The sequence below is a fragment of the Desmodus rotundus genome, chromosome 6 (assembly GCF_022682495.2).
Source record: "Desmodus rotundus isolate HL8 chromosome 6, HLdesRot8A.1, whole genome shotgun sequence".
NCBI lineage: Eukaryota > Metazoa > Chordata > Mammalia > Chiroptera > Phyllostomidae > Desmodus > Desmodus rotundus.
Window position 1 is genome coordinate 99,300,559 of NC_071392.1, and position 72,089 is coordinate 99,372,647.

Genomic DNA, 72,089 nt, shown 5'->3' on the forward strand with positions numbered 1-72,089 from the left:
CCAGGAATAATGATTTTCTCTTTTAAACAGCCAGCCAAAATCAGAGAGCAATCTTATCTAAGCACACATAATAAAGATCTTATAGATTTCCTCTTCCCTGTAGCTATTTGTCCCCACATCATCCATTTTTATTTAATTCTGATAAAACAAAACTCCTGTCTCAAGAAGGAGGAGGAGGAGGAAGGGACAACCAGAGCTCCGTATCCCCCCAGGGTCTAGTTCAATTCCAAACCATAACTATTTCCTGTATCAACAGAACAAATGCAGAGCAGTGGAAAGCCTGTTTAAAGCGGGCAGAGACACCTTTCGAATCTCCCATATTAAAAGTATTGCTATTACTGGAAGAGGGCAACTTGAGCACCTCTCAATAGTATAATATAAGAACTGGAACCCAGATTAGAGAGCTCTGCCCAAGGGAAGTGGAAGTAAACAGAAATCCAAGCAGTGGACCTGCTGAAACTGTAAACGCGGTTGAACTTTGCTCATCAGAAAGCCCTGAAAACGTCAGGTGCGCGCATGAGCGAGAGCTGTTTGTTAGTTGTTGAATTCCATCACATACCATTGCCGCAGGTTCGCTGCATTTTAATTCAACTTGACAATGGCCGTACCTGTCGGTTTGCTATTAAGACAGTGAGATTGTGTACATGACTCAAGGGCTGCATTTAGTGGCTTCCAATCCAGGAAAACAAATCATTTCAGTGTTTTTGCTTTCTGAGTTAGGGAACGCTAGGCATGGGTTGTGGACACCAAACTCCACACACTGAAACCCTGATGTCGGCCAGGCCCCCGCACTGTGGGAACTGGGACTGTGCCTACCGCTTAGGAAAGAGTTCTGCTGTGTTTGTTTTATTCCTAGATCTTGGCCGTACATGAATCAAAGACTCTGTCTCGTCTTATCCTCCCAAAGAAAAGAAAACAAAATGAGAAGAAAGGACAAAGTAATTTTTTGTTTTCTAAGATTATTTCCAGTTTTTCTTAGTGACTTTTAAAAATAGAAGTGTGGCCAGTGGCTTCCTGCTCAGCTCCTGAAACTGACTCATACGGATGAGACATTATTTGGGAAGGCATTCACTGGGGGAGCCCTGGGAAAGAATTTTGCCCTGGTCGCTAATATGGTGTGCTTTTCAAAACGAGGTTGTGACCAGAGCGTTCAGATATCAATGAATAAGAGTGATTTGGCTTATTATTTCTGATTGTTGGCACTTTAGAACTTAAAAGCAATTGGACTAAGCCATGTGGGGACAGCTATGCGTGTCTGAGGACATATTTGGAAAAGCAGAGTGACCCTGTCCGCTCCACACCCACATATATATGTCCTTTCTCAGCCCCCACCCCCAATGCATGTCTCTGCAGAAGTTCCCAGATAGGAGGTCAGCTCTCCAGTCGAAATAACAATACCAGTAAAGGAAACCCCTACGGGCCCAGAGACAAACATTCAAACAAGAAGATCATACCAAAATTTCATTAGGAAGGAAATAGGTCCTCGGGACAAACAAAACAGAAACAGTTGGAAGATGCAAACAGGATAATATTAATGTGCTGAGCTAGAAAGCGATTCATCAGCCTCCTTGCTTTCTTCATTTCCAGCTGTAGAACTATGCCAAGGAAAAAACCATCTCCCCGAGTCCTGTTCAGTGTAGGAAGAATGCTATTTTGACTCCAAAGCCAAGGTTGTAAGTGGGGGTGTGGGGTGGGATGAGAATGTGGGCCCTCCCTGACAACAACAGAAGACTTGTGCAGTATCGGTTCTCAGACTATAAACATCCAGAACCTCCTCACCACACACATAATAAAATCTCTCTCCCTCCCTCCCTCTCTCTCTCTCTCTCTCTCTCTCTCCTATTCATATGTAAATCATGATGAATTTTAGTGTAGTCTCCAACTTAAAGAATGCTGAGGTTTTTTTTTTCTGGAAGTATCCAAAGCTTTCAACGGAGAGGAAAGCGTCTTTCAGGAGATAAATTTTACACGCTTCCGGGCCATGTATGAATTCATTTCAGCAACTGTTAGATTTGAAACAAGAATATGAAAAGCGATCCCGCTGATAGTGATCACCAGAAATGTCACCCAGGAAAAGCCTGTTTCTACAAACAGAAAAGGAACAAGCCCAGCATTCTGAACCAAAAACTCTCCAGCGGGTCTTGCGTAATAAATCATGAGTCTATTCCAAACGTCAAACAATGTTTGCTCCAAAAACTGACACTCTGAAATTTTCTTCCAACTGGTTTAGATCAAGAAGCAAATTTTCTCTCTCTCACTTGGGAAGTAAACACCGGCTATAAATCTCTTTTAAGAGATGAATCATTTAGCCCCTGCCTCTGACAGCGATTAGGTCATTTGTTTGTTTCTGGGATATAGTCTACTCTCCAGTACAACTGGGCTCCACGATTTGTTCAAACGTTTTCTGGCAAATTCTGATTTGTTCAGACAAAGACCAGAAGCTTAAATCCCACTGAATTAACCGGTTGGGTTATTACCAAGGTGGAACAGAGCCAGAAAGCTGAGAACATACACACCACGCACGGCTGGGACACAATGTCTGCCTGCCTTCACGAGGAAAGTATCGTTTCTAAGCCCCTCACCCTGCAGTTAGCTCAATGAACTGGAAATGTTTTCCTTTCCTGGTTTTTTTTTTTTTCTTTCCTTTCCTGCAGGAATAAAAGAGATGGGTAATTAACCAGGTGAGCAATTCTTTTGTCTCTTGGAACATGCTAGAAAATAAAAATATCCATCCTATTTCTTATAATAGTGACATTGCTTCTATTAACCAGTACACCAAAAAGAGAGAGAGAGAGAGAGGAGTGAGGGAGAGAAGAAGGAAAAACGATGTGATGCTCCACACTTACTGAGTCCATAACCCAGAGGCAATCTCTGGGTCAACTATTCTAGAAAAGTCACCCAAGTAGCTTCCGTATTCGATTAACTGGAGGGTACATTTAAATAATAAGACCTCGTTTGTGCGACAGTTACCGTTTACTCACGACTCTCCTGTAGAATATTAATTGGTTTATCTGATATCATGAATCATCTATCACATGGGAGGAAGCCGAGGATGAAAGAGATGAAGCCATTTAGGAGAGACGGCCCACCGAGTACAAGGTCAAGCCAAAAGGGACCTTGGGATTCCAATCTTTGTCTCCAGTTCTCACCACGACACCAGACGGTTTTCATCCCTCCTGGTTCTGCTGCGACATTCCTGGGTGTCTCACATTTTCCCAGGTTTCCCCCCATTTTTATGACCCACAAAAGCATTTTGTGAGAATTTAAGCAATGCAGTGAATCACAACCACTACCGCCGTTCACGGTACAGAGTGATCGCAGCTGAAGGCCCACCTCCTCCGTGGTGTTCAGAAAACACTGGGCTTCTCTTCCCATCGAAAGCCACTACCACGCCGTAGAGATGGTTTTCAATGGGGGTGATTCTTTTGCTTTTGGAGGCATTTGGAGACATTTTTGGTCTTCGCAACGGGTGGAGGGGACAGTTAGTACTGGAACCTAGAGACCAGGGATCCTGCTAAATGTCTTACAATGCACAGGACACCCCCACTGCAGAGAATGGTGTGGCCCCGAATCTCAGAATCCTGCTCCAGTCACATGACCCAATGGGCCTGACCGTCTCCTGACCCACAGTAAGGATGGGCAGGGGACCTAGGTCTGGCCAAGTGGGGTCCCCCTCCCCACAGGATTTGCACCAGGGGTATTGGGAATGTGCTCCCCATTTCTCTCTCAGATCAAAACCCGCCTTCAGTGCAAGAGAAACTTGGACCTGCCGGGATGAGAATGAAGACAGGGAGAGGCAAGCAGACTGAGAAGGAGAGAGAGAGCGCTCTTAAGACTTTGAATCACGTCCTGCCTCTCTACCCCTAAAGCTCTTGAGCTAAGGGAACCTACAAATTCCGTTTGTGGGGCGGGGTTGGGGGGGGGTGTTTCGGGAGATTTGCTTATGCGAGGTTGGGTTGACTTCCAGGACTGGCAGGCAGGGGTCTTGGCTAACACAGAAGCTGGTGAGTGACAGCGGCATTATTGCAATCCTTAAATACTTTCTAACTAATATTTCTAAAAGCAAATCACTCGCCAATGCCAGTACTTGAACTACTATTAGTAACAAAGAGCATGGCAGCCCCTTAGTCAAAAGCAAGCTCTCTTCCATGTGTTTTTAAAATAAGGGTTTCCCAGAGCCACCAATCACTGTTTTCCTTTAGCTGAATAGGGAAGAGACCGAACTCAGTGTTGGCGGCTCGTGGACCAAAGCAAAGACCTCATACTTGCAATAACTTACGGAGTGACAGATGCCAGTCTGACCCCAACAGCAGACCCTAAAAGTCAAGGTATTCACAGAGAGTCAATGTCCTATTCCACAGGAGACCCGTGTGAGTCGGTGACTGACTGACCTTGAATATCAGCGATGGAGTCACCATATACCCTCCCCATGAAATAGAGTACTCGATAGCCCCAATGACCGGGGTAACAGAAGTATATTTACTGGTGTGATGCTCTGACTGTATTCGAGAAAACACAAGAGAAACGGTGCGTACAGCACAATGACATACACACAGAGAACGGTTTCAGAGAAAACACACCACCACGTCAACTGTGACGATCTCTGGGTGGTGAGAACAGTATGATTTTGTTCCGCAGAGCTCAGCTCCGAGGTCAGCTTCTTCCTTACCTGCTTCCCTCCCTCTGGAGCAGGTGATAGTCCTGAGCACACTTACTCATTCACACACTCAAAGACAGAAATGCCACTGATGCCCACGGAAGACGCTGAGCATCCTCCCAGACAGGACTGTGCTGGATCCTCGTCCCATTTGTGGTGAATGAACACACATCCGCTCCACCCCTTCCGCTGCCTCTGCTCACCTTCGCCCACACATCTCACACACGCATGCACACACGAGCCCTCCTCCACTCCCAAGAGGCTTTCTTGATGTTCTCCGCCTCCCACAGTATCCCCCAGTGCAGCAAATATTTGAAATAAATAAAACAAGGCACCTGTTTGCACACCTTTTAAAATATAAGTGGTGATGAGAACTTCAGAAGAAATCTGTGTGCCGAGCGTGGTGGTTGAATCTCTGGGTTCCGTGCCCCGGCAACTGTGTGACGTGCTTTCAGGACCCGGGTACCACATGGGAAGGCCAAGTGCACTGTTGCGCAGTCATGCCACTCCTGTCCCCCCCACATCTTCGGCAAGCACTGCAGTGGGGGGGCCAGCACTCATGCGCCCGAGTATCGGTAATGTTGGGCGTTTGCATGGCCTGCGGAGAGTGTTTACAGCTGATGACCTGCGGTAACCCAGCGAAGGGACACATTTCCAGGTCAGCCCTGTACTCCCCCACCTAACCTTTGTCACGGAGTATGAGGACACATGCATGCTGCGCTTGGGTACTACGCTAAGTCAAAGCCACGCTGGTTTGTTTGCAGGTGACTTCGGTACGTGCACAGCAAGCACATCCGAGCCAAGCAGTTGTGCTAGACATTGGGGATGTAGTCTGGCTCACAAAACATGGCTGCCTGGCTGCCTCCGTGGGGCTCATAGACCGTGGTGGGGACGGATACCAGGCAGAACAACGAAGTGTGAGCAGGGTGACTGCAGAGGTGGAGGAGCAGGGCTAGACCCCAGGAAGGGGGCTAGGGAGGACTCCCAGAGGGAGTGAAACTGCCTTCCACAGCTTCACCGGGTTCAACAGGGAAGTGGGCTGGGCTGGCCGAAGACTCGATGAGCAGAGATGTTACGTACAGAGAGAGAGGGAGTAGGGAGAGATGACAGCAGGAGGAGAAACCACCCAGGACATCTGGGCTCTGTAGTTCAGCGAAGGAGACAGCGAGGGGGGTGAGAGCCACTGAAGGCGTTCATCCAAGGCACGGAGTGGTCCCCATTATGTCCCAGAAAGGCCACGGTGTAGAGCACAGCCTGGAGGGAGGCAGAACCGGACCAGGAAGGGTATGCGTTATGGTGGAGTATTTGGGGGTTTTAAGTACATAAATCTAAATATATGAGGGAGACCCAAAAAACCAGAATTATTTTCTGGAGGGCAGGCCCTTGGTAGGACAGCTTCACCCGCTAGGTGGGTGTTCTAGGAACCCCTCTGTATCAGTGTACCAGCTGGTAGTGTTGTGAGAGGCTGCATTCAGTTTCAGTGAAATTTTTTGAAGATTCTCTCAATGCATTTGCCCATTTCATGATGGGTTATTAACAAGCACACATCTGCCCACACTGCTGGATGTTCAGCAGTTTTTGACCAAAAACAGTATGACCCCTATGTGCCACCCTCCCTATTCACCCAACTTTTCTTGTTTCCCCAGACGAAAAAGGTCATCTAAAGGAAATGTTTTGCCAATGTGGAAAAGGTGAACAAAAAATGGCAGAAGTACGAAAAGGCATCAAAACTGACAGTTCAAAAAATGTTTTGAGCAGTGGAAAAATGTCGATAGGTGTATTGCATCACATGGAGAGTGCTTTGAAGGTGATTGAAGTTTAAACCTGTAAGAATAAATACCCATTTTTCATAAATAAAATCCGGGCATTTTGGGGTCCCCCATTGACATAAATGCCCAGCATTAGCAGTAGATGGCATTGCAGCTGACTTTCTGTCTTCTTGAAAATTAATCGCATTTTCTGACTTTTTACGCTAAACGAGAATTATTTCTAGAATTGGGAGATTTGGGGGGGCTATTTTCAGGGTGACTGGGAACAGGCATAGCACCTTGTGGAGAGCAGAGACAGGCCTTAGAGGACAATCCTAGGTTATACAGTATTATAGAGTCACGTCCTCAGAACGCAAAGGGGCCCTCGGACGCCCACCCAGACCCCAGAATGCACACCGCTGCGCGGCCACAGGCTCCGCATGGGGGTTAGTGCACTCGCCTTCAACGTCTCTGCTGCATTCCTCGTCTGGTTTACCGATGAGGAACCTGAGGCTCAGAAAGTCAAGTCCACGTGGTCCAGTGTAAGATGTGCCCTTCACTAGACCTCAAACTCCTGTTGGTCGTGACATTTATCTCATTCTTTTGTCTTCTCGTCCCCTTCTGTGTCTGAGTGTGTGGGCACGGTGGGCCTCCCTCTCTTTCTTTTCAGGGCTCATTAGGGTTTAGAGAGTCAGTAGCATACAGCTGCAGGGCCCTATGGGAATGGGTTGGGATCCCGGCACTGCCTGCAACTTGCTATGGGACCTTGGACAAGCCTCTGAGCCTCAGGTTCCCCATCTGTAAAGCAGGGGTGGTGACTGTGCCAGCTCCACCACATTCTTGGAACGACTGCAGGCTGTCAGCTGGTGCTTAGCTCTCACAAATGTCATCTCGTGTTAGTATTTTACATACATGTCTCACAAAAAGGGCAAGTGTGGGAATAAGCTAATTGGAAGGAAGAGTTCAGACCATCTGACCCAGGAATTCCAGGGTTAGAAAGCTGTGGATAAACTCCAACAGGGACTAGATCCAGCAAGGATGACCAGGAGGACTATCCTGGCAGTCGAAGTATAGAAAAGTTTCAGGCTCTGGCTAGGTAGCTCATTTGGTTAGAGCGTTGCCCTGATACACCAAGGTTGCAGGTTCGATCCTCAGTCAGGGCACATATGAGAACCAAACAGAGAATGCATAAGGAAGTAGAACAACAAAATTTGATGTTTCTCTCTCTCACTCTCTAAAATACATATACATGTGTGCGTGTATATTTATATTTTATAAACTATAATATTTATATATTATATATTATATATATATAAATGAAGGTTTCAACACCAGTGGTCAACAGCCACCTCCCCGCGGGCCAGTGTTTCTTTACCACCCAAGCTGCCTTGAGCAGACCCCTCCCAGAATCATCTGGGACTTCCCAGGATCCAGCAACTAAATGGTTAACACGAACTGCCTGCTGCCCCTCTGATTGGTTGGAGACTGGACCAGACACAGCTGTGCACTGTGAAGCTGCTCACACGCACAGACTCAAGGATGTGTTTCATTTGCTCTGTTGCACGTTGTGTATATTTTTACGGCACAAATCTAGAAGCAACCTACAAGCTTCATAATAGGAGACTCAGTAAATAAATTGTGCCCCGGCCCTCCCATCCAATAGCATGCAGCCTTGTAAAAAAGAATGAGTGTGCCCTAACACAGACATTAAGCACAGCGAGGATGTATGGTTTAGCAACCAAGGTAGGTCACCTAGGTGTACACGCGACATAACTCCATTTGTACAAAATAAAGCGGACAGACACTTATGGGTGAGTATAACTATAGAAAACATGCAATGCACTCAGAATGACTGCACCTACCATTCAACGTACATCATTCACTGTGGTTTAGAAAAACCAAATATCAACAGGACATGGACTTTCTATCTTCCAATTTAATGCTACACATGAAAATGTTCAATAGACCCCAGACACGTACATGCTTACAGACTTTGTATAGGTATCGGTTGTTCGGGTGCAGAGCATTTCTGCACATTAGAAACTGTTAGCAATTTTTACTTCTGGGGTTCAGACAACTTTTAGGTCTCACTTTACACTTCCATCCTGTGTAAAAATTTTGGCCATGAGTACATATTGCTATTTGTTGTTATTATGTTGTTGTTGTTGTTGTTTAAAACAGACAGACTCCAAATAAATTGTAGTATGTTCTGGCCACTGCAAGAGAACGTGGCAGAGTGGCCAAGCGGGCCCCTGGGAGCCACACCTGCGTGGACAGTGCAGGGTTAATAGCCCTTCCTGGCAGCCTCTTGCCACTCCCTGTGATCCCACAATTAAACCAATTAAGCAGTGGGTTCACGTGTTGGGTAAAAGTGTCAGGGGCAGCAGACACCTGAGCTCTCAAAGGTCAGAGTTGGAAGGCTTCTGCAAGGATGAAGGCGCCAACTGAAGAGAGCAGCTGATGGCCAAGGCCGATCTAACTGTATTCACTTCCCAGACCTCAGAGAAGACTTGGAACAAACCGGCCCCCTCATGCATTCAAAGGATGGGTGAGTCAGTCCAGAAAAGGGGTGAGAAACAATGGGCGCTCTCCCTTCACTGAATTTTTTAAAAGGGGTCTTCTCCATTCATTGAGTTCACAAAGGACGTTTTTAGGGATTCTGTATCACTGAATGAACATCATCAGGTTCTTTCAGGGTAAGAAGACCCGCACCGAGCCCTGGGGATGGCGAGGTGAGCCCTCGAGGAGCTGCATGCTGGTGAAGTGAGTCGCTAAACCCGTGAGAGCTGCCTTACACCACCGCCTAACACTGGCTAAGCACCTGCTCCGTCCAGGCGCTGACCTGAGGCTTCGCCTACAATGATTCATGCAGCCTCACCTCCCCAGGAGACCGACACCACCGTCGTTCGCTCCGTCTGGGGCGTACGTTTTTGACCTATCATAAAATGACCTGAGTTAGAAAATAAAATACAGGACGCCAGTTACATTTCAAATCCAGATAAACAATGAAGAATGCCCTAAGTAGAATGCCCCGAGTGAGGTATTCTAAAACAGACGTTAAGTCATCAGTCAGCACCTAAACAGTGCTCAACCCCCAGCTTTCATTCATCCAACAAGTGTCTCCTGGCCGCCCCTGTGCCGGGTGCAGCTCTAGAACCAGCGGCACGGCAGGGGCAGGAACAGGGCAGGGGAATTTAACCTTAGAGTGATAAAGACAGAAAATGAAGCATCAAATTATATACAGTGTTAGAAGGTGATAAAAACTATGCAGGAAGATAAAGCAACCAGGAGAGGAAAGGCGGAAGTGGGGGAGTTGCAGTTTAAACAGGGGTGGGGGGAGGGAGGGGCAGGCCGTGGATGGGGAGCATTTGCGAGAGTCCTCAGTGGAAAGGTGCCATCTGATATGAATAGTAAGGAGTATTCAAGACACGAGCTCAAGCTGTAAGGGCAGTGACGTCTCGCTGTGAGACTGCAGTGGGCCCCACCTGTTGTGACTTCTATTCTAGAGCCCCGGCCAGTGGTATTTGTTTTCTTTGCTTTTAAGATAATTTAGTTAATTGTGAGTTTATGTAACTTGATTTTTAATGATGGCTGCATTTAACAACTGGCTCACAAAATTCCTGAAAATTTAACAGTCGGCTGTCGCAAGCCTGTGCAAGCCAGCTCCCGCTCACCCCCCACCCCCCCACCCCCCTTTGCCTAGTTAGCGCCTACCCATCCTTGACACCTGAGCCAAGCAGAGTGTGGCAGGAAATTCCCAGAGCAGCCTGCCACAGGCCCCGTCACACTTGCGTAAGCCAATTATACGTGCGATTATTATTTCATTGCTGTCTTGACCCTTTATGAGGTCAGTCCTGTGACAGCAGAGTTCCTTTCGGCCTGTCCCGTGGCCCCTGCCACTCACAGGGGCTGGCACACAGTAGGTGCTCAATTAATGATCCTTTGAGGAATGCATAAAGGAATGAGGTATGTTCATTAAGGCTTTCCCTGCCTTTTCGACGTGCAAGTTTTGGTGATATTGTAACGAGATTATGTAAGATTTTTGTGCCCCCAAAGTGAGACATTTATTCCATAAGTGGCCTGATTCCCAGCTCCTTGCAGGGGTTCAGTCTTTCTTGTGCCGTGGATCCTGGTGGGGCCTGGGGAAGCCTGGGATGCCCCTTCTCAAAATTGTTTTTAAATGTACAAAATAATGAGTAAGCTTGCGAAGAAAACCAGTTATGTTAAAATACAGTTATCAACAGAAATATCTTAAACACGTGTGGAAAATGGTAGCCTATGTGTCTTTTTATGAATACACTGAATGACAAACCCTGGTGGGAAGTCTAAAAACAACTGTAATTTTGAAATAACAATGACTATAAATGATATTTCAAATTATCTGTAATTCTGATGTGATATGAAAATATCTGGTTTCCATTGGTGTCAAAGTTCCAAGTACCGAGCATCCTGCTGTGGTTGGCCTCATCCAAAGTGAGAAAAAATGATCAAGTTGGGGGGGTATCTCTTTATCTCGAATTCTATCTAAGCATCACTTGGGGGGAATCCACAGTCCCCAGGTGAAGGATTCCTGTGGGGAGATCAATTCGCTCAGGGGTTCCAGGCATCTCCCTCCACGCAAGGAGCCTGTCCCGACCAAGAGCCAGGGTTTGCTGTCAGACATTCCGGGATTCAGCTTCTTGTGCCTGCCCCTTACAGGCTGTGTGACCTTGAACAAGTTCCTTAACAACTCTGAGCCCGAGAGTCCTCATCGGGGGCTAATTGCAGCCACCTGCGAAGAATATCCCATGCTTATGACAGAGAACTTAGCTGACGTGGAATTGGTGCTCAGAAAACTGTAGCTCCTACGTCTGTATTACTACTTGTACCAGTTCTTTTTGACCTGGAAAGCTCCAGTGCTTTCTTTTTTTAATTGAATGTATTGGGGCGACACTGGTTAATAAATTTATATAGGATCAAGGGGTACGATTCTATAACATATCATCTGTACCATATATTGTATTGTTTTCATCCTCCCAAGCCATGTCCCTTTCCATCACCATGTTTTTTAAAAGATTTTATCTATTTATTTTTAGAGAGAGGGAAAGGGAGGGAGAAAGAAGAGGAAACATTGATGTGGGAGAGAAACATCAGTCGGTTGTCTCTCACACACCCCTAACGAAGGACCTGGCCCGCAACCCAGGCATGTACCCTGACCGGGAATCAAACCAGCAACCTTTCGCTCTGCGGGACAGCACCCAACCCACTGAGCCACACCACTCAAGGCATCCTTCACCATTTTTAATGATGAAATGAGTCATAGGGGACTGAAAGACTAGACCCTAGTCCCATGACTATGGAAGCTTGAAAACCATATGGTGGACACAGAGCAGGGGCCCCTTTATCTCAGCTGGGTTCTTTTAAGAAGACTTGGCCGTCTGATCAGAAAAACACTTTCATCAGAAATTCTAGAGCTGAACAGCCAAAGAGAAACACACACAGGAGCTGGAGCCTTGCTGGGGAGATCCGCCTTGAGGATTTGCCACCTGATACGGACTGGGTCTGCCCAGGACAGCGCTGGGCAGTGCTTGCAGTCCACACGTGATTGATAATAGCATCCATTCACTCATCAAAGCCTCCCAGTGTGGATGCTACAGTAGTGATAACTGCAGGTAAGGACCACCCTTCTCCCTGAGTTGCCGAGCCCCCAATGACATCCTTTTGAGAGGACAGTTAATAGCATAACTTTTTTTCTCCTTGTCAGGATTCAGAAGGGAAGCTTGGAGCTCCTGAAATTCTAGTCCTTTTCTTCCAGTGTCCTGGAATCATTTCTGCAAATGGGCTTTGGAGGCAAAGAAAGCCTGGAATTTGAGGGACCAATCATCCAGCTTTGCCGAGGACTGAGGTTCCCCGAGATGCAGGGTTTTGCATGCTAAAGCTGGGCCAGTCCTGGGCAGATCGGGGCAGCTGGTCATGCCTTCTGCAATCAAAACCCGGCTCCACTGTTTACCATGCATGTAACCCTGGACAAGTTCTTTTTTTCCTTCTGAGCCTGTCTTTCCTGAAGTCCCAGTGGGGATAACAACATTTATCCCCATAGGATTATTATAAGGGTGAAGTAAAATAATGTTTAACTACAAGGATTAAAATGGAAGTATTCTATAATCACCACTACGATGACTTCCAGCCACATAACATAAAACCCGAATTCCTCGTGGTGGCTTACGGTGCCCTACAGCATCTGTCCGTGGGTGCTCTCCAGCTTCATCCTCTACAGCTCCCGCTTGTCTTTTTCCCTTTGCTACAGGCACCGGCATTTGTGCTCTTCCTCACACACAGACCTTATTCCTCCTCTGGGCCTTTGCAGATGCTGTTCCTTCTGCCTGGGACATTCTTCCCCAGACATCCTCATCCTCAGCGTAGTGACATCTCCTCCGAGAGGGCTTCCCTGGCCACACCGCCTAAAATAGCTTCGCCCTCTTCTCGCTGTTTCTTTACTCGGCTGTGTCCCTCTGCCTCCCACCCAGAGCACTTGTCACTCACTACCTGGCATTATATTATATATCGATATATTTAGTTGTCTGTTGCCTGACTTCTCCCTGAGTCTATAAACTCCCTGAAGCAGGTATTTGTTGTGAGTCACCAACTGCATGTCCCCTGGGCCTGTACACAGCACCCAAGACAGTGCGTACTGAAAGGCCTATGCCCCAGACCCGCCAGGCTCTGGTCAATGCGTGATGAGAGGGTACAGTTTCCTGTGAGAGACTTTCATTCCCAGGTGATGGAAGGAATTCATATGATAGGGCTATTCCAAGAGCATGTTATTTTCTCCATTTACTTGCCTTAAAAATATATTATAACACAATGCAATAGATGATATCTCATAGAATTGTACACTTGAAACCTATATAATTTTATTAACCAATGTCACCCCAATAAATTCAATTTTAAAAACACAGGAAACGTATCCAGCCATGAAATAGGACAAATAGAGACATTTATTGAAGAAGATACAAGATTCAAGAAACATTGTACATAGGACAATGACGCCTTCAGAGTAGGCACCTTGGGACCTCACACAGTTCTCCCAGCATCTCTTCCACTGTTCAAAACACTCTGCAAAATCCTTTGTTGGAATCACTATCAGCTGCCCTGTCGTATTTTCTTGAATCTCAACAATGGTCTGAAATCTCTTCCCTTTCAAAGGTGATTTTAGTTTTGGGAAAAACCCAAAGTCATAAGGCACCAAATCTGGGCTGCAGAGATGCTGAGTCACCTGGGTGATTTGATGTTTTGCCAAAAATCTCTGCATGAGACGTGATGCATGAGCAGGCACATTGTTGTGGTGAAGCTGCCAATAGCCAGTTGCCCATAGCTGCAGCCTTCCAAATCATCCAAATAGTTTCCGTGGAGGAGTGTTCAAGCTTAATGCAAAATTTGATGCAGATTCATTGCTCTACTTGCTCAGTCATGTTGAATGCCAGGGCCACACAGTACACATGCTCACTCAAGGGCGTCTACCACCCCCACTGACTAGTACAGTGAAGTCGTCATTGTTCACACATGCACATTCCAGTCCACTCTCCTTGGCTGCCGGGTTACATCGATGTCATGCAAACTGTTCTTGTTGTATAACAATGGGTGGACTTTTTCCAGACAGACTAGTGTGTGTGTGTGTGTGTGTGTGTGTGTATCCCTGTCTGGGTGGCTCAGTTGGTTGGTGTGTTGTTCCATACACCAAAAGTTTGTGGGTTCAATCCCCAGTCAGGGCAGATACCTAGGTTGCAGATTCGATCCCTGTTGAGGCATGTACAGGAAGCAACCAATTGATATTTCTCTCTCACAGCAATATTTCTTTCTCTCTCTCCCTCTCCCTTCCTCTCTTTCTAAAATCAATAAACATATTCTCGGGCTTTGGGGAGGGTCAAAGTTAGTATGTACTTGGCCTAACATGAGTCGGTAAGTGTTGGCCTCGCTCTAGAAACATATCATCAGTTTTCTCAGATGGTCTTCGGCCACATTTCTGGAAGGGGGAGGGGTTAGCACGCCTGGGCTCTGTCCTGGGTTGTGGTGAGGTGGCCAGTGACGGGACCCAACAGGGTCAGGAAGGCCAGTGGGGCCGGCGAGGGAGTGCGGGGCTGTGGAGTCCGGATTCCTGGCTGGACTCTGGCTCCGGGACTGTGGGACGGGGCTGGAGCTGGCTCCGCCAGTGTGTCAGAGCACATCGTCACATGTCAGGGGTTTCGCTCGCTGATGGTAAAACACAGCCTTCAAAACAGTGAAATTCTACTAACTTACAACTAAATCAACGCTACGCCACACAAAGTGAGATGAGCCAGGCACAAAGCGACAGGCAGAGTGTGATTCCCCTTGTATGAGGTACCTGGAACAGGTACATTCATAGAGGCAGGAGGGACAGAGACCCCAGGGGCTGGGGGAAGGGAGAAGGAAATGAGGAGTTATTGACTGACGGGGACAGAGGTTCTGTCTGAGGGATGAAAACGCTCTGGGCATAGTGGTCACGTACTTAATGCGACTGACTTCTATACTTAAAAAGTGACTGAAATGGCAAATTTTTATGTATATTTTACCACAGTAATATAATACACACACAAATATGTGCATATACAAGGTGGGCAAAAGTAGGCTTACAGTTGTTCGTATGGAAAATAGCCCCGGCTGGTGTGGCTCAGTGGATTGAGCGCCAGCCTGAGAACCAATGGGTCACCAGTGTGATTCCCAGTCAGGGCACCTGCCTGGGTGCGGGCCGCGAGAGGCAGCCACACACTGATGCTTCTCTCCCTCTCTTTCTCCCTCCCTCCCCCTCTGTCTAAAAGTAAATAAATAAAATCTTTAAAAACAAATAATCGTTTGGTGATGATGAACTCCTTTGAAATTAAAAGAAATAAATAATACAATGATTAATAAATAATAATACAAGAATAAACTCCATGTTTCACATACTCACAACTGTAAACCTATTTTTCCCACCCTGGACGGGAGCATAACCAGGAGATTTAGGAAACTGCCTTCATGGCCTCTGCACCTCACCTGTAAAATGATTCATTCATAACCTTTCTAAGCACCACAATGTGCCGGGCATTGCACAGAACTTGCCTTTTCTCTGGGACTCCCGGTATAGCATGGTGAAACAGTCAAGAAATAAGCACTGGGCATCCTATTGGAGAAGGGAGTGAAGGGACCAAACCAACAGAAATCGAGAGGAATGGGGCGGAAGGAGTGCTGCTTTACCTGGAGGGTTGGGAAAGGCCCTTGAAGGAGGTGATATCTGAATGCCAGGATAAGGTGGCCTTGTGACTGGCTGGAAGACAAGCTTTCCCAGGAAAGGAACCAGCAAGAGAGCAAAGCACTCATTTTACACGGTAGAATAACAGCCGGAGGCTGGCATGGATGGAGCAGAATGAGTCACTGGGAGAGTGGTGGTAGGGAACTCAGAAGCACAGGAAGGGCCAGAAGTAAGCAAGCTGGGGCAGCGCTTGTATCATGTGCTACCGTTGACCTCGATCAGTGGTTTCCAGTGTTTGGACCGTAGTCTGCAATGGTGGTGGAAGGTGCTGAGCTGGTAAAGGCAGGAAACTATTATAGAGACCCCAGGACTTGGTATACATGCGGAATAGCGTCTGGCCACTGAACAAATGCATCTTGTTTTTCACGTGCCACTGGCTTTTAAATGCATTGGCAATGAACTCTGTTGTCATTTCCCACAATACAAATCCATTGCAGAAGCACTTGAGACTTGACCGTTGCACATCTCTCCATCAATGTTCTCTCCATCAATGAAAGTTAACAGCTTAGCCACATCATGTGATTGTGAAATGTCTGCTGGAAAAAAAATGCACTTGTCCTCCAAACTAGGACAAATGCTGAGGATGTCCAGACCTTTCTATTTCTAAAATCACAGGGAAAAAATGTCCCACAAGAACATGTGTGAAGGCAAAAAAAGAAAAAGAGAGAGAAGGAAACACAGGTGGTGGTTTCTGAAATCATTAGTATTACTGCAGCAAGAATGTATTGAGGACTCACTATTGGCCAGGCACTGTTATGGTTCAATTATTCACACTTCCTATCATTTGCTCATCTGATCTTCAGAGCAATTTTATAAAGGGTTACAATTCCCACCTTATAGATGAGGGGCCTTAAGTTTGAAAGATGGTACCTAAATTGCCCATGTTTGTACAAGTGGTAGATGGTAGCGGAAAAGGAGAAGATCGGTCCCCATAGAAATGTGTCAGTTACATATGGCTGTGTAACACATCAGCCCAAAACTCAACGTAAAACAACTGGCATTTATTATTATGGATGAGTCTATGGGTTCAGCCAGGTGGTTCTTCTCTTCAAAGTTGAACACACTCGTGCTTCTGTAGCCAGCTGTGGGCGGAGTAGGTGGTTCTACCAGAGGAGAGTGGGCTCTCTCGCGTGTTAGGAGGTCAGCTGGCTGCAGACTTGCTCTGATGGCTTCAGCTGAGACAGTTGAGCCCTGGTCCATGTGGTCTCTCAGCCCCCAGCCGGCTATACCAGGCTTGTGCGTGAGTGTCACAGGATTCCAAAATATGCACAGTATAGATGAGGCCTCTGGAGGTGCAGGTGGGGAACTGGCTTACTTTTATTTTCACTGCACATATGGGTCAAAGTAAGACACACATCTAGCTGATATTCAAGAAGTGGAAATAGACTCCAATGCTTAATGGACGGCACTGCAAAAACGACCTTGCAAAGGGTATAGGTTTGGGGAGGGGTAAAGAGATATGGCCATTTTTGCAATCAATCTACCCAAACAAAGAAAAACACACTCTTGTGTTACTGAGGGGCAGGAAATGAGGCACACAATTTCATCAGCAGCCTCCACAGCGAGAAAGCTCCCCACTTGGGCGAAGTTGAGCAGTTTCTTCTACATATATTAAACACACATCTACCCTACGACCCAGCAATTCCATTGCACGGTATTTCTGCAAGAGAAATAAACATATACGTCCCCCAGAAGAGTGAGAGATGCCCACTGCAGCTTTGCTCATGGCAGGCAAAAATTGGAAGAGAAATCAGAAATGTCCATCAACCAATGAATGGATAAACAAAGTACTGTATATGCGCACAATGAACTATGACCCAGGAGTAATTTAAAAAAGAAGTAAAGATATACACAACAACATGAGTGAATCTCAAAAACATTGTAGCATTGAGAGAAGCCAGACCCAAACTCGGACAGGTTGCCTGGCCCCATTTGTATGAAGCTCTAGAACTGGCGAGCCTGAGCCACAGGGATAGAAACCAAAACCACAGAGGAGGGTGAGCTATTACCGGGAAGAGGAAGGAGGGACTATTCTGGCTGGTGGAAGGGTTTGTACCAGTTAGCTGGTGTTACAGAGGGTGTAGCCATGTGTCAAAACTTGTAAAACTGTACTTAAAATCTTTGTGATTTATTTTATGCAAATTGGACGCCACTTAGTAATCATCTCAGTAATAATAACATTTAGACTCCCAAAGGCTTTCTTAGAGCGGTCTGGAGGAACTGGCGAGTTTCACTGTGAGCGGCAGGCTCCGTGAGTCACAGCGTTACGGGAGCATGTGGCCCGTGGGGAAACCTGGAAGCAAGAAATGTGTCCTCGCTTGATCTTGCTGCTGAGGACAAGGCATTACCATGTTCCAGAGACACTCCAGAAACATCCACGCAATGCACGTGTCAACTTAGGCTCCCTTGTGCAAATCACCTCCTAACCTTGCCTCTTTGTGTCTGGCTCCTTCGGAGCGACCATGATTTTGAGATTCACGCATGTTTTTCTGTGTGTGTGTGTGTGTGTGTGTGTCCTGAGTTCATTTGAAAATGACTCCCGGGTCGCAGTTCACGGTGGGAGACATGCAGCACTTTGGTTATCTGCTCAGAGCTGGAGCTGCGAGGGTGGGCTTGGAGTGAGGCAGTTTTGTTCTCCCAGGAGTTTGCTGGGAGAGGAGGCTCAGACGCCCCCTTCCTAAGAGTCCGCTGCCTGGAAGAAGAGCCCAGACCCATGGGGAGCCTTCTGTAGGAGTCAGACCCCACGCAGAATGTCCGGAATCAAGGCTTCCTGGAATTTATGCTGCGTAAGAGTCAATGACTACTCGCTTAGAAAACCACTCAGAATACATCCAACTGCAAGTGTTTGACCAAGTAGACAAGAAGCATCAAATCCAATCCTCTGTGCTCAAATCCAATCCTTCTGAAGAAAACAAATAATGATCCTGGTGGGGAACCCTCAAGCCCCCCAAGGCTGCAAGAGACGAAGGTGGGGTGGAGGGGCAGAGGCAACCAGGCAGGGGATCCTGGAAAACGGATCTCTGGCTTCAAGGCTTTTTTTTTTTTTTTTTTTTGGAATCCAGCCTTTTCCTATGAAGACAACGTAGTCTAAGCAACTTTAAAATTCCTCAGAAACCAGTTGAGGAGCAGAGAACATGGGTTGATACTCATTTGAATGTACTGAGCAGCCTGCATTATTCATACTCAATCCACTCCAATCCTTATTATTTGCCCCGTTTCACAGATGAGAAAATCGCAACCCTGACTCACTCACAGTCTGTCTGATCTTGCTCTCTGCTTTCGAAGCTTGGCAAAGCAGGGGTTTTCCAGTTGCCTACAAGAAACTAGATTGTTGGGCGGTAGGGGGTGGGTGGAAGCGGAAGAGGATATAGGGGGATAAATATGATGGGGAAAAATTACATAAATAAAACAAGACTGGAAAAACAAAAAATACTTTGCATTTTAGCTTCCCTTTTGCAAATAATATAGAAATAATCATTCCGTATTCTAACCGAGCACGCCTCCGACTCCTGTACAGGGGTTTACTATTACTGGCCCCGAGGTCTATTATTTTATTTACGGGGTAAACAGGAAGCACAGAGAGGCAAGAGGTAAAGGACGGGTTTGCGCCCAGGGAGGCTTTGTTGCTTTCTGCTTCCCAAGGAGAAAAGAGGTGGAGGGTGGGGGGGGGGCGGGGGAGGGGGGCGGGGGGAGTGCGGAGTGAGTTCTGCAGCATCAGAAAGTGCCTGGGACGAGGAGTCCTCGCTGCCTAATTAGATTAGTGGAATCTATTCCACTGCTAATTGTTGCTGCTAATTTTTGTAACAGTTTTTACTGTTTTGTTGGCTCGATTTTAGGGTTCTCTAAGAACTCTAAGTGTAGGGGGTTCAGGCCTTGTCTTAGATGGCTCTGCATTTATTTTTGTAGCTGTTAACAGTGAGCCTACAAGATTTCCTTTACTTTGAACTGGGTCTTAATATCCTTCATATTTCAGAGAATCTGGCTTTCACCACTATTGTCCTGGGTTTTTTTTTTAATTATGTGCATACATTGCTCAAATGCTTCATAAAGGAATTTCAAACTTACTAGTAGTCAAAGAAATGCAAACAAAAGCCAAATACAATTTCCTCTGTGATATCCGTGTGTGTGTGTGTGTGTGTGTATGTGATTTAAGTTCCAAGCCCTTGAAAGAAGCAAATCTATCTATCCATACAAGGCAGATGAAATGTAAAACCAATCTGACATGAGCATTGTATCATGAGCCTTAAAATATGTTAACCACTAGTCCAGCCTTCAACCGCCAGGAATTCATCCTGGTTACATAACACGGCAGGAAGGAAGAAAGGAGGGAGGAAAGGAGGAAAGAGAAAAAAGGCAGCCAGAACGTCTGACAGATGTTCCCCACTGAAATACACATCACCCATTTAAATGATGCTGCTGAAGAATATTCTGCACCATGATGGAAAAGCGGTCCCAAATGTCAAAAGAAAAAAGTAGGATATTAAACACGGCCCATCTCAACTAATGTCTATGTTTTTTGTTGTTGTTGTTGGATAAATATATATTACTCTTTTTTCAATCAAGTTATTGGGGGTTGCCTTGTTCAATAAATTTATGTAGGTTTCAAGTGTACAACTCTACAATACATCATCTTCACATTGCATTGTGTGCTCACCATCCCGAGTCTAGTTTCCTTCCATCACCCTTGCTCCCCCGTTTATCCTCTTTCACCTGCCCACACCCCACCCCCTTTTCTCCTGCCAGGACCATTCTGTTGTCTGTCTCCATGAGTTCTTTTGTTTTTTTGCTTAATGCCTTCCCCTTTTTCACCCAGCCCCCCTACCCTCCTCCCCTCTGACAGCTATCAGTCTGTTCTCTGTGTCTACCAGTCTGTTTCTATTTTGTTTGCTAGTTTATTTTGCTCATTAGATTCCACATACAAGTGAAATCACATGGTGTTTGTCTTTGTCTGACAGGCAAGTCTGTTTTTAAATGCAGAGGGAAAAGACTGAATGGATTCATAACGAAACAGCGACACTGGTAATTGCTAGACGGTACAAAGAGCAGGGATTTTATTTTCTTCTTTTTGTTTTTAGATTTTTAACCACCCTTCTGTGAGTGAATGTTCATTTCAGAAGTCAGTATGGGGAATGAACCTCAGCATAAACAAATCTGGGCAAAGATCCCTGCCGCACAGGTATTCTGGGCGACCTTGAGGGAGTTAGTAAATCTCTCAAAATCTCTGTTTCCTTGTCACTAAAATGGGGATAACGTTTATGCCTCTGTTAAGTAGCTGTCGGTGTGAAATGAGATAACACCTTTTAAGGGACTTACCATGGAGACCAGCACATTGTATGTGCTCAGTAAGTCTCATTTGCTGTGAGACAAGGACGATAAAATGTTTTCTTCTACTCAACTATATGTTTAACCAAACATTTCCCCGGCTTCTGAGTGTGGTGATCAAACCCTTAGCTTCCACAGGGAAGTTCTGCTAGTGGGGAAAAAGAGAGCGAGGGAGAGAGGTGAATGCCCAGGTGTGCTGGGACTGGCCCGGTAATCTCAGGCCATCTCTCTGGAGCTGTGAAAGCCATTGTTAACCCTTTACTAATTGTAGACCAGTGATTCTTCACCAGGGGCGATTCCTCCCCATTTCACAATGTCTGGAGACATTTTTGGTTGCCAGAACAGGGCCTCTAGTGGGTATGGACGAGGGACGCTGCTAAACACCCTCCAGTGCACAGGACGGCCCCACAAGAGAGAATGACCCGCCCCAAACGTCACTGGTGCGGAAGTGGAGAAACGCCGTGCAAGGTGTTATCATAAAGGCTCCCACCACTGAAGGAGTATGTGACAGAGAGCAAGCCCCCTGTCTCACTCCTTTTTGACCCACTTTATATTTGTGTGAAGGACTGTGGTGACATTTCAAAAACACCTTCTGGGCCGGCCTGCTCCCCCCATCCCCCACCCCATAGGAACCATAGGAAAGGTTAGTTATCCAGCTCATCCCAGTAGGTCTCAAGGCCTACTGTGCACAAAATCTTACGTTTGCTATGGGGTTAAAAGATAAAGCATGTGCCTCTCTTCTCCTTTTAAGAGGAAGAAAGACAAACTCATAAGCAACTCATTGAAACCCAGGGTTGTAAGTAGGAGGTAGGGTTTTGGAGTCTGATCAATATGAGTTCAAAACCCACCTTCCCTACCTACTTCCCCATGTAAAAATCTTGAATGAGATTTTTTTACTTCTCCAAAAGTTAGTTTCCTTATTTGGAAAAAAAAATGAAGCTAAGGCTACCTAGATCACAGGATTGTAAGAATCTGATGTCAAAGACATGTAAAGCCCTTAACCCACAGACAAGCATGTGGTGAGATGGTGAGCCTCTATAAAGGATGCTGTTCAGTATAATTGAAATAAAAGTCAGAGGAGGAAAAACACTCTTCACTGGTATGTTACTGAGTTAGGTTTTTGGTCAAGTACCTGAGAATGCCCATCAAAGCCTAATGCTTTTGACCTATAAGCCAGCAGCGCCTCAGCTAAACCAACAACAGACTTCACCAAACAAATCACAAGGAGGATTACAAGTACAAGTTGCTGGACAAACCTGTTTTGTAAAGTAACAAGTGCTGAGCAGGGAACCTAGATGCCAGGAAAGGAATTCACAGGGCAGTGCTTTGCCAAGAAATAATGTGTCCAATCAGAAAGAAATACCACTGGTTCATCAGCACCAAAACTCAGCTCCAAAATGCAAAGCCGGGAAACATCTTTGCAGCCTGTGTGACAGACACCCATTCCATCGCGGGATATAGAAAGAGAGCTTAGAGATGCTTTGTAAAAGACAACGCCCACAGGAAGGAAAAGAAAAGGCTGGTGAATGAAGGCAGTGAGGTTCAGCTCACCAGGAGGCCGCTGCCTACCTTGCGTACCTCCCCGGGGTGGTGTTCCCATCCTAGCGCTTGGGCTGCACCCCCAGAACTTAGTCAACGACAGTAGCAACAATAATAGCAATTGAAACACCAACAAGAATATTTTTGTAATATTTGGGGGCATTTTAAAAACAGCTTTATTGTTTTTATGTCAATTATAACATGTAATTGACATACTGTGCGTATTGAAGGGGTCCAGTTTGCTGTTTGATGTCCTACGTATAGCTATGAAACTATCATCACCAATTTAGTGAGCATATTCTTTACTCCCCAAAAGTTTTCTTTATCATCTCTCCTTTCTGCTCCTCTTCCCACCCGCATTGCCAGGCAACCAATTCTGCTTTTCGTCATCATTGAATGCTATATAATTTCAATGGTTTTATTTAAATGGAATCATACAGTGTAATGATTTTGAGATGCCTCCATATTATCACCTGTATCGATAGTTCATTGCTTTGTATTGCCAAGTAGCTGCCATCGGTGTGAATACACTGTAATTTGTGTATCCATTCACCTATTGATCGCCATGTGGGTTGTTCCCGGTTTGGGGCCACTGCAATCAAAGCCACTGTAAACATTTGCCACAGACTTCATCGGGCAGTACATTTCCTTTTCTCTTGGATGAACACCTTGGCATGGAATGGCTGGGTCAAGGCGAGGTGGGGGATTAACATTTGAAGAAACTGGCAAAGTATTTTCCAAAGTGGTTGTACCATTTTGCACCCCTAACAGTGGCATATGAGTGTTTCAGTTCTTCTGCATTCTTGCCAAGCCTTGGTAAGGTCGGTGTTTTCATTTCTGCTGGCGATATCATCAATAATAAAGTAATATGACAATGAGAATATTGTAACTGGAAAATGGGCAGAAGAATGTTTTCGCTGCGAATACAGTGAGGATACAGAGGAAATCACTCCTAATTACTGATGGTAAAAATACAAACCAGCATAATATTCAAGGAGACAGCTTGACAATATATATCAAATGTTCTGACCAGGGCAGCTCAGTTGGTTGGGTGTTGTCCTACGAAGCAAAAAGTCACCGGTTCGAATCCCAGTCGGGGCACATACCTAGGTTGCAGGCTTGGTCCCTGGTTGGGGCACATAGGAGAGGCAACCAATCCATTTTTCTCTCTCACATTGATGCTTCTCTTCCTTTCTTTCTTCCTCCCTTCCCCTCCCTCTAAAAAAAATAATGAAATCTTAAAAAATAATAATAATAAGGCTGCCTGTAAAGCAAAGGTGGGGCAAAATCAGGTTTCCAGTTGTGACACAAAACACAGACTTTATTCTTGTATTATTATTTTTTAATTACTGTATTATTCTCCACACAGGAACTGGAAACCTGCTTTTGCCCCACCCTGTACATAGGCCACAGCCCCAGCCCCTGGGCAGGGAGGTTCTGTGCCCATCAGCCTCCTCCAGAAGCAGTGAAAGCATGAGGCTGACAGCTGGCTAAGCTAAGTCTGCCCTCCAGACCCTAGTTCTTTGACATTCAAAATGTGGTCCAAATTTAATCCAATTAAATTAATTGGATTTTTGCCAGCATTTCAAAATAAGGAGCTTTCACATAAAAACCTAATTTCCAGGTATTTCTTGAACCATTAGAAACAGGCATGAGAACAGAACGCCGGGAGAGATGCCCTTCCATCCTGGCCTAATTGCCAGAATTGATCATACCTGTAGTACCCTGTGTGTGCTGGCTTGTCTTGGCCCCTCCACTGAATTGGGAGTACTGTGGGGGGCAGACGCTAAGATTTATTCTTCCTCCTCCCCACCGCACCCCAGTGCCTATGAATATGGTACCTTACGTGGCAAAAGGGACTTGGCAGGTGCGATTAAGTTAAGGACTTTTAAATGGGACATTATTGTTGGTTAGCCAGGTGGGTCCAATGTAATCACAGCATCCTTATAAGTGAGAGAGAGAGGCAGCTGGGTCCCATGTAATCACAGCATCCCTTTAAGCAGAGAGGGAGGCAGGAGGGCCAGTGTCAGGGGAGCCGTGAGGATGGATGCAGAGGGGCGAAGATAGAGGAGGGAGCTTCTACCAGGGGTGTCAAACTCATTTTCACCAGGGGCCACATCAGCCTCACTGTTGCTTTCTAAGGGCCAGATGCAATTTTAGGACTGTATAAATATAACTACTCCTTAACTAGGGACAAGGAGCTCGGTGCTGCCGCCGGGTAGAAACAAGGTGCTGGGCCGGATAAAACAAGGTGGAGGGCTGGATTCAGCCCATGGGCCTTGTGTTTGCCACCTGTGCATTAGACGTTTCAAAAGCTGAGGGTCCTTCTCTGGAGCCTGCAGAGGGACACAGCCTGCAGTCTCTTTGACCTTAACCAAGGGATCCCCATTTTGGATTTCTGACCTCCACAACCGTAAGATAATGAATTTGTTCTGCTTTACGACATGGCATTGGTGGACAGTTTTGACAGCAGCAGTAGAAAATTAAGACGTTAGGTAATTGGCCTCACAACAGTTGTATGAGGTATGCCTTTGCTCCCCATTCTACAGAAGAGACAGGTTCCATGAAGGTTAAGAACATTGCCCAACATCTCACAGCTGGAATGTGGCAGAGCCCGGAGTCAATTCCAAGTCTTCCTGAAGCCCAAGTCTGAGCTCTTGCTGTATGCCGCCCAGCTACCTGGGGTCGCTCAGCATCCACTTCAATGATCCCAGAAACAGACCTAATCTTACTGTCTGAGGCTACTCTCTCTATGGCTGAACAGGATTCCCCATTGTGTCTTCCACAGACTGAGAAAATGTCTTCTGCCCTCTGAAATAGTGAAGACACTTTGCATGACAAATGAAGAAACCCAGTTGAACTGGCAGAAGTAAACAGGGAGGACTGATAGCAAGGACACAAAGATGTCTCATGAAGTCCATGTCCAGGAAGGCGGGCTTCAAGGGGAACTGCAACCAAGGACTCAGATGCTGAAAAGCATCCAGCCAGGCAAGAAGGCCCTCTCTCTTCCACCTCTACGCCTCCGCATCTCTGCCCCTTCTTTTGTCTCTGGAGGCTGATGTTCTCAATAACTTCATTGTCATGGTGGCGAATGGCCACCCGTGGGCCCTATATTCACACGTTCCAGATTCAATCATAGGAAGAGGCAGACTGGCAGACCCCGGGGCAAGTTGCAGATTCCCCAGAGAGATGTCTGGCTTCTAGCAGGCATGTGCCCATCGTCCAATCAGCTATCAGCAGGAAGACAGGGTGGTAAAGAACGAATATGGCTTTCAGGGACTCACCTCACTTAAGACCATGGACTTGGGGTGCACGGGATATTGTGAGCTGAGCTGATAGCCCAGAAGGTGAGTACTTTGCGTTTGTTTTCCCATGGTTTTTTAAAAAAAAAAAAAAAAAGCCAATAGAGATGGTGAGGCAGCTTTTTCCACATGGAAGAACTTCAGAGCTTTGAAAAAGTTCTCTTCCCTTGTGGTTGTGTCTTTCCTGGGAAACATCCCTAGATGCTTAGTCATTCCTCAACATGGCCATTCCCAGCTGACTCACCAACCTGCCTGATCCCCCACCCCCAGCCTGCTTAATTTTGATAATATCCCCATTCAAATGTGTCATTTTTCTCCTTAACTAACCTCTCTTCTAGTTCATTTAAACTGTTTTCTTGCTTTTCCCTCCTTGGACCCACAAGGCACATGTACTTGACTTTGCTAATGCAGCTTCAGAGCATCTCCTTGGCAGCTGTATACATCTGGCTCAAATCGAGCTTGTGGCCAACGAGGAGCTCCAGATCTACTTGCCAGGAACTGCTGTCTGGCCAAGTCTCCCCATTCCCAGACTTAAATAATTGATGCCAGAATCCACATCAATCCCTGCTAAATACTATTCTCTTATTTCTCCCAATCCTTCATTTGATGTTATAAAGACCATTATGAATCTTGACCCTAATATACTCATTTTTTGTCCCCTAGAAGTTGCATCCATATACTTCAATTTTTCAGTCCTGAGCCAAAATGATATCCAGACTAGACCAAAGATAGTGCCCTATTATCAACATCAAATATACTGAAAATATGCCACAAGTATTTTATGGTCTCTTATTCCTGGAATGGGAAGGGTGGCTGCCCAAATACCTCAAATATTTTTGATGTTTAAATTTTGTAAGAAAAGATCTAGTATGATTATAATCTAGGCATCAAGAGTACGGGAAAACCAACACTATGCTATACACATGAAACTAATACAAAACTAAAATTTAAAATGAAGAATCTGGGAAACCCTTGGAAGTCTTTAATTTAGATGGATCATAGTCAGCACTTACTAGGATTATCAAATTCACTTCTCACAACAACCCAGAGGTAGTCACGCTCCCATTTTATAGCTAAGTAACCAAAGTGACATAGAAGCGGTAGCACTGAGATTTGAAAGTAGGCTGTGGGTTCATAGCCTATGTGCTTTATCCCAATACCACAGGTGGGCAGGGGTTTTTTTTTTCCGTAAAGATCAAGATAGTAAATATTTAAGCCTTCAGGGACCATACCGGCTCTGCCTTTGTAGAGTGAAAGCAACTATAGACAATGCAGAAGCAAATGGGCGTGGCTGTATTCAAATAAAACTTTATTTACAATAACAGGTGGTGTGCCCGATGTGGCCCACAGGCTGTAGCTTGCCAACGCCAATCCTCAGATCCTAGCATTCTACAGTTCTCGAGTGCCATTCCTTCCCAATCTGCATGGCAAAATTCCACTCAAATACGCAACTCAGACGTGAACTTTAAGTTACAAAAAGAGACGTAAACTTGGCTCATGATCACAGCTGGCTGACCCATCCTTAACCATCAGGCCTTCTGAGTTGGTAGGTTAGTTTATTTCACTAAAGGACTCTTCTATCTCTGACCTCTCTTCTCCGTCTCTCCCAGTTTCATGAGACTTCTGTCCATTCAATTGTGCTGAGCAATCCTCATGGATTTTCATCTCCCTCCCTGCCTGACCCCCCCCACACTGATATCCTGCCTAGGCAGCGGGACTCTTCTACTCGAAAAAGCCATCCCAGTGTCTACCAATAGCATTTTCCTTCGGACCCCAGCAATTCTATGTGAGTGGGGCTGTCTCTCTCTAAGTTCAGCAAAATAATGTACATTGAGTCTATTCATGTCAACACTGTAGTAGACAAGAAAGAAACAACCCAAATAGCGAGCAACAGAGAACTGGTTAAATAAACGTATGATCGTGGAGTAGGGTATTTCTCAGCTGTGAAAAAGAAGGAAGGTGCACCCTGGCTGGGTGGCTCTTTGGTTGGAGCATCATCCCTACCCAAAGGTTGCTGATTTGGTTGCAGGTTCGATATCTGGTCACGGCATATATCCGGGTTGTGGGTTTGATCCCTGGTCAGGGTGTGTGCGAGAAGTGGCGACTCTCTCTCTCTCTCTCTCTCTCTCCCCCTCCCTCCCTCCCTCTCCCTCCCTCTCTCTCCTTGTCTCTCTCTCTAAAATCCACATATCTTTGGGGGAGGATAAAAAAAGAAGAAAAAAGAAAAAGAAGGAAGACATTCACCTTGCTGTAAGGCAGAATGATATCAGGAGAAGTTAAGGGGAAAAAGCAAGATGCCAGAGAGAACACACAGTATGCACGAGGCAAGAGTTTGTCTTAGGAAGTGAGAGTCTGAACAAGAAAGTGTGCTTCACGTGCAAAAGAAAACTCTGAAAGGACGCCCAGGAAACTAATGAAAGGGATCCTATGGAAATACAATAGGTCAGATGGAAACATGAATGTCTTCTGACTGTATTTCTTTTTACATCGTTTTCTTCACAAACTATGTGAATGCATTAACCATTCAAAGCTTGATTTTTTTAAAAAAAAGGTATCAAGGTATTCAGCACAATGACAATTGTCTCTAAGAAAGTACTGCAACTAGATGTTAAAACAGTATTTTTATTTCTCCACACTATGTAAAAATTAGATGAAAAAAGCTAAATAATGGACTTAGAACAGTATCTTCTGCTCAGAGTACAAAGCGAGGCTGTTTGTGGAAGCTCACAGACATGGTCAACAGGGAAATGACCCAGGTGGCATTGCCACTGAATTGCTTTTCAACTAATATATATATTTTTTTCATTACAGTCGACATCCAATGTTATTTTATATTAGATCCAGGTGTACAGCATAGTGGTTAGACATTTATATGATTTACAAAATGGTCCCCCCAATAAGTCTAGTACCCACCTGGCACCATACGTAGTTATTACAACATTTTTAACTACAGCATTATCTGCTAATGTGTGGCCAAGACACTGAACTTGGATTTCAGACCGACCTGGGTGGACTCCAGCTCCAACTCCTGCTGGCCGTGTCACCGGAGTAGGTCCCGTCAACTCGGGAGCTGCAGAGGCTCTGCGTAATGGAGATGAAGCCCCTAACGTTCAGCGTTGCTCGTTCAGTCCTTCAACATGTAATCTGCTAACTACTAACCAGGCGCCAGGCTGAGACGAGGCCTTAAATTCTAGAACAGTGTTTCACGACAGGGAGCAACCTTGCCCTCCAGAAGACATTGGCAATGTCTGGAGACATTTTTAGTTGTCACAACTCAGGGAGGTGGGGAGGAGATGCAACCGACATCTAGTGGGTTGTAATTAAAAACCAGGGTTGCAGTTAAAAAACCCTGCAATGCCCAGCCCTCTCCTTACAGCCAAAAAGTTATCCACCCAGATGTCAAGTGCTGAGGCTGAGGGCTTCAGCTAGAAGGGAAAAGAAAGAACAAAGTCAGAATAAACAAATGAAAGATAACTTGAGATATTGCTCAGTGTTCCAAAGCCAGTACAGCTGAGAGCGGGACAGAGTGACCTGGCGGAGCTGTTTGAGCCGGGGGAAGGGGGAGGGGTGTCGGGGAAGGCTCTCTTAAAAAGCCACTGTGGAAAGTGAGTAGCACACAGCAGCTCATAAAACAGGATACCATTAACCAACAGGAGTTTTCAGGCTTCCACTTGAAAATTAAAATTTCATGAAAACCAAATGTACCAATGCAATTGAAGAGGTCCGGTTCTCCCCAGTTTGCCTGAAGTAGTGACGGATCAGAGTGAGCTGGCAGTTTTGACTTTGAAAGTTCTGGATGAAGAAAACCGAGGAGGAACACCTGGGAAAATGAGAAATCTAAAAATCTAAATAATTCCGATTTGGAGATGGTTACAAAGGCTAGTCGATGTACTGAAGTTCTTGAATGGGAGGATATTGGAAAGCCGAGGAACTGTTTCAAATAAGAAAAGAATATTCTGAAAAATACACATCTCTATTGGAGAGCCTGATGCCCGTGTAAACAGCTGATCTTCAGACTCATGGACGATCGAAGACCCGGGTCAAACGAGGCATTAACTGGAGCCTTTGCCAAGACACTTACAAGTGGCTGTTTGAAGACTTTTAAACACAGGCGAGATTGTTTATAAAACGTAATCTGATCATCCAAGCAAAAACGACACAAATTCCATGGCAACAGGAGAGATTAAAGAAGTGTTTTAAGGACAAAAATCCCTTATCTAGCACCCCTCTTGTAAATTTACTCACCAAATAAGAGCTTTCAGGAAAAACGTTAAGGGGTGAAGATGATTTGCTCCATGGAGAAAGACTTTCAGAATCCCACTTAGAGACTGATGCCTAAACACCACGAAAATCATGGGGTTAAGAGGATTGTTAGGCTTCATTGTGTTTTGTGCAGAGCCTAAACATAATAATAAGGTAACAACAAAGGCAGCTACGGTGCACTGAGCTAAGTGTGTTGTGTGCATTAACTCTAATGTTTGAGTGGATGTATCATCTTCCCTGTGTAGGTGAAGGAAATAGAGCCCAGAGAGGTCCCTGACTTGCCCAGGGACACACAGCTGTTGACTGCTGTCCAGGCTTCTGACCCTGGCACGTCACTCACCCAGTCATGCCCCTCGTCACATCTTGGGCAAACGATCCAGTACCTGTCTGCATGGGGGAGAAAACACATAAGTATCACTTTCAGAGACTAATAATAACAACCAGACTTAATTGAATAGATCCTTCTATCAGTTTCATTCCACAGCTAAGGGACCTAAGGCTCAGATAGGTTCAGTAACTTTTCCAAGGTCACACAGCCATATTATGGCTGAAAGGATTTGAAAACCTACGGTCCAACTGCAGACAGGCTTAGCCAACACTCTGCGGTGAAGCAAATGGAAAAGGAATCCCAGCTAGACAAAGGGATATGATAGAAGTTTAGATGCAGTCCCAATATAGTCTCTTTGCATCCTATGTTCGTTTATTCTCAAAGCAAGTATCAAAATGGTAGTTAAATTATTATTCGTGGAATTATTTGTTCAGTGCATGTCTCCATTGAATTATTTGGACAACGCTTATTGTCTTAGGTCTGGTAGCTATAACAGGGCCTTCACATAGACAAGGCCCCATCGACATCATTCGTGTTGCTTTTTGCTTTTTCGGTTTGAGTTAAGGAAGCAAAAATTGGAAAGATGAACAGGCAGTGTGGAGAGTCACTGAATTAGGGCCTTAGGAATCACTACCCCCAACCAGACAGCAGGCACATTTACTTTTTGCTTCTAAAACCTGGTCTCATTCTCTCTACCAGGACTTTCACTCTAGCTTAGTTGTGAGTACTAGATCAAAAATTATTCTGCATGACTCCTCCCCCAAAAGAGGGAAACTAGAAAACGTCCACGTGACCACCTCTCTCACACACAACTCCAACCTTGACCGTCACTAAGTCTATTTAGGATCAGAGCAAAATTGTGAACTTCTCAGTGAGTGACATCTTGGGAGTGTCATTCCTTTTACCAGGACCGGGGATACAATTCCTGTTGGCTGGGGTGAAAGGGCATTCTGTCATGGGTCACTGTCATATTCTGGTTCTCATTGACCCCGCTTTCCTTTCTGTTCCTCGCATCTCTGCAGCATCCCAAGTCACTTACACTGAGAGTGACCACGTAGAATGACCAAAATCAACATCATGGAAGAAAGCTGTCCCCAGGAATCCCACTTGGCCATGGGAGATGATATTGCCTAGTGGCTAAGTCTAGGCAGCAGAAAGACCTAGGATTTGAAGCTCAAATCTTCTAGTTGGCTGCCTAACGGGAAAGCTCACGCTTCCTCCCTCCGCCATATTAAAAAAATAAATGTAGATGGAGGCTGACCCACATGGATGCACTGCTCCTGGTGGGATCAGGTTCTTGGGTCTTCTCATCAAATACACCCAGCTTCAAAATCCGGCTCTGCCACTTCACCAACTTGGGCAGCTCCTGCGCGTCTCAGAGCCTTGTCTGTCTGGGAACATGAACTGGACCCCCTCAGACTGTGGGAGCAAAGATTAAACACAGTAAAGGGTAGAAAGCTTTGAGTACACTGTCGTTTTTTTTCTTGAAGTGCTTGATAAATGATTGCTGTTACTAAGGTTATCATTATTAACAACCATTCATTTCTAGGAAAAGGTTTCCCAACTTCACACAGAGCAGAAATCTTCACGTTCCTCTCATGTTTTTTCTTCCCCAAAAGGAAATAGAAATTCGCAGTCAGGGCAAAAGTGCCGGCACTGCTCCGAGCTGGTACAATCGTTTACTTTCCAGGTCACCGTGTTTATCCTGCGGCAATACTGGTGTGTCTGTTAAAGCCAAAGGCAAAGAGAAGCGCAGCTCAGACATTCCGAACGGAATCCTCCATTTTCGTTTTTTTTCCAAAGTGCATTTTATTGCTGTTCCCTCTGCCCACCCGCCTAGTGATCGTCTATATTTTTCAGGTACGTTTCACCCATATAAATGCTACCCAGCCCACTTTTTGCAAGCACGAAGATGAAGTGGACAAAGACAAATTCAATTAAGCAGCAGGCTCTGGAGATCAGCAGCAATTTTTCTTGAGGAACTGAATTCAAGCATCTCGGGGGTGGGGACGTGTGTGCTGCGTGCTTCTGAATGGTAAGGAGGCAGAACTCCGAGTATAAATCACGAGACAAACTGAGCCCTCCTCCATTAATCTTTTATTCAGAAACAGGCACTGTTTTAAGGGGAAATTAAAGGCAATCAATAAGCAGGCTTGCCCAAGCAGCTTTCTGAGCCTGAGATGCAAATATTATTCCAAATTCTAGATTCCAAAGCGATTTCTCCATTGATATGTTAATAGCCTCCTCGTGTTTCTATGACCTCAAATCCTGGCAGGGCATGAAGCTATACTTAACAGGAAACAAAAGGAAAGCCCGGTGTAGAATAAACATTTGCTAAGTGGACTTTGGCTCTGAACCCCAACTTGTCATGTGCTGAGGACGGAATTCTCTGTGAGCCAGGTACAGAGGCACCGAATGTTTCTTACGGTCATATGTTTAAAGAGGTGCCACGGCAGATTCTTCCTCTCATATCCCCAAACATTTCAGCCTCCCTCGCACGGTGCAAAAGACAGGAAATGTTTTGGTGCTGTGGTCCCTGATAAAGGCAACCCTTGGCAACCGGAAATAAGCAAAATTCAGTTGCCCATCAGTCAAAGCTGCACGCAACCAAATGTCAGTCACTTATTTGTAAATTCAGAGTAAGAACAAATTCAGAGAATATTTATTTAGCGCCTATAAATAGCACCTATTGCACGCAACATAGCGTGCTAGTTTACAAGGGATATGCAATCGAATATGTTTGATGAGGAGTTTGTATTTTTAGGTGGGCAATAAACAATTTAAAAATTAAAGATAAATCAGGTTGTGTGAAGCACCGTAAGACAAAACTAGTTGATGAAAAAGAGAATAACTGAGCGGATTAGAGAAAGTCCTCTCTGAAGAAATCATGTACATACAGAAATTTAAGGAGGCCAGGCCAGCAATGGGTAGCTGGAAGTCCAAGCAGAGGGACAGGAAGTGCAAAGGTCCTGAGGTAGGAGGGGCTTGTGTTTGAGAATCAGAAAGTTGCCCAGTGTAGCTAGACTGTGGTGAATGAGATTATGTCTTAACACCAGGCAGGAGTCAGATCATGCAGGACATTGTAGTTAACAACACCTTGGGGGGGGGGGGGTAATATTAAAAAAAATTATGTCTTCCCATCAGGAGAGCTACATACCTAAGAGGATCCCAAAGGTTGACCACATATACATTTTCAAAGGATATTATACACTAATACTTACTAATTCACTATCTTCTTATATACATTAAATTCTAGAACCACATGCATTGCCTCACTATCTATTCATCAAAGTCCAGGTTTCTAGCTTATTTGCTTTTTAAGATCTAACTTCAAATAACAATGGGCCTAATATGTCATGTTTCTTAACTTTGATGTGAAAGGTGTTTGTAAAATTTTCCAGGAACACCTTTCCAAGTGAACTACTTATCCACATACAATGGTGAGGAGGCTCAGTCCTTCATCAAACTGATCTTCCAGTCAAAGTCTACCTTTTTTAAGAAAGTTTTCTGCAGCATAGAGTAGGTACAGTTGGCAGCCTCTGAGACGGACCCCAACCGACATCCTGACATTTCTGTCCTTGTGGACCACCACCCCCCCACCCCGTCACATCAGGATTAGTTGTGTGACCAAAAATATGCAGAAGTGACATGATGTCACTTAGCTTATCAAAGAATTGGCAGCAAATCACGGAGAACAGCCATCTCCAACGTTTCTGCCACCCTTTTGACTTGGGGATGTGTCCTTGGATTTCCAGAAGGGCCTGTCTTTAGCGGGTGAGAACAGAAAATAATTGACTCTATCCATGAAGGAAGCCCCCTAAGATTCCTGGTTTATCCCCAGGAACGAGGATCCTGGAGGTGGAGACAGACTGACCTTTCTTGTGCTCTTGTGAGGGACGGTTTTATAATTCTAAATAATATCAATATCAAGAAAGCTTGAAAGCAGAATAATTGAGGAGCTAAGTGCTACTATACCCTTTCCTTCCTAGCTGTGTGACTGTGGCAATTACTACTCTGTAAGCAGTAGGTTCCACACCGATGAAATGGGAATAAATTAATGTCTATTTCATTTGGTTATTTGATCACTGTATGCATTGATTTGTGCGAAGCACTTAGCGCTGTGTTTGGCACGTGCCATACAGCATGCGTGTTTTTGCAAATGTTAAGAGCGCACGGTAAGTGAGTGTTTCGGGCAGTGTGCCTAGTTAGGTATGAGGGTGCTTCCCCTTTACAGGGGAGGACGCCGAAGCAGCTCAGCCGCTGCCACACGGCTTGTGTGGGTGGGAGCTAGGACGCAAAGCCGTCACTTCTGACCTAGGAGCCTCTGTTAGTTGTGATTATATCGTGTGTTTTACGGTTGGACCCAAACGTATTGTGACCTATAAATTCACACACAGAAAAACTAGTTTTCAAGGATATTTTATGAAACTTTTGTAGGGATAGATAGGAGTGTTTTGTTCTAATTAGTTTTGGTTCTGTTCTATTCATCCATGTATACTTCCTCCCTCTCTTCTTTCCTTCTTCCTTCCTTCCTCTCTTCCTTCCTTTTCTCCTTTCTCCTCTCTCTCTCTTTCTTTCCCAGTAATAAGGATATATAACTGTTTTTTAAACAATAAATTTTAAATGTACCATGTGGCTTGTCCCCAGGGGACATTGACAATGTCTTAGACATTTTTGATTGTCACAGTTGTTGGGGAAGGCGGGGCTACTGGCATCTCGTATGTAAAGGCCTAAGATGCTGCTAAATGTCTTACAGCCCTGAGCAGTGTGGCTCAGTGGGGCCCACAAAGTGAAAGGTCACTGGTTCGATTCTCAGTCAGGACACATGCCTGGGTTGTGGCCCAGGCCCCGGTTGGGGCACATATGAGAGGCGACCAATCGATGTTTCTCTCTCACATCAATGTTTCTCTCCCCCTCTTTCTCCCTCCTTTTCCCTCTCTCTAAAAATAAATAAATAAAAATCTTTAAATGTCTTACAGTGCACAGGGCAGTCCACACAACAAAGGATCGTGTGTCCCAGAATGTCACTAGAAACCCTGCCCTAGAGCAAAGCCTCCTTTGTAAGGGGCAGGCACCCAGCGAGGGCTTCTCTGCTGCTGCGCTGTGGGACCTCCATGTGCCTACTCTCCTTCCTCCTGAGCTCATGGGAAGAGGTGCTGTGGGACAGGGGCACTGGGGCCCAGGCTAAGGACTGAGAAGTGTATAATGGAAAAAGAAACAAATAGATATGTCTATTGAAGGCTTACTCACGCCTGGCTCTGAACCAACTTCCTTAATCATTGTTATCAATTACAAGTTGATTTATCAATTGCCCTCATAACAACCCTGCAAAATAGGTGCCATTTTTATGTCCATGTTGCAAATGAGGAAACTGAGGCTCAGGGAGGTTAAATAATTTTCCCAAGGTCACACAGCAAGAAATTGGGAATTTAGGGATTCAAACTCAGGCTGCTGAGTTGGGGGGGGGGGGGGTTGTTTTTTTTTCCAATCCTCAACCCAAGGATATGTTTATTGATTTGAGAGAGAGAGAGAAGAAGCGGGGGAGAGAGAGAGAGAGAGAGACATCAACATGAGAGAGAAACAGCGATCCGTTGCCTCCCATACACGGGATCGAACCTGCAACCTAGGCATGTGCCCTGACCGGGGATCAAACCCACAACCTTTTGATGTATGGGACGATGCTCCAACCAACTGAGCCACCCAGCCAGGGTATGAATTCTTAATTTTCTCTTGATGAATATCCTGTGAAAACCCCCAAGTTTTCCCCTCTGAAGAGCTCCAAAGCATGCTCTCTTGCCCCTCAGAATGATTGATTTGCGTCCAGTGCGCTCCAGCAGGACGGCCAATGTGTTCCGATTGTTGTACTCAGATTGAATGGCCAATTACATCAAGGCCAAGTGGTGCCAGTGCATAAATTTTTGTTGCAAAATATCGGATCATGGGCCAGGCTATTTATTTCCCCTTAACCCAAGTCTTTTGTGTCCCTGCCAAAGCCATCAGTCCATAGAGATCCCCGCTGTGGGGGCACACAAGTGACAGGAAAATCCAGATTCACTTGGAACTGTGTGTAGCAAGCCCACCTGCTTTTTTCCCTATTTTTGACTCTTGTGTCCCATTTTTAGAAATCATGTAAATCATAGGAAAATAGTTTCATATTCAGAGTTTATTTTTAATCCACAACCAAGGAAACACCACTTCGGGGAAGTCTTGAGGTTAGTATTAAGTTCCGCTCAAATCGTTCCAAGCTCGTAGGAGCTCAGCATGGGTCACTGGGTCCAGAGCTATAACTTAGGTCAGATGCCCAGTCGTTCGGGAGAGACTCAGTTATGTTCAGAGACTTAACCAAGGAAAGAAAGAGTCAAAAACACTTCAAGGTTTTCAGCCACGAAGAATGATATGAAATAGGTTTCTGTGCCTTCCTAAGCCCTGTGACAAATGCCAGCCACAAGCCCCCGCAGAACCCTGAGCAGGCTGATTCACTGAGCAATTTTCGGTTTTGAATGGTATTTGAATTAAAACCCACGAGAATCTGTCCCCTGCCTACCTCCCCACCCTTGGCTCCCCCTGGAACACCTTGACCTGGTCACATGCCCTGGTCACATGGGCCTTTTCTCTGTCCCTAAAATATGCCACGCTCCTTCCTGCTTCCAGCTTTTGCACTTGCTGTTCTCTCGACCTCCAGGGTATTTTCCCAGATTGCTGACCCTTTCTCCTCCCTCCCACCCCCACTCCCCCCACCCCCACTCCCCCACCCCCACACCTCATCATCATTGCCCAGCTCACCTCCTTTGTGGCCCTTGTCAGCTCCTGACCTCCTGTCCGCTTGTTCATGGGGCTGTCTTAACCATCATACGGGGCACTGACACATGGTTCTAACATGGACTCAAAAATCCACAGAGCCAGCCTTCAAATCCCACTGGCCACTGAACCGCTGTGGGACTTTAAAAAGATACTTAACCTTTTGGTTTCTTAGTTTCCTCATTTGTAAAATGGGGAAGCGTTAAATGAGTTAATATATTTCTAAAGAGCTTAGGATCCCACCCAGTGTGTAATATCGAGACACTGTAGCAAGGTTGTCATGTATGGTTAAATTCGGTTAATTTACTAACTGTACCTATAATAAATGTAACAGATATTCTATTCAATTCTGTACTGACTTAAAAATTTATTAACTTTTTATGTATTAGTGCTTTCTTAGCTCCCCTACTAGAAATGCCCTGGAAACATAGTACCTGGCATGCCATAGGCACCTAATAATTGTTGTTGAATGAATGAAAGGATGGATGGATGGATGGATGAACGGCATGCTTCCTTTTATCAAGTGTGGCAATAATACTCCCAACAGGGGGTAGAGGAATCTAATCAGAGAGGTTTAATGGAATCTGAATATAAACTCTTGAAAGATGGTATTTTGGTGGATTATCTAGAAAGTCGGATGCCTCTGTGAGGACGTCCGTAGGAGCCTCTCGTGGTAGGAACGCAGTGGTTTGCAGCGCGCATGCGCGGGTAGCCTGCCAGGCGACTCGGTGGCTAAATGACCCAGCCTTCCCCAGGAGTGGTGTCAATGTTACTACTCCCTGGAGCATCGAAAAGTGATAACCTAATTCCTTTCATTTCTGAGCCTGGGTTTATTTGGGTTGAGAGAGCATTTTGAAACAAACTTGAAATGTGAAATAGAAGACTTCAATGGACAGCTGCTAAAAATAGCTCAGTGGGCTGATTCTTCCCAGCTACGGCTGTCAGCAGTATTCTTACTGGTCCACCTTAGGCAGGCAGCGCGGGGGAGGCAGGCTCTTTCCCCAAGGAATGCGGGAGGATGCCCGGCGGCACATGGCTCCAGACCGGCCCTCCGGCCACCTTCACCTTTAATTACATCTGCTGATGCAGAATGTTCTCGTGTTCTTATCGCTGACCTGGGCACACAGCAGTTTCGACATATTGGCTTAGCTTTACATTTTCCACGATTCTCCCACATTTTGTCGGCCTCATTTCAAGTCTCCTTGGAAAGCACTCACGCGGGAGCGTGGAGATGCTGCCCACTGGGTCCTGGGCAACTGCTTCCAACGACTGCGGCAATGCTCCCGACCTCCCGTACTTACCTTGTGTGATGACAGCCTCAGGGTTCATATTCATGCTCTTACTTGTCTCTGACAAGTGGATGGGTGACATTTTTAAAAAACAATGCTGTCAGTGAAGAAATGGAGGCGCCGCACCTTGACCAGGTCCACGTAGCTGGCAAGTGGCAGAGCCCATGTTCACAGTCAGGTGTGTTTGCCCCCAAATCCTACCCTCTTCATCACCGCAAAACGGGAGTTCTAGAAGTGAACCTTTGAATAAACTCTTCTGTTTAATTCATCAAATATATATTGAGCAACCACAATGCACCGGGCACTGCCTGAGGAACTGGATCCAGCTGTTAACAATAACAACAGCCAAAGATGAGGAGACAGTCAAGAAGCAGAGAGATAAAGAACTATGTTGGCGGGAAGTTCTATGAAGAAGAAGACAGCGGGGTGAGGAGAGGATGGGGCAGGGAGGGAGAGTGAGCTATATTTTAGATCAGAGAGTCAGGGAAGCCTTTCTGATAAGGTAATATTGGAGCAGAGACAGAATAAAGGGATGGATGAAGCGACATATCCAGCTGGGAGGAAGCGTTCCAGGCAAGGGAACAAGACTGGTGTGATGGCCCGGGGGCTGGAGTACCCCTGGCCTGGTGAAAGAACAGCTGCAAATTCGGAGCAGGAGGGAGGAGATGGAGATAGAGCGTGGTTTCTATTATTTAATGGTATCTTTGTTTTTTAAAAAATTGACCCATTCTACCAGTCCCATCGTACAAAGGCATCAGTTAGAAGCCCTTTGGGTACAAGTAGCAGAAAATCCAGCTCAAAATACCTAAACGGTAAGGAATGTTATCATCTCACCTGAAAAAGAAGTCTGGGGAAAAAGTAGCTCCACCCAATTCAAGCAGCTCAGTGGCCTCTTGAATAACATGGGGGTTTTTTTCCCCATCTTTCCATTATGTCAACCCCAGCCTGTCTCTCCTCATGTCTGCAACATCACTGCATAGCTCCTGCCATCACAGCTTCACACAACATCCAGAGGCAGAAAAATAACTCTTCAGCTCCTTGAGTCTTTCTTTAGGAAGAAAGAACCTTTTCCTTAAGGCCCTTGGGCACCTTTTCCCTCAAATCTCATTCATTGCCCCAAATGATGTCTCACATCCATGCATAATCATTGATAGCAGGAAAGGGATCAGCCTGAAAAACTTCAACTAATCCAAGTCCACCTCCTGGGGCGGGTGCACATATTCTCTGAAGCATAGGCCACCCCGAGGAGGATAGAGAGCTCTTAGGGAAAAGGGAAGAGCCATGTGGTGATTGGCAGACACAGCTCGCTGCTCATGAAATAACCTAGATATTCGGGGCACCAGTAAGTCCAGCTTTAAAAAAAAAAGAAAAAGCGATCTCCCCAACTTCCTCACAGAATTTTTTTTCTTGATAAAAAGGCAAAGGTCCATACGGATATGTCCCCATTCTTGCAAGGAGCAGTCATCATGAAATCATGCGTTGAGGGTGACATGCAAAGGGCAGTAGGAGGGAAGGCAAAATGAGATTGAGTCCTAAGTGACTTTCTTGGAATGCTCCAGCAGCCCTGGAATCTAAGACTCTGTATTATGTGAAGGAAAAAAATCCTGATTGGTTAACCCATCCTTAGGTAGTCCTCACTACTTGTAGCCAAGGCAACTTGTCGTTAGGCAACCAGCAATATCTGCTACATAGAAGAGCCTGGATGTTCCATACCAGGAAAGCTTGAAGTGACCTTTCCTAATCCACTGAGTTCTGCAGAGCTCAGTGGGCTGGGGGGGGGGGGGGGGGGGGGAAGGGTGGATCTCCTTCTCAATATACAGAAACATACTTTTGTATATTGAGAAGGATTTGCACCATTCATGCCTTTAACTTACCAAATGAGCACAGAGAGAGAGAAATCCCTCTACTGGCTTCCATCAACCTTCCAAGTCCAAACTAGACCTTGGCCTTTAACACATCCAAAAAAAAAAGGAAATCGGAGCCAAAATGCTAAGAGGAAAAAAGAGACGGGAATCCTTGACTTTTGAGCTTCCCAGAACCTGCCAGCTAATCCCTTGCCCCGAGCTTCTTCCTAGACAGAAACTTACTCGTGTGCATGTCTGGAATGAAACTTCACACTCATCTAGTGGGTGAAGAAAACAAGCTACGTCCCCTAAGAAGCCCGGAGAGACAACACTGATCAATCACTCAGTGTGGATTTATTGAGTATGGTTTCTTATGCAGTTAAACTTAAAGAATTGAAGAGAATCAGAAAATGCCAATGCTGCCCTTAGGTCTACATTCTGTTTAATAACCATCATCGACTACTTCTTAGTCCATTTAACATCTTTTCGAGCACTTACTATTTGCCATGGATGGTACAACACATTTTATATGGAGTGTCCTCATTTTCACCCGACAAGTCTACGAGAAAGGAGTTGTTAGCATCCCCATTTTCCAGCTGAGAAAACTAAGGCAGAGCATGGATGAATAAATATATCCCAGGTCACCCTGCTGTTAAGTGGCAGCTCTGAGAAGTACCTGCGGGCGGGCTCTCTGGTCCCCACAATGACGTGTTCCATCACGCACCCTATCTGTGAGCCCTTTCAAACTCAGTGACAGCCATTTCCCAAATTCACTGGTGTCGACTCTGTTTGTTTCAATATAGCGCTCTGCGACCCAAGGAGGCGAGTTTACTGAGAACATAGCTTAATTGGAGAAGTTATTCAAACACCAACATCGGTCAGTGATAAGAACTGAAGACGTGATCTGTGACTCATAAAACACCAGTGGCCAGTGCCTTTTCGGTGATCTATCGTCCATAGCATCTCAAAATGACTGTGTAAATGGTTGTTCCCTGTCTCCAAAGGAGTTTAGGGCCCAAGAAGAGACATAATATATCTCGTGTCTGAGTTGCCTCCCTCATCCTTCCCATGTGTTTAAGCCTCGCTACAAGCCTCTGTCGGAGGTCAGCAACATCAGCCTGATTCTTTAAATGGAAACAGAGACTCAAAGGCATTGAGGGCGCAGCCCAAAGTCTCCAAACCAGCGTGGGAGCCCTGGCATCACCGCAGAGGCAACAGTGGGCACCCACTGCAGAGAAATGAGTGTCAGCAGAAATGCGGCCCTTCCTCTACTTGCCATGGGGGGGCAACCCAAAGAGACAGCTCCTGCCCCAAGGGGGAGCCTTTTTTTAACCAGCACCTGGGTTCCCAGCGGGCTTAGTGTGAGCAGAGCACTGGAAAAACTGAGCGTAAAAAGAAAACGATGTGTAACCCTGCGTTCAGGACCATCACCAGAGCAAGGGCGGGGGCTGGGGGTCTCCTTCGTTACCCGCCGTGGACAAGTTTCTCAGCCTCACTGTACTGTCAGGTGGGGATAATAATCGCATCTACCCTACAGGGCAGATGGGACTACTACATGAATTAATACTTATAAACTACCTGTAATAGTATCTGATATAAAGCTACAAGTGAGCTACGATTATTTACTAGTTTTATTGTCATTGTTATTTTTACGTCACTTTGTGTGTGCCGGAAACTTGTTACCCACCCACCACCACTGCTTGATTCCCGATTTGCGTGGTTTGCATTTGGACTTTTATTTGTCTTTCCTTCAGTAAAAACCAATACGTCATCCATTTAGACATCTACATACCACCTTCTGAGTTGCCGTGGTAATGAAAAAGACAAATTTTGGATCAAAGTCCACCCATAATTTAGACAATTCAGTGTCAGAGTTAAGCAGGGAAATTCACCCCATTCTTCAGTTTCCGGCCTCGCCACAGACCTGATGGGCTACCACCGTTTTCCACTCTGTGACTCAGTCTTCCTTTCTGTGAATAAAGGCTCACACCCCTCTAGTAAAAGGGAACCTGCTATTGTCTAGGATCATTATCTCCGTCTGCAGAATCGTGACCCCTCCCGCTCCCAGCGACCTAGCCTATTCCTTCAGATCAATAGCTACACAGTCACCTTAGGAAATACACGAAGTAAAAATAGACAAGCTCCTGGCCAGGCTTGCAATCGCTGCTGGCGTGTGCCTGATGACAAAGGTAACCTGAGTCCCTTCCCCAAAGTCTGAAGTAGGTTTGCGGCGTGAGTCATGCTTAAGTAAACCTCTCCTTTGAATTTTATTGTGCTCTTGAGATTTTCCCAGAACCTTTAGCACAAGCTGAATGCTGGCTATGCCTAAACTCCACCTAAATAAAACCTGAGAGAAACTACACCTGCCTTCCCAGAAGAGGGCGAGCAAAAAAAAGGCCGGCAACCCTAACTGCTTCTGGCCAATTGTTTCCAGGCACAAGTGACCCTCTCATGTCTTTCTTTCCTGGTCGGTAATGTGACGGTTGCTTATTCTGACAGCCTCCAGGTTGCCAGGAGGAGCAAATAAGAAATAATATGATAACAGTGCTTTGAAAGAGACGGTAACACTGAGGTCAAGCTTTCAAAGGACCTTTTCTTTATCTCCTCTGATCGATGAAAACAAAATCTCTTGCATGGTTGTTATTGAATAGAAACACATAAAGGTGGGAGCAAATAGACTTTTTCTAGCATGATTCCGTAAGTCTGAAAAACCTCAGGGATACCGACGCACTCGCGCCCACCATGGTAACGTTAAAGACCCCAGCCCTGAGAAAAATAATTGGCCCACTTCACAAATCTTAATCAAGATCCGCCCGTGCTAGTTATTTATTCTTTCCGCGCACACAATTAAAGCTCCGGTAATTAAGCATGCTGTTCTCCTAAGAAAAGCCAGGGGCACATTCAAAACTGGAAATGCTTCTCAACACCTGGCTAGCCAGCAGCTGCCATGGTGTTAAATTTCCACTGTATGCAAGCCTGTTCCTCAGTTTCCCCATCATCGCCTCCTCTGCTGCTCCTTCACTTCCTACTTCCTCTTTCACCCCATTTGTAAGGAATAAATTAAACAAAAGTAACAGACAACCCAGTGGAACATAATCTGGAAGTAAGAAGGCTGGTTGATTGGTTTACAGTAGGTTAACCATAAACCGAACATTTTGTATACGTAACTTAAGGATCCTCCAGGACTGTGGGCCTCTCTTAGTCACTGGGAAAAGGCTGGTTTTTAAATGTGATTTTTCTCTTTAATATTCAAAGGTATGATTTGGTGCTTTAGTCTAGTAGGATTTGTATTTTAAAAGATAGATTATAAAGACCCTCAGTCATTTGGAAGTTTCCTATTTCTTAAAAAAAAAAAAACCCACAGAACTGTAAAGGAAGTGTTAATAACTTTAAACAGACTACGAGAGAGGGAGAGGCAGAGATGAGGGAATTGAGCCCTTCCCTTTTGTTCAGCAGGAAGTTTCAATAACCATTTTAAGTAATAATGGACCTTGCTGGGGGCAGGAGAGAATTCTAAGTCAGCTTCCAAACAAGATTTAACTAGGAATGCCCCAAACCAGGAAGTCTTTTGGGTCTGGATTCCCTGGATTCTTAGAAGCTAAAGGACTTTTTGTTTATTATGAAGCTGATTCCTTGGGGGAGGAGAGGGATTGTTGTTGGTTTATTTACTTGTTTTTGCAAGTGAATTTTGTTTCTAGTTACTTATAGATCACACTAGCAATGTGATTGAATAGGAAGTTGAGCTTCTCTCTCTGGGACCCACACCACCGCCTGCTTCTCATTTACTTCCTGTGTTAATGGGGAGAGTGTATTCTTCTTACTCTTTTTCTGTATTTTTACACATACGTGCACACACATAGCTGCATGCCTTCTTTTTCAACACAGAGGGAATCATGCAGTATCCAGCCATCTACAGCTGTGTTTTAGGCAACACTGCCAGCCCTTGGCCAACCCGTAGTCCACCTCAGTCCCTGCACCTTTTCGAAGACATTCTTGCCCACTTAAAACCACATTGGTTTTCCACTGCTTTCTGGAAGGAACTTCATACCTTGTCCGGAAAGCTTTCAAGCACACAAGGAGGGGCTCGCTTCCCCTGCTGACTGGAGAAAAGAATGCCTTCACGTTTGCAGAAACAGGGTTACTGTCCCCCATCACCCTGTTCTAGGCTGGTACCCAACAGACAAAGCGTGCTTTTCTTGTTAGCTGTGGCTTTGAGTTTTCAGGGGCAGAGCAGCTCCCAAAGCCAAAGAGAGACCATGCCCACCATGCTTTACAAGGGGCTGCATCCTGACGGAGGGGGAGGTTTACCCACCAGGACAAATGGCCCAGCTCACTCCTGCCAGGCCGGGCGAGCATCTGTTTTCTTTCCCCGGCCTGGCTACTGGTGAGCTCTGTCACCTGATTCAGAAAGATGAGGCTGCTGGAAACGATAGTCGGCCACAAAGCTCCAGGAAATGTAATCGTATGTGGCCCTTCTGTGTGTGTGTGCACATGTATATGTGCGTGCACACACATGTGTTTTCCATGCACCTTTACTGCCAGAGACTGGGGGAAGGCAGGGACCTCCCCCGCAACAGGCACACCAGCCCAGGGGAGGGCACGAAGCCCAGTCCGCTTCATTTCCCCTCAATCTGTCCCATCCATGGGCTCACAGCCCTTCCTAAGACAGCCTAGTGGTTACAGACGCAACTCAGGGACCGGATTCTGGGATTCAAGTCTGGGCTCCACCTCTCACTGACACCAATATTTAGTCTCTCTATTCCTCAACTTTGTAAAACGAGGAAAAACGCACATCCAAATCTCTTATCAAAACCTTAATGGCCAAATATGCTTTGGAATTCAGAATTTTCAGACTTCAGAAATGTGTTTTTTTGTTATCATCATCATTATCTTCATCATCATCCGAGCGCTCACATTCAAGTGCAGGAGACAACTAACCAACCACCTAATGAAACAAGCATCCCATCTGACTGTTAGAGACACTAGCAGGGCGACCGGGGAGGCAGGAACAGCCTTGCAGAAGGGAGTGAGAGAAGCTTCTAGAAGGTTGGCAAGAACAGTGCCCCAGGGTCAAGGAAGAGACAGTTACACAGGGAGAAACAAGAACTGTGATGGATTCAGTCTGGAGTGTAGATGAGGGAGGCTTTGGCAGCTATTAGGGGCCAGATAATTCTCTGCCGTGGTAGGCAGGGGTGGGGTGCCGATGGAGAGGGCCGTCCTGGACACTACAGGATGCTTAGCAGCATCTCTGGCCTCCACCAGCTAGACGACAGTAGCACCCTCCCTCCACTGTGACAACCAAAAATGTCCCCAAGTATTGCCATCGTGCCTGGGGGTGAGGGCGGTGCAAAATCATCCCCCACCCACCCCAGTTGAGAACACTGGGTAGCTGAGCTGGTCCCATTCCCTGACTCCCAGCAGATCCAAGGCCGGATGTTAGTGGCACAGAGCTCACATGTTCCTCTGAACGACAGGCCTTACAGGTGTTACCCTCAAAATAGTTCCTTATGGCGAGCTTCCGGTGGGCCGGGTCCAGCCGCGCTTCTTAGCCAGGCATGGAGTTTGGGCCCCATCCTAACAGCAAGGGGAAGCTCGGAAGGCTTTAAGCCAATTACACCATAGGGAAAGCTTGAGGCTACCCCTGAGCCTGGAAGACAGAGGCTTAAAACAGGGCCCAGCACAGAGTCCACGCTCAGCTCATCTCCATTACATGAAGAACACAGGTAGGGGATGAGTTAAGACGAGAGGAACCCAGCTTAGGGAACATAGTGTCTCCAAATGCAGCAACAGCAACAAAGAAGGAAAACAAAGAAGCTAGAAGTTTAAATATAGAGACACTGAAAATGCACAAGGAGAACTAAAGAGTTCTCACATGATGTTCTTGAGACCAGGGTTTCTCCAGTGTGGTCAGAGGACCAGCAGCATCCACCTTCCCTGGGAGCTGGTCACAAATGCAGAGTCTCAGGCCCACTCCACAACTGCTGAGTTGGAATGCTCCGGTCCACTTCTTCCTTCCTCAGAACAAGGCTTCACATTGAGAACGGTCAGTGAGCCCCACTACTTAAAGTTTCACAGCCCCCCTAAAAGCTGGATCATATTATCTCCATTTCGCAGATGAGGAAACTGAGGCTCGGAGGGTTTAAGTCACGGATCCCATATCAGCCACTTGATAAGTCCTAGAATAAAATTTTAGACTGAAGCCTTCGGAATCCCAAGCCGACACTTACTAAATCATCATTTTTTTTCTTTCTTTCTTTTTTTCTTTCTTTTTTTTTTTTTTTTGCTCTGCAGGAAATTGTTTACCTCTTAACAAAAACCTCCAGGAAGGGAGGCCTGACATTGCCCTAAGTCAGAAGTCCTCAAATGTTCTGGGGTCAGGACCCCTGCACACTCTTCAAAATCACTGGGGACCCCAAAAGGCTTTTATTTCAGTTAGGTCTATTTATATTCACCTACTGAATATTACATCTGAGAAATTTCTGAATTGTTCATTAATTCATTGAACAGTAACACCCCTCTACACGTAGCCTCTGCCATGGAGACGCTTTTCTGTGGGATGGCCGCCTATCACACATCCTGCGATCTCAGGAAAACGCACTGGTCCTGAGTTTCGCTTCCGCGATGTTTGTGAGGAATGAGGGGGGAAAAGTGAACAACCCGTGCCTAGCACTGTAAAACGGTTTGCTATCATGAATACACTACAAGGGCCCCAGGGACCCCCAGAAGGCCCTCCACTGCCATAAGCCATGTGCCAAGGCTCGCAAACCCATCCAGGAATTCTGGAACAGAAAAAAAAACACAACAAAACAAACCACAAACGTGCTCTCGGGACTATGGGAAGCCTAGGCTTTTATATCAAAATCTCCGAAGTTCTTTGCCTAAGGGATGCCAAAGTTCCGTGCATCTCGGACTGGAAACTCTTTTTTAAATGTTGGTAGTCGTACTAGCTTCCTGTGGCTGCCGTCCATTACCACAACTGAGCTGCTCAAAACAGCAGCAATTTGTTCCCACGTACTTCTGGAGGCTAGAAGTTCAAAATCAAGATGGTGACGGGGCTGGCTCCCTCCGCAGGTCCTGAGGGAGGGTCTGTCCCATGCCTCTCTCCCCCAGCCGCTGCGGGCTGCCAGCAATCCTTGGCTTGTGAGCACACCGCTCCAATCTCTGCCTCCATCCTCGCATGGTGTTTTTCTTTTGTTTCTTTGTGTCTAAATTTCCCCCTTCTCGTAAGGACATCAGGCATGAGATTGGGGCCCAACCTAATCCAGTATGACCACATCTTACCTTGATACCATCTGCTAAGATCCTGCCTGGGGCAGCTGCCCCTGACTGGCAGGTCCTAGGTCACTTGTCCACACGCTAGGTACAAGTGAGGCTGGAAATTCATTAGAGATATTTTCAGTTTCTCTGGTGAAGACTGGCCTTTGCTTCCTACCAAGAATCACAGGACCAATTCCCCAAGTTCAGATTCAGATATAAGTGACTGAGAAAAGGATAAACGTGCACTCTAGTTGATAAACTAGACCTTTCTTTGCTGGATACCTAAGTGCAAGAACTTTGATAACCAGCTTGTGAATCTAATTCCCACACTGGTGAAAGACCATGTTTCAATATTTTCCCAACTTCCTCATTTAAATGTAAAACTTGAACCTCTGATGGGTGTCCTTAAATTTCCAGAAAAACCTAAGACAGAAGATTTACCCAAATGCCTGGGGTACGTTGTTTTAGTGTGGGTGGCACAGTTGTGTAGTTGTCCTTGTCACAGGCTCTGCCTGTGTCTTTAGGAGTGTAACTTTAGTTCTCTGGGTATGGTCTTACCTAGAAATCGGGCTAAAATACAGGCAGAAAATGCTAGGCTGTCTCACATGCCAGCTTCCTTAATCCTCACGATCATTATTACTCCCCTTTTATATATGAGGCCACTTCTGGGCAACTCCGGGAGGCACCACAGTTTACCTGAGGGGACACCTGGAATTAATCTACACAATAGCAGTAAGAGCATTAGCAACTTACCTAGGTGCACACAGACTAGATGTAAACCCAGCTTCCCGATAGCAGAGCCACCAATCATGTTTTTACTGCTGCGTGCTTTGTCTCCTTATCTCTACCTTTACCTGGTAGAATTGGAACATTCCATAAGGCCCAGGAAGCTGTAGGGCTGAGTTAGCTCACGAAACAAAAACTGGTATTACTTCTTATGAGTTTTCTGAACAGTAAAAACACCATGGTTTTTGTTTTGTTTTGTTTTGTTTTTTTGGTTGTTTTTTTTTTTTTTTTTGAGTATCCACTCCCTGGCAGAATTTTGAACATATTACCTCTGTTTCTGCAACCAGCCCTGGAGCGGACCCAGGGGTTACCTCTCAGTGAGAGTCTATACACCTCCATGCGGTGCAGGTGATACACCGCCCGCGCAGTTAGTCCGAACGCAGCTTTAGGCGTGGCCAGCTCATTGGCGATCAAGAATGCACGGTTTGGGGATAGTAAACCCCAATGGTTCTGCAAACAGCGTGGCAGAAAAAACCACACTGCAGCAACGACGACCAGTGCTTCTTGCACTTCAGAGATAGGCTTCTCGTGGGTGAAATTGGTGACTTGCTAATTAGTACTGATGATATTAGAAATGGATCTGATCGGTGTAATTAAAGGTATTCAAAGCGTGTACATTGACTAGAATGTACTACAAGACAGAATAATCCATCCTTTACCTATGCCCTCCCTCCTTTTTCCCTAATTGGTCCTGTGTCCAGCCACTGGTTGAGGAGGTTCCGATAGTGACCCGCTGACCCGCAAGCACAGAGTCCTGCCTTTGGAATGTTGTTACACCTGCCTCAGGTGAGCCTTCCATTTAGGGTGCGGCCGGAGCCGCTGAACGAATGGAGTGCCAGGACTTCACCGAACTTCCAGAACAGGTTGGAGGAACTGTTTTGAGCCTGTTTGCTAATGACTGTTCGGCTATCGGAGTGGCAGGATTTGGGCTGAGGCTAGATTTCAGGGTAACCTGTGTAGCTAGGCTGTGGGAGAATGGCTAACTCTCACCTCTGCCAAAAACAACCTAAGAATCGGTCCACGCCAAATCGGTGTGGGTCGCAACAGCCTACCCCCTTCCCATGGCTTCCTTCCTAAGAGTCCTGATTGGTTCAGTTTTTGATCAACAGTGTAGTCACAGATGAGCCAGGACCAGGAAATGAACCGTGATTGATCTAAGCCAGAGGTTAGGAAACTATGGCCCAGAGGCAAAGCCAGCCCACCACCTGCTTCTGTAAATAAAGTTTTATTGGCACACGGCCACGCCTACTCACTCATGTGTTGTCTGTGACTGCTGCAATAGCACAGTTGAGTAGTTGCCAGAAACTACATGGACCACAAACCCTAAAATATTTACCATCTGGTGCTTTACAGAGAAAGTTTGTCACCCTCTGATATAAAACAGTGCCGGTCAAAGTGTGTTCTATAGAACAGAAGCATAGGTATTGCCTGGGAGCTCCTTAGAAATGCAGACTCTCAGGCCTCACCCCAGACCCACCCCAGAACCAGAATAACTAGGGGGTAAACTTCTCACAAAGGTGTGGGGAGGGGGGGAATTCCATGACTTTCTTAGAGCAAACATCCCCATCTCTTGGAAATGGGCACACTGCTGCCTGAAGTAAATGCAGGTTCTGCTGGTAGAGAAGAAGAAGAAATAACTGTCGGGTGGGGAAGCAATTGTCCTTAGGGTTCATTCTCCTGTGAGTACAGCATTTGTATATACATAAACAAAGTTCCGAATGCTGAGGGACTCTCAGGGGTAATGAACAGTTGTCGTTAGGGCTAGCCGGATTTAGCCTGATGCACACGAACGAAAGGCAAGTCCTGTATCTCCCTGAACTTTGAGTTTCTTAAGTGCGAAATAAGGACAGTCATTTCAGACGTGGTGTTTGTATCACATGGGATAAACTCAGCTGTAAGCAATGGGCGAGCCTGTAAAAAGTGACTTAAATGATTTATTATCTCACATGACAGGTAATCTGCAGGTGGAGAGTTATGGCATTGGGTAGGAGGCTTAACCGTGTCATCAAAGATTTAGCTCCTTTCCGTATTCTCCTCTGCCATCTTCCCTATGTTGATCCGCCTCTGCTTTGTGGTTTGAAGATGGCTGCTCCAGCTCTCATCATTTTATCCTGATGCAGAGGCAGGAAGAAGGAAGGCGGCAGCCTTCCGCACACCTCTTCTAATGGGAAAAGCATCTTTCTCAGAAGCTTCCCCAAAGCAGATTTCTGCATAAGTCTCACTGGCCAAAACTGGTTTATGTAGCTGCCCCTAAACAATCACTGATAGTGAAAGATAGGATTACGGTGATTGGTTTAGACCAGTAGGGGTTGGCAAACTTTTTCTGTTTAGAGTCAGACAGTAAATATTTTGGGGCTTTACACGCCATGCAGTGTCTCTCACCCCTGCTAGACTCTGCTGTAATAGTGTGAAAACAGCCACAGACGATGCGTGAGCTCACTGGGTCTGGCTGTGTTCCAATAAAACCTTATTTACAAACACAGGGGGTAGACAGAGGTTGGCCAACAGGCCATAGTTCGCCAGTCCTGTTCTATGCCATAATGTAAGGACAGGAGGTAGTAGCAGACAGGTTCAAGACCTGGCTTTGCCACTTGCCAGCTGTGTGACTGTAGGCAGAGAGCTTAACCTCTCTGTTCTCCAGTTTCCTTATTTTGTAGGATGGAAAATATACAGACCTTTAGGAACCAGTGAAGCTGTCTAAGAATGGCATAATGTCCTTTCTTATCTCAGGGAATGTGACTTTGCTTCCCCTTCCTAGCATCCATCATCATCTGAAAATACCCTGTTCATGGACTTAATGAGTTAGTTACCTGTTTTGTGCTCTGCGGAATCCCCAGGACCAAGTGCTGTCCCTGCCACGTGGCAGACACCAAAGTAGGTAAGAAGCGGATGAATGAAAAGATGAACACTCAGTAACTGACCTCCTCTTAGAGGGGAGAGAAAATGGAGTTTGGGGTCAGGATGCCATATCTCTCAGTCATGTCTTGGCTGAGGTCCCTTCTGCACCTGGACCTCACAGCGCTACCTAGAAAATGAAAACATGAATGCCTTCCTTGTCCAGTTGTCAGGAAGGCTTAGCATCGTGTACGGTGCCTGGCATGTAAGAGACTGAGAAGATACTATTACTAATTTTGTTCACTAAGATTATTTCAAAACCTGGATGCACAGCTACAGTCATCCAGCCTGGAGACCTACAGGAAATGAAGCCACGGAGAGACACCAAGATACCTAGCTCACAGGGCAACACGGATCAGAGGCCTAAGTCTCCGACTTCTGTTAGCAGGAAAGAAGAAAAAAATCACTGTTGTGTAGGGTATCCCCCCAAAAATCACCGTTGGGTAGGGTATCCCCCCAAAAAATCACTCTTGGGCAGGGTATCCCAACTGCCCTTAGTTTTCATTCTCTTTTGGTTATAGAATTTTTACATCTATGAACAAATTTCCAGGTGCGAAGAGTTTGTATATTACCACCCTGGGGTACACATCATATTCAAATCAGGTACTTTTTCCTTTAAGAACTTATTATCCTTGCAATTTTGAAAACAAGATATATGAAAAAATAATTTTTATGTCTCCCAGAAAACCATATTCCATTTCTTCATTACACTGGAAGCTACCCCAGAAATTTTCACTTTTAAATAAGCATTGGTATGTAGTTTCAATAAAGCTGATTAGGAAATGAAGGGTTTGGGGCTTTTTTTTAAGTTTATGATACAAGCACCTTCAAATTTTGAAACCAAAAGGGAAAAGGAAGAAATATTTGTTTTGTTTGTTTTTAATATTCTTGGGCCCCTACAGATTCAGTGCTCCAGTAACTATTATTATTTCTGACATTTTAGATTCGTATTTCCTGTTTGGTATCACATTTTTTTTTCCTAACGAGGCATTTTGGGAGAAGAAGAAGACATATGGGGTTCAGAGCTCGGGCTCAGGTGACCTGAGGCAAGAATCTGCAAACTTCATAAAGGAATAGATAGTAAATACTTCAGGCCTCGCAGCCCTCGGGTCTCTGCCACTGCAGCTCAAAAGCAGTCGGAGGCAACGTAGAGGGTTCAGCACAAGTAACGCCCCTTGTTTATTACAAAATCTCTTATTACAAAATCATGAGCATGTAACTCCGTCACATAACAATATCACACTCAAGCACCCCCTATGACATTTTAGGTGAAATGTCCACATTGAAACTATAAATTAGTACACCCATATTATGACCCTACCAACCATACTCAAGCAGGCCCTACTTCTGCTGGACTCTGTATAACCAAATGAGCATGGCCGTGTTCCAATAAAACTTTACTTACAGAGGCGGTCACGGAGCCTGATTTGGCCACTGGACTGTAATTGCCAACACCTGATTATAACTGGTATTCCGTCTCTACCGCTCTCTAGCGGGAGGTCTGGCTGAGTCGCCATTCATCTGTAAAATGGGCATAACTAGACGACCTTATTTGGTTCAGAGGATACAATGGGTGAGTGCATACATTATTCCATGCAAGGGTTCTATAAGTGGTACCTGGTATTATTATTATTCTCTTCGTATAGCAGAGAAAGCAATCTGCCAAGTCACATTTAGGGAGTGCCACATTCGATGGTGCCAGGCAGCCTCAGGAAGAGATTTCCATTGTCCAGGGAATTTGACTTGGTCCTACTGTAGCCTGTGGCTAAAAGTACCTTCTTGCTCTTTCCTAAGCAATTCCATTCAAGGTAGGGTCCTGGGAGAAAAAAAAGGGACAGAGAAGCAGAGAGGCGTGCAGGGGACCAAGTAGGTTTGGGCTCTTTGGGGACAAGGATCACTCTGCCTTTGCTTATGTGTCTTCTGCCCCATCTCACCCCTTTTTTGGAGGAACACTGTGGCCCCGGTTTGCCATTCTTGTCCGATTTTTTGCATAGAGCATTTGCTCACCTGAGGACCCAGGCAAAACCAACCTGCATTTACTCCTTCAGACAGTGTCACGGAGGAAAAAGGTCTGGAATTTTGTTTTCTTTTTCTTTGGGGGCATTTTCCTTGTGTCTGGTTCCCCAACCCCACCCCCACAGTTAAATTTGTGATTTGGGGCAAGTTCTGTCTCTCATTTCTTCGAGGACAAATACCCCCACATTATTTACACCTCCCACTCTCTCTGGGGCGTCTAAGCCTCCTTTTCTTCTTACTACATTTCTTCCTACACGGCTCAGCTCTCTTTTTTCCTAACCAGCTGGAGAGCTCCCCAAGCCTCAAGATAACAGCAAACAAGATAGTGAATTTCAATGACAAGTCCAGCAGGTGATATATTTTCCAGCAACACCCCCAACCACCCCCTCCCTGCATCATTTTTAACTTGAGGATGGCGACTTTGGTTTTTCTGCTCTGAACACAGGCAGGCCTGGTTCCTCTTTCGGTTTGGCGTCGTTACATCTCTTCCTGAATTACATTTTTCAATTAGCTTGCTTGCTGCAAGGCGTGCCCTCCTCTTCAACTCCTTTCCATCTTCCCAGGCGGAACAGAAATTCTCTGTGAACACTGCAAGTCAAAGAACAAAAAGACTTCACCGGCAGCTCAGAAAGATCCCTTCCAGTACATGATTTCGCCAGGTTTCCAACTGTACTATGAAAGTAGGCTCCTCCCCCGGGAGGGGGCCTCCCCCCAGCCTACTGCACACACAGGTCCCAGTCACTTCGCTCAAGGCCGCACCTTGTTCCAAACTCCCAACGCCTTCACTTCTGCACACACACAAAGCAGGAAGCTGCACCCAAGTCTAAGAGTGAGCTGCGATTTTTCGCTGATGAAAGGAGCGTGAGAGAAGGAATTACCCAATATGGAGCTCGCATTTGTAAGAAGCAGGCCTGAGGAACTACCAGAGGATCCTGGCCTGGCTGGCCCCCAGGGTGGGGCTGGGAGGGGCAGGGGGAAACATCCCTTTTTTTTTTTCTTTTACAGGAGCCTCTCTCTCTCAAGCTGGAGAAAAGTTTAAAATCTACAGGATGGTACAGGATGGTGTTCCTAGTAGATCTTTAATGGGTTAATAACGCTCTGTTTCAATCCTCATTTAAAATAAAAAAGAGAGAATTCTATCAATTTTCCAGATTAAAGAGTCTGAGGGCAAGAGCGAGAAAGAGTCGCTTTCACACGGGGGTGTGTTTGAGCGAAGACTCGGACGGTGCGCACTAGACTAGATTTACGGCAGCACCGTTTGTACAAGCAAAGGCTCGGTGCACCCACAATCCATCAAAAAGGACAAGCCAACTGCACGGAAGAGCACCATCCAAAGAAATATTATGCCACCATTTCAAATGCCCATTTTTTTCTAATGTGATCCCTCTCCGAGAGATCTAAGTGAAAAGTGCAAGATGAAAGAGACTTGGTGAAAACAAAGAAAGGTGTCCACACGTATGCCGGCCTACGTGTAGGCGATTTCTGGATGATACACGAAACACTAACAGTGCTTGTCGGGGGCGGGGGGAGACTCACCCTTCCCCACAATCCCTTTGATTTGGATTCCTCCCCTGCACCCACCAGGTGTATGCATTACATTTTTCTCAGGGATGTACAGCTGATGTTTCAAAGACACATTCAGACACAGAAAATCGCCTGTGGTAGATAGGTATTTTAAGTGGCAAAATAACACAAGTTGTGTAATAGTGTCTATAAATATGATTCCAGTGGTATATTTAAAACAAAGTATATGTGTGTGTGTGTGTGTATGGAAAACGTCTGAAGGGGTATGTGGCACGCTGTTGCAAGTAGTCATTAGCTATCTCGTGAGTGAGACTGAGCTAGTGCGGGTGACTACAGGAAATGAGGAACTTCAACCTTTCCTTGATTTCTACTGTTTGAATCTTTTAGAGGGACTGCATATTCTTTGTGTGTGTGTGGTAGCTACCGCCCTTTATTTAGCCAGGTCCTCTTTGATGTCTCTCAATAATCTGTATTTTTAATTTTTTTTAAATTTTTCGATTAGAGCTGACAGTCAACATTATATGAGCTTCAAGTGTCTATTACTTCAATTTCAAATGGTAAACCCTAAAATGAGAAAACAGGAGAAGGAAATGGTGGAACACTGACCCCCCCGATCCAGGAAAAATGTGGGCCATGTCTTTCGGGGGAAATCAGACTCCCAAGAACCTTCCAGGTGAATTCTGCTCTCGCCTCTGGCCCCAGGGGCAGTCTACGTGACTAGGCAGCTAGAGCTTTTCCACTTGCCCTCTATCAACGCTGTTGGTTGGGGCTGCTCCCGACTGCTTTCCCAAGTGGCCCATGGGTGTCTTTGTTCCCGCCTGCCTTCGGGGATAGAAACGCGGCGTCCAGCCCACCGCTAGGCTCACTGGCCCCAGTCAGACCTGCATTTGCGCCCCAGCCTGGCGCGGTCGGCCTGCCCTGGAGCGACTCCACGGACAAGAATGAAGTGGCTCCAGATTCTGGCGGGCTGCCGTTTTCTGTCCTGCGGCCATCCTGTGAACGGGCTCCTGTTTCAGTCCCGTGTGATCCCCTGGAAACACCCTCTCCCGCCTCAACCAGCTCTAGGAAGACCTCTGTTACATTTTCTTCCGCCTTAGGCGTGTGCAAAAAAAAAAAAAAAAAAAAAATTGTAGGAAAAGACACTTGAAAGAGGAGGGTTTTAAAAGTCGTTATGTGGGACTCTGTTTCCAGGAGCGCTGGAATCCGCCTCCTGAAATAAACATGTGCTGCAAATGAGCGTGGTCTGTTTTCTGGGACTGATAAACACCAGGTCAGATTGCCGCGCTAATCTTGTCTGCATGTGCACTTTTAGGGCAAGGAAATGCCGGGAGGAAGTTTACAACTCACCAGCTTCCAGCAGCTCCGGCTTTCTTCTGGGGCAGCGTCTTTTTTCCTGGCCTGCCCGAGGTTCTCTTTGAAACACCCCCTGCGGGCACCCCACCCCCCACCCCCCCGTCGTTTGGAAATGTTCATCCTTTAATTTATGACCTTATTAGTTATTTTATTCGGGAGAGAGAGGTCAGTTTGGAAAGCCAAATTCATGCAAATAAGGAGGGTGATAGAACCACCTATGATTTGAAATTGGAAAGGGGGGTGGAGGCGGGTCACGCCCTGTCCTCTGGGAGGCGGCTGGAGTTTCTTGTTCTCTTGACTCCCTTGAAATTATCATGGCTGCTCGTCTGCAGGTATTTCTGAGACATCATTTAGACTCCTCTAAATTTACGTGACTTTTTTTTAAGGGGGGATTCGACAGTCTCTAAAGATGAGAAAAGGATCTACTGGCTATTGTCTGACCTCCTCAGTTCCTGATTGACTAGTAGAAAACGCATCTCCATGGGAACAGATAAATGTCTGCTTTTCATGCCGCGAAATAGCCAGCCCAGCCCGCGGAACCTCCCCAACCTAGCACTTTATTTGGGCGGCTGTAAGCAGCCTCTCCCTTTTCATGTGCAGCCAAATTATCTGCCAGAATTTCTTTTCAAGTCTAGGGGAAGAAAGAAAAAAAAGAGAGATTGAGAGAGAGGAGTTTCCTCTCCCCCACATCCCCTTTCTGCATGGCGTTAATTACTGTATTTTCATCTGGGAGGGTGGGAAAAAATACACACTGAGCTGAAATAGCGCACAAAACACACTAGCAGGATGTATCTGCTTGTTGTCTAGTAGCCGTTGGTAATTCGGTAATTTTTTTTTTAAGGTCTGCTGGTCCGCTGCAGTCTTGGGGTCATGGGGGCGGGGGGGGGGGGGGGGGCGCGGGGGAGGGTGTCGATAAGACAGAGCCTGGGAGGCAGAACCTGGGATTGGCTGTTTGGGTTGCTTGTTTGTGTGGTCCGTGTTGGGCTGTGTGACCTCAGGCAAATGGACTGCAGCTCTGTTTTCATAGAATCTGGAGGGAAAGGGAAAGCAAGGAAAAAGGGGCTAGAGAGTTTCAGGTATCTGCCTCCCCTCCCCCTAAAGTCCTCAACATCTGCCATTTTAGCTGCCTGATCGCTGCGCCCTGTGCCAGCAGAATTCGGGAACAGCCCACAGGAGAGCCGGGGCTTTCTCGGGGTGATTCCAAACACTTCTGCTTCTGTTCCTGGTTAAAAATACCACCGGAAGCTGCTGTTTTCTGATGAGATTGCAACACTTGCAGTCCAGTTTCTCAAGCAGAGGGAAAATAAATAAATAAATGAGGTGAAATGTACATCCACATTTTTCCCCCCCACACACACAGGGTTGAAATCTTAGGGAGGAAATCTCTTAGCCTGTTTGGTTCTAAAATTGGGCACAGGAATGTGGGTGGGTTCTTTATTTTATTGGAATCCATTCACCCGGTCCTTCTTATTCTCTCCTTTGTCATTTAAGCTACTGGTGCCTTTGTCTCTCTTCTTCCTCAGCACCTCCACCCACCCACCCAACAAGTCTGAGCAGGAAATGTTTTTTTTAAAAAGACCTGTGAACAGGATCCAGGTTAGAGAAACCTGAATCTCCGTTCCAGCTCTTCCGTGGATGTGAACCCTAAATATCAAAACCCCAGTGGTCTTTATCTGGACCAGCTGCTCGCGATGTCGGCATGGAATGTGGCACGTCAAGTGTGCAAACACTGCCCCTATTGTATCCCCACTGGCTGATTGAAGCCTGGATAATTGGCATGTAACCTGCCCTCTGAATAGTGCAGACAGATATGTGAATTAGCTGCACCTCTCCGACATATGCCATGCATTAGCTGAAGGGGCTTCCAATTCTCCAAACAGCTCCGCCAAGGATTACACAAGAATTAGGCTTTGGAACTTTATAACTTTGGGGGGAAATCAATAAATAATGGAAAGCGCTGGCTCTGAACACGTGCCTCTGTGATATTATTCTGAATCCAGCACTGAGCGTGGTCCTCATAGATCACTGGGGGGGTCGAGGGTTGGGGGTTTGGAGTGTGTGCGTGTGTGTTGCTGATGCTGAGTTTCCGGAGGAGACTGGTAAATCTGGGGAGTCTTTGTGTAGCTGCCGTGCTCACCAAGGTGTGTGAATAGCAGTGTACACTCGTCATGCCCTGCTTGGCTGTCTTGTAAAGGAATATACCCTGCATGAGGTAAACTGAAACACTGAGGGAAGCTATTTAGAATTTTAAGTACTTAGTGTCACATCAATTCCTAAGACAAGAGGAAGTCCTGGGGGCTGAGGGGTAAGAAAAGAAACTGCAGCCAGCCTGCCTGGGTTGCAGCCCCACTCTACCACATACCAGCTTGTGACCTGTGGCGACATGTTCAACCCCTCTGTGCCTCAGTATTGCTAGCTGAAAAACGGGGAGAATAAGAAGTCCTATCCTGTTGGGACTCTGTGAGGATTAAATAACTTGTATTTGTAAAGTGTTCAGAATAGTGCAAGATAAGTAAGTACTTTTCCCTTTTTATTTAATATGCACTGAGTGTGTTTTTTTATTAAACTTGTTTTACTTTTTGTTTTTCCTTTCCTTTCTTTCTTCATTCCTTCCTTCCTTTCTTTCTTTCCTTCTTTATTTCTCTCTCTCTCTTTCTCTCTCTCTCTCTTTCTTGATTTTTTTAACCTCACCTGAGGATATTTTTTCATTGCTTTTAGAGAGAGAGAGAAAGAGAAACATTGACATGAGAAAGAAACATCAACTGGTTGCCTCCTGTATGTGCCCTGACCTGGGATCGAACCTGCAACCTAGGTATGTGCCCTGACCAGGAATCAAACCCACAACCTTTTGGTATATAGGAGACACTTCAACCAATCAATCCACACCAGCCAGGGCACGTCTTTATTTTGCATTTGCACTTGACATTCGACATTATTTTTAGTTTCAGCTATGCAGCACAGTGGTTAGACATTTGTATAAGTTACACTGTGACCCCCTGATAAGTCTAGATCCCCTGGCACCATATGTAGTTATGACAATACTACTGACTTCACGTCCCCATAGTAGTAACTGAAAGTGTTTTTGAAACTACAGGTTGTGGCCTACCAGGAGGTGGTGAGAGAAATCAGTGTGTCCCAGTCACTTTTTTTATAGAATGGAGTAAAACGGGATGGCAGGCATGACACGTAGGAAGGGTAAACATAAGACTTTTTGCTGTTTAAGTGTGTGTGTGCATACTGGATCTCAGTGGAAAACTGTACTTCTTTTAGTGGGTCACGTGTTTAAAAATTGTGAAAAACCTGCAATCAAGTAATTTAAAACCTGGAAATAATAGAAATATATCAATAGAAGATTGGTTCAATAAATTAACTTATATCCAGGGGCTCGGGGGAGATAGAAAACGGTAAAGGGGGTCGGATATATGGTGACAGGAGGAGACTTGCCTTTGGGTGGCGCACACACAGTGTAATATACGGGTGACGCGTGATAGAATTGCACACCTGAAACCTGTATGATTTTATTAGCCAGTGTCACCCCAATACGTTGAATAATTTTTGAAAGATATAGCTAGACCATGGTTTATCAAATAGTCGTGAATAAGAAAGAGGTCAGTTTCTGTGTGATGATTTGTCCTAGACACATATGAATATCGTTCTGTCCAAATGAAAGGCATTGCCGAGGGTATTTATTACAACCCTATTATGGACAGTCATGAACCAACCCCATGGTGGTCAACCACATACAATGGTGGTCCTGTTAGATTATAAGGGAGCAGAAAATTCCTATCACCTACTGATGACGTAGTTTAACATCACAGCACATAGGTCACAAAACACCAACAAGGCCTGGTGGAGGTGGCAAACTGCCTTAACTGGGTGTGGCTGAGGATGACACGGAGGCGCTCTTGGAGGTGGTTCCTGAGGAGCTGACTGATGGGGAGGTGTTGGAACTGGAACAGGGGCACACAGCTGAAGAAGAGGCGAGAGAAAGGAAACTGCAGGAGAAAAAGAAGAACCCCCCCACCCCGCCCAGAAACTTCACAGTGAAGGGTTGAGCAGAAGCTTTTGCTAAAACGAGCTCCTTGAAAAGTTTGGACCCGACACCGAGAGTGTGTCATAATACAGAGAAACGGTCATGGCGCATTATCTGCTTACAAGCGAGTCTGTGATGAAACGAATGGAACCAAACCAAGCAAGCCACCGTGGCCATAATCTCTGAAAAGAGCAGCACCTCCCTCCTCCAGAAGTGGCTCAGGCAGGTCCCCCAGGAGGGACTCCAGGAGAAGGCAATCATCGGGGGGTTCCCCTCATTTTCACCAACACCGCTTATTCCCGTCACTTTTATTATAGCCATCTTAATGGGTCTGATTTAATTTTTTTTTTAACTTGCTTTCCAATATTCTGACAACTGGTCTTCATTTTTCTGTGAGTCCCTCTGAAAGCTGTAGCGCACATACTCACTTACCAGCATTGCCCTGTGCTTTCAAGAATTGCATGGGCCTCTCCAGAAACCATCTCTGCGTCATCTAGGGGTCCATGGAATCCAAGTGGAGATCAGCAGATACTAGTTTTTTTTTTTTATGGCTGGTTCAGACCCAGCTGTACAGAGATAAGGATTCCTGAGGCCCAGTGCCTCACTCAGGGGGACTGAGTTCGCCAAGCAGAGGGTGGGAGAGCACTTGGGACCTTGGGCTCCAGAATCTTCCTGTGGGTTCTGAGCTAGGTCTGGCCTCAGTTTGTATGACTATAGCTTACTGATTAAGCCAATCCCTTATTGATGCCCCTAGGTCGTTTCCAAATTATGTGAAACATTTAATCTCGTTTAAGCGCTAACAAGAGTTTACTTAAACTCTTTAACACTCTTATTATAATAGTTTCCTCCTCTCTTAGGAGGGTAACAGGACCTCCCAGAAGTTGCTAGTGTTGAGAGCATCATGTGAAATAAGCATGATGTCTCTATAGAAGGCGCCAATCAAATGGTCATGGTGTAACCCCTCCCCTGACTATTGCTCTCATAGCAGAGGCAGCCACTGGCCAAATTCAAATACATATTCTTTTGCCCACAGAATGCTTTATAAATGGACAAATTTCATCTTTTAAAATGTGTTTGCATCTTCCACTAACAATTGGAGGCTCTGGCAACACTAAGATCCTATTTTAAATGACACAGGCAGATAGAGCTGAGTAGTTCTAGCTTAGTGTTCTCTCTTTCACTGCAGTCATCACCCATCCCTATTGCCTTAGACTTGGCCCACTTCACTCATCTCTTGCCTTTGTTGGTCACTGAGTTTGTCAGTCAGGACCCCAGCCAAACACAGTTACCTTCCTGAAATAGGGTAGGTATCTAAGGAGAGCTGAAGAAAGGGAGGATTTCAAAGATGTGAGGCTGGTTAAGAGAAAGAACAGGAGGTACTGAATCCCCCAGGGCTGGTCACATCAGCAGGGAGACATTTCCTCGGGGACAAGAAACAAAGGGAGGGTGTGGTTGCCAGAACCTGGAGACAGTTGTGGGAGAAAGTCACCAGATAAGCAAAATAACCCTTCCACTTCACTTTCTTACTCCTGAAACCAGAGAGACTGTGGTAGGTCTAGAAAGGGCAGCCACACAGCAGGGAGGAGCTGAGAGGGTGGACAGAGAGGGAAAAATGGAGAGTATTTAACATATCACCTCTGATTTTTAAATTCTTCCTCCTCATTATTATTGGCTATTGATAACAGATAATTTTTTAAATGCCCACTTCATTTTCATATTTTAGATCCCAGCTCCTCTATCTGTTAACAGCTTTCACCTAACAACATACCGTATTTTTCAGACTATAAGACGCACCCCTCCCAAATTTAGGCGGAAAAGGGGGGTGTGTCTTATAGTCCCAATGTAGCTTACCTGGCTCGCTGGGGGGTGGGGAGCCATGGTGGAACGGGTTGTTTTTTTTTTTTTCCTATTTTCCTTCTCTAAAACCTAGGTGCGTCTTATGGGCTGGTGCTTCTTATAGTCTGAAAAATGCCGTAGAACTGAACCCCATCTTTGTTTCTCCCCAGCATAACCCCATTCGTATTGCCACCGTCCACCCAGCCCTTCCTTAGTATTTAAGAGTCTCCCAGGTTCCTCTGCCCACTGAAGACAGGAACTGTCCCACTCCTCTTGGAACTCCCAGACCTAATACTCTGCCGGACGTGTAGTAACTATTGAAGCCCAGGGACTGTGGGTGGATTTCCACATATTATTCTAATAATGAAGCAGCGGCCTGAAAAGTGAGGGGTGGCGGAGAAATGTCAACAGCTGTTCTTACCTACACCCTTATTTCAAAGAAGTGAATGGTCATTCACCAGGTCAACAAAGTAATAACAGTAACAGTAATAAAACCTGACTTTTTTGAGCATTTACTATGTGCCAGGCACTTTATACATGCACAGAGATAAGCCTTTCTTTTTTTTTTTTCAAGATTTTATTTATTTATTTTTAGAGTGAGGGGGAGGGAGAGAGAAAGAAAGGGAGAGAAACATTGATATGGGGCTGCTTCTCACACACCCCCAACTGGGTACCAGGCCTGCAACCCAGGCATGTTCCCTGACTGGGAATCAAACTGGCGACCCTTTGGTTTGCAGACTGGCACTCTATCCACTGAACCACACCAGCCAGGGCAGAATTAAGTCTTTAAACAATACCCTAAGTCATATAATATTATTATCCCTGTTTTCCAGGGGAGAAGAAAGAGAGAACAGTATTGGCCACTAGAGCTGATGGACTCAGAGTCTTATTATAAATATGCTTCTTCGTAGTTAACATAGCCTTACCTTCCTATTATGTCTAGTATTTGTAAGCTGAGCTATACATCTGTTATCCTTGTCAACATGTATCAGAATTTTGGTTATGCAGCAAGTAGAGACCTGACTTAAACAGTGGCTTAAGCACTGAAGGACTCTTGCTCCCATAGAATAAGTCCAGAGGTCAGCTACTGGTAGGTTTGCTTCATTGGCTCAAGAGTTGTAAAAGCTGATGTTTCTGACATGGTCTTGAACTTGCCCTCCTGGCTACAAAATGGCCACTTGAGCTCCAGCAAATATTCCCACATTCCAGGCAGAAAAAGAGAGAGAGAGAGAGAGAAAGAGAAAGGGAGAGGGAGAGAGAGAGAGCTAAAAGGCAAACTAGGCCCTGCTAGCTAGATAAGGCCTCTTTACAGACCAGTCCCAGATATCTCATCTATATTTTCTGCTTTCACTTCAAGAATCACGTCTCTTGGCAAGAGGGACTAGGGTCTAGGTGTACATATAAGAGGATATTGCTATTCTCAAAGAAGAGGGGGGAATGGGTGGTGGAGAGGTCATTAGCATCCTCTGCCACACCTCAAGTATCTGTTTATATCTATCTATTCATAGCTGTATCTTTAAATATGTATGCTTTACTCCAGGGGTTGACAACTAGGCCCACTGCCTGTGCTTGTAAATAAAGCTTTATCGGAACACAGCCACACATGTTCGCTTTCCTGTTCTCCGTGGCTGCCTTCACACCACCAGGGCCGACTCAGAGGCCATCTGGCCCAGAAGCCTAAAATAGTTTTAATATCAGGCCCTCTGCAGCAAACATTTGCCCAACATTTTTACAATCTCTCTTTTGATCTTTGGCAAAACACATTGTACCTCTCTGTGACTCATTCGCTGAGCTGAGCGTAGGCCCACATATAAGCAGCGAGCTGAGGCGCAGCGCTCCGTCATGATCTCGGGGTCCCTTTGTCATCCCCGCGGTCGCTGCCGAGAACAAAGACCATCCCAGGCACATCTGGGATCGAAGAGGCATTTCCACGGACGCGGGGCGAGGTCTGAGCCGCGCGAGGGCGTCTTCCAGCGTCCCTCGCGACAATGGCAGTCATTTTCCCCGAACAATAAACATCCTTGTCGCCTGCAGATGCCCACAGACGTTCCGGGAGACTCACTCACGGGGACAATCTAAAATCAGCCAGCTTTGTGCACCATGGAAATAGTCTCATTCAAAAGCAACTTCGTATTTGTTGAGATAATTACAAGTTTGGTAAGTGCAAATTACCCGAGGAATAATTTCTGTGAAGAATTATGCGCAAGTCAAGAGTATTGGTGAAAGAATATTTTATAGCACACCTCTATAGATTGAGACAAATCAAAAATACTTAGGCACCTATAGGCACATAAATTCTGTGTGCCATTTTTTCATTCAGTTTGCAACACGGGGCAGACCTACTTTTTGTGCAATGATTTGCACCTGAATAACATAATTCAAAACATTTCTGTTACTTGGGGTGATGGACACACAATACAATATACAGAGGATGTATTATAGAATTGTATGCCTGAGACCTGGATCATTTTATTAACCAGTGTCACCACAATAAATTCAATTTTTTAAAAAGAATCTAAAGGGGAGTAGGTTGTAAGGTTGGTTGAAAACATTTATTGACAAGGGAGTACTTTCCCATGACTAAGGGTTTGGTGTTGCATCTGCTGTTGCCAAAACAGCCATGTAATCTCAGTGACATCCCATAAGAAACATTTATTTCTTATTTAAAAAAAAAAAAAGCCTTTTCAATGGCTTGTGAAATCCAATTTTTCATTCCACTTGGAAAGACTTCATTTCATCACCCCACGAGCTTCTCTTTCAGGAGATAACTGTGTGTGTTGTTCGCAAGCCTGTGCTGCAAAGCTCAGGGAGGGGACCGTCGCCAAAGCTATATTGCTAATTAGCAGTGATGGTAAAAGTATAGCACCCACCAGCTTTCGAGAATGTATTGTTTCACATGGGTTGGCAAGCTTCATCGTACAACAACCTTAGGAGATAAAGCTGTGATTACGCACATGTTCCAGAAAGGAAACTGAGGTCCGCAGGGGTGAAATAATTGTAAGTTCCCACAGCTAGTAAACAGCAGGGAGTGTGGAGCTGTGTCCAAAACAAACGCTCTGGAACCTACGACAGCAGTGCTTCTCCAGGAGGAGAGATCTGGCCTCCCAGGAGACATCTGGCAACGCCCGGAGACATTTTTGATGGTCACAGCTGGGCGAGCAGTGCTTGCAGCTTCCAGTGAGTAGAGGCCCGGGATGCTGCTGGACCCCCGATGGCGCACAGGACTGCCCCCACAGCAAAGACTTTTCCAGCCCCGGAATGTCACAGTGCCTTGTTTGAGACCCCTAGTGATGGGCGGACAGATGGTATGATCCAGAAAGCATTTCCGACTGATATTTGTATTCTCTATTTTCCTGGGACCCATAGATTCAAATTAAATGCAATATGATTGACGTTATGAAAATGTGAATTATAGGAACTTCTAAAATATTAAAACTAACAAAATTGGATAGGTTGTGAATTTCCTCTCCAATCACAAATTTGTCAAGAAATAATTTCAGAGGAAGCAGGTTGAGTGAACTCTGAACTGTAAATGGTATAGCCGCTCCAACTCCAGTAAGTTGGCAAACAGAAATGTTTTTTATTTATTGAATTTACTGGGGTGACATTGGTTTATAAAATTGTATAGGTTTCAGTATATGATTCTATAATGCATCATCTGTATATTGTATTGTGTGTTCACCACCCCAAGTCAAGTTGAAAAGATTTTTTAAAAATCTTTTTAAACTTTTATTGATTTTACAGAGAGAGGAAGGGACAGAGAGAAAGAGAAACATTGATATGAGAGAGAAACATCGATTGGTTGCCTCCCCTACACACCCCAACCTGGGATGGAACCTGCAACCTAGGTATGTGTCCTGACCAAGAATCGAACCCACAACGTTTTGGTATACGGGACAGCGCTCCAACCAACTGAGCCACGCTGGCCAGGGCAAGCTGAAAGATTTTTAAGGACATTTTAACAAGCTAAGAAGCAAACAGGTCCTCTTCTCCACTGGCAGACAGAAGCAAAGGGTACGGAAACATCTTTCTTCAAGGCCACTGTGGCCTGGAGACAAATGGGAGAGATGTAAGCGGAACGCCGCACAGCCCCTTCTCTGGATCGCAGAACGATGGGCGAGTGGGCTGACTGCTGCTGATGCCACCACGTGGGGCTGTCCTGGTGCCTTGGCAGAATGACCACGTTGGCTCTTGAAAGGAAGAACCAGGCAGATGGCTACCAGCTCCAATCATTTTCAAGTCACTGCTCCAGGGTGTGAATTCCACTGGCACAATATTCTGCCTCTCCATGTAGGGCAGCTTAGGGAGACCAGCTGAGCTTCGAGAAGCACGCTGCCCCAGAACGTGGCATTTCCAAAACAAAATGCTGGCGCTTGAGAATATGCTCTGTCACCTCTCAAGTCCTGAATGAGAACGTTCGGCTGAGAGCTGCTTTTCCTTTACTCGAAAATGTACCCATAACTCCTAGGAACGTACTCTGCAGCTGTAGGCCTGCACACGTAAACTGGCGTGCAAGGGCAGTTAACGCAGCGCTGTTCGGAAAGGCAGACGAGTGGCAACAACGGCTTAAATGCTCGTCAGGGGAGACTGGGTCCGTAAATCAATCACACGGAACCCTAGGCAGTAATAAACAAAAGGGTAAGGAAGTACCTCGCAGCTACAAAACAAGGTCCACAATACACCAGGAGACAGAAGCAGGCGAGAACACGCACAGCCCGCGGGGCGAAGGTTGGGGGCAGAGTCATAGAATAATTCTGTAACATGAAACTCTTGTAACACAGGCTTTCTACCGGGAAGAGAAGGGGGTCCTTGAGACAGGGTTCAGAAGGAGATTCCACAACACTTCCTACCTTGTGAACTTGGTATCATGGCAAGTTATTGGGTTTTTTTTAATAAATAGGGTATTTAAAAGTTTAAGTAATATCCCCCTAAAATAAAACGTACAATTAGCATACTATTGATGTGTCTCCATAGAAGATGGGGAACAGTCTAAATGGTACTGTGTTCTTTTTCCCCTTTGACATTTTTATATGGAGATAATTTGAGATTTGCAAAAGCACGGTAGACATAGCACCAAGAGTAGCCTTCACCCACCCTCCTCTGTTAGTAGCACCTCGCAGAAACCACAGACCTTTTACTGAAACAGGTATTTGGCGTTGGTGCCATACAGTCCGCTAAACTATACATATTACTCGGATTCCACTGGCTTTTCTCCTGGTGTGCTTTTTCTGTCCCCAGATCCTACCCAGGACATCACATTGTCCTTGGTCTTCACGTCTCCTTACTCTCTCGTCCAGTCAGTGACAAACGGCACTGTTTTATAATGGGCTCCATTCCCAGCCAACAGGAAGAACTGGTGGGAAAGGAATGGCTGGGTGTTGAAGCAGCTGGGACCACCATTCCTGCTTGGGCACTGCCTTTGGTGTGCGGTGGGGATCTTCCCTGGGCCCTTGGCACAGCTGGGAGCTTGTCACGGTTCGGTCTCAACTTCCAGTCAGCTCTTCAGAGATGCCTTCTGTGTCCACCCTGTCAAAATTGGTCGTCTACTCACCTGAGTTTCGTATTAAATATAGGGGTTTGCAACACTTTTTAGGGCCGTGGCCATGTGACGGGTATCAATCTCTCCTCGGGATCATGTTTTTAAATGCAGAACCTCAAAGAGGTAAGGTTACAAAGGAAGCCAAGGATATGGAAACAGTTAATCGAAACATTTAAAGCACACATTTGCTGGTAGCTTATGACAAAATGATACAATTGAAATATAGGGGAGAGGTTGTAAGAGTACCGATGTTGTTTGGGCGCCATCTAAGTTCACAGATCCTCTCAGTCTGTTCTCGGGGAGCGGTCTGTGAGCCCCAAGAACACTCTCTACGATACACTAATCACTTTGTCTCATTGTTCGTCTTAGTGTGTATGACTCGCAAATTACCTTATTTGTGGTAAATCCTGAGGGATTTGAGGACTAGTTCAAGTTCACACAGTTTGTTGGGGAGCAGGTGGATGGTTTCTTTCTAACTAGCAGGAATGCTGCCAGATTATACGTCTTTGAGTTGGCAAGGGGCATTCCTTTGTCCCCTCTGACCTTAAACAGGGTGAGTGGCTGAGTGGCGGCCCCGTCACACATGTCCCATTTCCAGCCGCTCCCTGGGGCTTGCTGCTTCTCTGGGAACCTGGCTGCAGCAGATGTGGACAGAAGCCCCTGTGGATCTTTGTGAAATCTTGGGAACAGGAAAGAGAGACAGAGAGAGACACAGAGAGAGAGAGAGAGAGATTATGCATTCCACAAATGCATAATATCGGGGAAAAAACAGGCAGTCAGCCGAGCCAGCAGACACCACGAGGTCACCAGAGCAGGCAGATGAGGTCGGTTTGTTTTGAAATGAGACCATCACTGCCCTGTGCTGTCCCCACTAAAGCCTTACTCACCTTTGTTAGCAAGTGTGAGTCAGAGCTGGCTCCGGACCTTTGGGATCAAGGCTGTGTGTCAAGGGTATGGCCGAGTCGGCGACTTGCCACCTGGGTTGTTCAAGATGCTCAACGACTCGAAAGCTTGGCTCAGACCACTGGCTGCAGATGTGCTCGTCCTGGGTTTTGTCCCGATGACTCTGGGGCAGGGCTCCCCACCTTTCCTACCGGCCTTGGAGACATGTTTCCTAAACTAAGTTGTGCCCCCAGCTGTGGTCCAGGTAGAGAGGAGACAGACAGAGCTAAGGCAGCCACTTGTCGTGGAGCCATACAACAAGTTTTTATTGAGCACCTATTGTATGCCAGGCACTGTTCTAAACACTGGAATACAGCCAAGGGCAATCCCTGCTCTCCTGAAACTTAATGGTAGGCCCTGGAGAGAGGTAATAAACAGATTGACAACTAAGGGATAAAATGGGGATAACTTTTATGGGAAAAATAAAGCAGCGTGGAAGGCTGGAGAGGGATAGAGGTGCGCTCTTTCAGATAGAGGGAACAGGAAAGATCTCTAGGAGAAAGGAGGTTTGTAGTTGTTCCGGAACATACGCCCTCCATGTTTGGAGTGAGAATGGAGCCTAGGATGCTGACTCTTGAAAGGGGCGGTAACTCGGACAGATATTTGTACACCCATTATGAGAGAGAGGAGTGCTCTGCCTCCTCCTTGCTCGAGCCTGCTGTGTTCTTGCACAGACATTCGGATCATTATAGAAATTCTACTTGCGGCTTGAGTTGTTCCAAAAACAGCCCCTAGCCAGAAGGTGCCGCTCCCAAGGAGATGGGGGAAATATGTACAAAAGTAATGGTTGTTTATCAAAGATTTCAGGGCACCTCAAAGCCAGACCCAGAGCAGCTCAGGTCAATAGACCAGAGACAAAGATTTAGAGATTTCAAGGTCTTCCTCAGATCCCTGATGGTGCCCAGATGTCTGCGTCCTGATAGTCACCTTGGGCCCCTCCCATCTTCCATTCCCGTGACAGTAAAGAAGCCTGAACTCTGTACTTTCGGAAGATGGATTTGAGGACCATGAGAGGTCCCCCATCTTCTCGGTTGGCTCTTTCTCCATCAACAAACCTCTCCTTACTCCAGACTCCGACATAGTGAGTTTTGGTCTTTTGAAGCATCGGGCACACGGACTGTGTACTGGTAACACCAGACTTATAGCAGCATTTATTCACAGTAGCCGAAAGATATACACAGCCCAAATGTCCATCGACAGATGGTGGGTAAACACAATGCGGTATATACACACAATAGAATATTATTCAGCCTTAAAAAGGACCAAAGTTCTGACGCATGCCATATGAAGAAACACTGAATACTGGCTAAGTGAAATAAACCGGATTTTTAAAGGAAGGACAAGTAGTGTATGCTCCCATTTATGTAAGGTACCTAAAATAGCCAAATGCACGGAGACAGAAAGTAGAACGGTGGTTGCCCAGGGCTGGGGGAGGGGAGCATGGGGAGTTGATGTTTAATGGGACAGGGTTCCAGTTTGGGAAGAAGACAAAATTCTGGACAAGGGTGGGGATGACGGTTGCAGAACAATGGGAATGACTTGATAATACTGAACTGCACACGCAAAGGGGCTAAAACAGTAAGTTTCATGTTATGCATATTTTGCCACAATTTTTAAAATTAGCTGATGAAAGAAAAAAGGTCGGTGGAGGAGGGAAGGAAGGCAGGGACTGAAACCCATTTATTGAATGAAGATTACTCTGGACCATCCGCCTGTTAAGCCCTCAATATATATTATCAAATTAATCTTTACAACGTCCTTAAACATTAGATATGATCCCAATTTACAGACGAACAAACAACACTCCAAACTATGAAATGCCTTTCTCCATGGTAACAAAGCTATGATTCAACCCACATCCCTCCCTCTCTGCCCACACTATTAACCCGCCACCTTAACCCGCAGGACAGCACCTCCTCATTTGCTTAAGCTGTTGGCAAAACCACCATCTCTTACGCAACTTTTAAAACCCTTGGTGGCTAAATCAATCCAGAGTGGTAGTGGGCTCAAAGGGGGCTCTAGAGGGAAGGGTGAATTCGTGGAAAAGACGAGTCCACTAGAATTCTGAAAGCCCAGTGATAACCATTTTCATTTTTAAAATAATTCATGTCACTCATTCCACAAGCAAACCTGGGTGCTTTTTTGGGGCACTGGAGAGTGTTAAAGAGATGAGCTGATCTAGTAAAATAAGGAGAGAAATTCTGTGTCAAAAGCACTATGGAGACATTACACAGAGATTGCCTAGGATGCCCCGGGAGTCCAGAGGAGCCCAGAGCAGGAATTGGGTTTTGGGGGGTTTTTTTTTCAGTCCTAAGAAATCAGAAAGTTCTTCCTTAAATTCAAACAAGAGGAGCTAAGAAGACCTTGACTTGCAGTTTCTGACAAATTTTCACTTCCCCACGCACCTTCCTTCCCACCGGTCAGTTCCCACTGGAAACATCCACATTTGGAGAACAAAAATACCAATAACATGTCATTGGAATGACATCAACATGACAAGAACATTTTGTTAAAATAACGCCAAGCCAGAAAGTACAATATACGGGACAATTATTTCTATGTGGGATTAATGCCATAGCTGGGAGGCCCTCATGAGATGCTTTTTTGTTAATATTTAAAAAATAGATATATTTGATTTCTCAGGATGCTTATCTTCTGGATGAATTCGGGGGCTGGGCTTTACTATTACCTTTGGAACAATTTCAGTAAATTCTGGTACTTGGAAAGAATTAGCAGAGCCTCCGGAATTTTGTGATGGAGACAGCGATAAGGGGTGTAGCAAAAAGTCGCTTCTAACTTCCTCCAAGAAAGAATGAGATGTCGCTCTTTGAAGCGATTAAGCCTCTTAGGTCTTGGGTCAAAGGATGGATAGAGGGGCGGGCGCCAGAAGCCCCGCGCCCTGGCTCGAGACAGCGGGTCTGAACGTATCTTCCCAACTTTCCCTTTAGCGACGTCTCGTTGGAGGTCCCTCCGACGCCCGGCGTGATGGGCGCATTTCCACCAAGGCCTGGCTGGGCAAACGCAGTCACGGCCCTCCCCCCACGCCCGCCGGCCACTACCCGCAGGCCACTGGTCTGACGCCTGAATAGTTGTCCTGTTAGCGAGCGTCTGCCTGTCCCTGAGATCCTGAACCAGATTGTTTGTGCTCTACGGTCAGGAGCTCGTTTCTCTGGTTTAAAAATATACGGGTACGGTGTTTTAGGTCGCTCGCTTAGAAAGGGGGATTTGTAAAAGAGGCCATTTCTACTTCTGGCAAGACGCCTTCTCTGGGCTCTGGGATTGAGTGTCACACAAGCACGTCCCTGCAGCAGACTGATTCACCTGGGGAGAAGGTCTCGCCCCCACGGAAGGGTTTGGAGGGAAATCAGAAATTGCTTCTCAGAACTGGTAGAGGGGAGCCTTCCCTTGGGGAGCGAGCACACAGCAAAACACTGAGTGGAAAGGCGGGGCGGGCGGACTTCTTTTCTTTTCCGAGGATTGCGTGGGCCACGCACTCTGGTTCCATGGGTTGTGCGGACATGCCGCCCTATCG

The 72,089-nt window shown here is 45.9% G+C and overlaps 2 long non-coding RNA genes across 2 annotated transcripts; one reads left to right on the forward strand and one right to left on the reverse strand.

Annotated features, from left to right (window-relative positions):
- Positions 1-30,109: 30,109 nt before the first annotated feature.
- On the reverse strand, positions 30,110-37,322 carry LOC128781228 (uncharacterized). The gene is made up of 4 exons (XR_008427156.1): positions 37,229-37,322; positions 31,711-32,170; positions 30,458-30,504; positions 30,110-30,189 (listed from the first exon to the last, which is right to left on the reverse strand). It is a non-coding gene; the product is annotated as an uncharacterized lncRNA (long non-coding RNA).
- Positions 37,323-56,462: 19,140 nt separating this feature from the next.
- LOC123479659 (uncharacterized) lies at positions 56,463-67,007 on the forward strand. The gene is made up of 4 exons (XR_006655341.2): positions 56,463-56,539; positions 58,926-59,019; positions 64,111-64,233; positions 65,821-67,007. It is a non-coding gene; the product is annotated as an uncharacterized lncRNA (long non-coding RNA).
- The last annotated feature ends 5,082 nt before the right edge of the window (positions 67,008-72,089 follow it).